General features: G+C 37.2%; 1 protein-coding gene across 1 annotated transcript; it reads left to right on the plus strand.

The window, feature by feature from the left end:
* Nucleotides 1–4558: 4558 nt before the first annotated feature.
* NMD3 (NMD3 ribosome export adaptor) lies at nucleotides 4559–45867 on the plus strand. The gene is made up of 15 exons (XM_007454140.1): nucleotides 4559–4608; nucleotides 5698–5832; nucleotides 7982–8078; nucleotides 12288–12368; nucleotides 14400–14528; nucleotides 14801–14891; nucleotides 22607–22685; nucleotides 23370–23466; nucleotides 26334–26451; nucleotides 34489–34634; nucleotides 40820–40932; nucleotides 41728–41800; nucleotides 43054–43160; nucleotides 44088–44158; nucleotides 44483–45867. Exons 1-15 carry the CDS (start codon nucleotides 4565–4567, stop codon nucleotides 44611–44613), a joined length of 1512 nt encoding a protein of 503 aa, XP_007454202.1. The 5' UTR covers nucleotides 4559–4564; the 3' UTR covers nucleotides 44614–45867.
* The last annotated feature ends 10993 nt before the right edge of the window (nucleotides 45868–56860 follow it).

The raw sequence follows: 56860 nt of genomic DNA on the forward strand, positions 1-56860 counted from the left end.
CTCTGAGTCTCACCCACTTCTGGGACTGCCTTGGCTGAAGAAGCAAACCTCACCTGAGGTTATGCCTCCTTCCTTGAGCGGTCACATCCAATGACTCATCAATGAATAACGGCCCAGCCCTCTCAAGAAAACTCTCAAGTCATCTCAGCTTCAGAACTTGTGGCATTACGGTTGCTGAGGCCTCCATCAGACTGCAAGGCACCTCGGCTTCTCTCCCTGCCCACTTGTGGTTCCCCTCCTTCCTTTGCACAGGTGTTGATTCTAAGTGTACTCCCTAATAAACCTCTCCTGTGCTAATCTCCAACCAATGAGATCTTGATATCCCACACGTGCTATCACAGTTGATGGTGTGAAAAAAACCACACTGCATCTGAAAGTTCTGTGTAGAATTTCAGTGATTAACAGATATGAATGGAGCATTTACTACTTGCTAGTTACTGAAGATATTTAAAATTAATAAAACTCTACTTTTAAAACACTTATTCAGTCTGTCTCCAAGAAAGTTATGTTGTAATCTAAAACAAAACATATGAAAATCAATATTTATACTTACCTTAATTGGTTGAGAAAGAGATTTTATGGATTCTGATCTAAACTTTTTTTTAATGAGTTTGTGGATGATGAATCTGGTGAAACTGTAACTTCCTAGGAGGTCTGAATTTAAGTTTGTAAAAACAAATGAAAGCTAAGATTCAAATAAGGACAGATATCCTGAATGTAAGGACTATGGTACAAGAGAACACATTTTTTCAAGGTGAGATTTGAGGATTAAATAAAAAGTGCAAAATGAGTTTCTCTCAGGTGTAATTTGCCTATATTATCCCACTGTGAGACCAGTCCTAGCAAGGTCATCCCAGATTGTGGCAGACATTTAACAGCAAGCACTTACTTCTCACATCTGGAGATCTTAGCACTGAGGGGTGGGAAGTGGGAGGAGAGATATAGGTACGTATTTCATTTGTCAAAAACCTGTGAATCAACTGTACTCCAAAAAGAAAAAAAAGCCTGTGGCCTTTCTGCATTAACCAGAGAGGGGTCCATATGGCGGCGTTGTTCTGGGCTCCCCCTTGTAACTTACAGGGAAAATTTCACAATAACCGGAGCCCTTGATGTCCTGCAAATGAAGGAGGAAGGTGTCCTCAAATCCCTCACAGCAGAGCCTACTTAGGTGGCACCTACCTGACTTCCAAATGGAACAGCACATCTACAAAAGGAAAAGTGATGGCGTTACCTCATAAATCTGAAGAGAACCCGGGAGAAGCTTCTGCCAGCAGCTCGTGCCATTGTCGACATTGAAAACCCAGCAGACGCCAGTGTCATACCCTCCAGGAATGCGGGCCAGCAATCTGTGCTGAAGTTTGCTGCTGCCACGGGAGCCTCTCTCTTGCAGGCGCTCCATCCACTCCTGGCAGCTTCACTAACAGGATCCAGGCAGCCTTCCGCTGTGTGTTGTGCGGTTATCAGCGGTGACCACCAGCCTCACAGAGGGGTCTTATGGTAACACGCCTACCGTTGCTCCACGTCACACAGACTCTCCCCCTGCGCTGTGTGGACGCTGCCATCCCTGCAGCACGAGGGGAGCTCCCAGCAGGTCTGACGTGGCGGTGCTGGCCTGGGGATTGTGCGCCTGCGCGGCTCCATCTCCGGTGCGCGCTCGTAGGAAGTCAGGTCGTGTCTCTGCTTCTACAGGGATCGTGAAGAGACTGAAAAGGAAGAGCAGGCGGCTGCTGAAAAGGCTGAGACCCCGGAGGAACTTCGGGGTGAATGAGCCGCTCCAGGTCCCGAACTTATTTCTACTCAACCCGAAGTTGCAGACGGGTCTGAAGGCGCAGGTGGCCTCAGCACCTTCTAGCAGCTCCTCCGGGAGGACCGCGGCGCGCACCAGCCTCTGAAGGCCGGTCTGCCGCTGCTGCTCAGACCACTAAATGGGGAGAAACAACCAGAGTGGTCTCAAAGCTGCTCTTAAACAGAAGATGGAAATAAGGTCGATGGAAAATAAACAATTTCTTAAAAAAAAAAGAAAAGGAGAAATGGGATCAGGTGGTTACTGAGTTTCCTTTTGGATCTAAAAATGCTTTGATTTTAGGAACGGTTCTACAGTATTCCTCCTTTAAAGGACAATTGTGTCAGACACTTTGGAAAGATAAATACAATTTCTTTGACTTGCAACGTCACTCAATCCACACTCTTTTTTTTTTTTGCGGTACGCGGGCCTCTCACTGTTGTGGCCTCTCCCTTTGCGCAGCACAGGCTCCGGACGCGCAGGCTCAGCGGCCATGGCTCACGGGCCCAGCCGCTCCGTGGCATGTGGGATCCTCCCGAACAGGGGCACGAAGCCGTGTCCCCTGCATCGGCGGGCGTACTCTCAAACACTGCGCCACCAGGGAAGCCCTTCCACAGACTCTTAAACAGAAGATGGAAATAAGGTCGATGGAAAATAAAGTTCCTTTAAAAAAAACAAAAAAACAAAAAAAAACCCACGAATAGGTATAGCTGACCTGAGCCTCAGAAGGCTGGCAGCCTGCTATGGTGGTACATGTACACAGAGTTAGACTGTTGTTCAGGTCCTGGTTCTGCCACTTACTTGCTACAGAACTCTCAGCAAATTACCTAGTTTTTTGGAATATCAGCCTCATCTGTAAAACATAAGCTCCATAAGGGCAGGGACCATGTCTGTGTTGATACAGTGCCTAACAAGACTGGCACTGTGGCACTTGCTGCCAAATCAAACGGTATGGAAGGAGTGTATTGAGAAAGAAAAAAGGAACAGCCCCTGGCATTCAGAAGCTGGCCTGTACTCACAGGTAGGCCAGCAAAGGAAGATTATTTCCTGCAGGACCTGCCAGGTGGTTTGAAAGGCTGTGTGCTTAGGAATGTGACAGGTTACATCAGGGTCGGATCCTGAAAGGTCTTTTTTCTATGCAGAGAAACTGGAAATAATCCAGAGTGGAGAGCATTGAAGGATTGAAAGCAGGGGAGAGTAACAAAATCAAATTTGCATTTTAGAAGGATGGATTGGAGTGTGGAAATAAGGAGAAGGAATGGGAGACTACTTAAGTACCCTACGCAAGAAATGGGAGGCCTTCTTTAATGACCTTCTATAAGGCGACCTTGCTTATTCCTTGAAATTTGGGGCGAGAAGACAGAAAAAGAATATCGTTGCACTCTTCAAATATTTGAAATTCTGTCATAAGAAAGAGTGATTAGACTCCTTCTGAGCTGCTCTAGGATCAAGGTATAAAGTCATAAGGAAATGTTAAGTGCACTATGGGGAAACACATTCTAATAATTAGAGTAGTCTGAAAATAACATAGACTTCTTCACAAATAGTTATTTCTTACATTTCTTTCATCTATTCAACAAATATTCCTTGGAGCAGTTAGGATGTGGCAGGCATTAGGCATATAACGGTGAACAAAATTGACAAAGGCACTGCCTCCGATGGAGGTTACTGTAATTTTTGTCCAATGTGGTACCGTTTATAGATAACTTTTATATAATCATTTAAACAAGAAGCAAGCTCCCAATAGGGGTATCTGAAAAGTGGCTCTGAGTGAACTCTGGCCAAGAAGATCGGGAAGGACGATAACCAAATAGAAGAGTTGTAAAGTCTGTGTGAGTCTCAGGCGCCATAAGACGAGAGAGCCAGAGAGCCCGCTGCCTTCTCTCCCCGATCTTTTCCACCAGCCTGGCCTCCGCCCCGCCCCGCCCCGCCCTCTCCGCCCCGCCCCGCCCCGCCCTCTCCGCCCCGCCCCGCCCCGCCCCGCCCCCTCAGCCCTCCGCTCGCCAGCACCCTCCCCTTTCTCGGTACCCCACACGCCGCTGTGATTCGCGCTGTCGGCCCGCGAGATTTCGAGCTTTTCTCTCGCGAGATCTTCGGTGTACTGGCGTCAGCTGTGGTGGCCGCTAACTGGGCGGTGGGAACTGGTCCTGAGGCAGTTTTTCGGCACATCTGGGTCTGGACCAGAGGCGATAAGTAGGTTCTGGGGGCCGAGACCCGGCTTGCAGTCGTGCGGGGTCCCTAAGGAGAGGGGGGACCGACTCCCTGGGCTCGGGCTACCTCGGGCCGCGTGCGCGCAGTGTGTGTGCTGCCCGCGGGAGCCCGCGTGAGGTCTCACCCGCGGGGTGCGGTCTCACCCGCGGGGTGCGGGGTCGGAGTGGGGTGGGTGGGTGGCCCGCAGGTGCGGTGACACCGCCCGCGGACTCTTACGGTGAGGTTCGAGGCACGCCCGCGGCAGCGGTGAGGGCGTGGGGTGTCCGGTGCGGCCCCGGCCCCCTCTGGCCCCTCCTTGGGTTCGCCGGGGTTGGCGCCCAGGTTCCGCCTGAGGTCAGCGCGCGGTTTAGTGGCTGGAGGGTCTTGCAGACGGGAACCTTCGGAATTCGCTTCGTTCTGTTATTAAAGAAATTACTCCTTCCAAAGGTTCCAGGTGGAATTGGTTTTTCTTATTTGCGGCTTTACGAGGCTTGGCTGCCTTCTTCAGAGAGGCAGAAGGACGATGAGTAACAGACAAATGTCTTAAATCTTACTATTCTCTCTCTCTTTAAAATCAGGATATACAGAAAAATGGAGTATATGACAGAACCCGTGAAGCACACACCTGGACACATGTGAGTCGCGTCCCTTTTCCCCCATCCCTCTTAAGTTTAAAAATGTTAAAAGTGACTCTTTGAAACTTACTGTGGGGAAAGCTTTCCTTTGCGGGGTGGGGTCGGGGGGATTCTTTTGTCTTAAGCGGGAAAAATGAAAAGCCTTGTTTCCTGAGAAAAACGAGTTCATTTTTCGCTGGGAAGTTTGTGGTACTAAATACTGGTTTAAGAATGTTAAAATAGTCACTGTACATTCTTCTAGGTTGGCATCAGCCATTGACTTTTAAATTTAAGGTAATTAAAATGTAATAAAATTAAGTATTCATTTGTTCCGTCTACTACCCATATTTCAAGTCCTCAGTAGTCACATTTGCCTGGTGGTTACCATAGTGGACATCAGAGGTTATAGAACTTTCATTTTGGGTAACGTCAATGATTCTTAAACATTTTGTGTTCCCAGTACACCTAGGGTTATGACACTCCCATCATAGTGAGTCACTAGACGTGATACTCTTTCCATCCTCTAAAAATTTTTCTCCTTTGGGTAAATGTTTACATTTTGGCAGTCCCTGTGCTATATTGAGGCTTAAAAAAATTTTTGCCTTTGGACTATAAAGCTGTCTGATGATTACTATTAGCAGTTATTTCGCCTCTCTAGACCCTTTGTACATCGGCCATATTTTGAGGCTTTTTGGAATTGCGGCCATCCTTGGTTTTTTTCGCCTCAATAATCCAAGGTTTTTTAATCTACTGCATCTTTGAAGTCAGTTTTTTAAAAAGGGCAGAGATATTATGGCCTAACTTGAAGGCTTTGGTTTTTTTCGTTGTTGTTGTTGTTGAAGTATAGTTAATATTTCAGTGTTGTGTTAGTTTCTGGTGTACAGCAATGTGATTCAGTTTTATATATATATATTTTTTCATATTTTCCATTATTGTTTATTACAGGTTATTGAATATAGTTACCTGTGCTATACAGTGGGACCTTGTTGTTTATCTCTTTTATATATAGTATTATTGTTTGTATCTGCTACTCCCTGTTTGATAGTTTTTTAATTAAACCTGTGCACTTATGAAATCTAATTTGAAAAACGTATGCTTTGTTTATTTAAGCTTGTGCTGCGATTGCGGTGTCCCGATCAGTCCAAATCCTGCCAATATTTGTGTGGCTTGTCTGCGAAGTAAAGTAGATATCAGCCAAGGCATTCCAAAACAAGTCTCTGTATCTTTCTGCAAACAGTGCCAAAGGTACGGTGTGGTACTATTTTATCCTGCTTAAAGTTGAAATTTGTATGTGGGAGAGCCACCAGGATATACTGACAATATTTTAAGAGTGTTAAGATATTCACTGTACATTCTTCTAGATTGGCATCAGCCATTGGCCATATGTGGCTTTTTAAGTTTAAAGTAATTAAAATATAATAAAATTAAGTATTCAGTTCCGTCTGCTACCCACATTTCAAGTCCTCAGTAGTCACATGTGCCTGGTGGTTACCATAGTGGACATCAGAGGTTATAGAACTTTCTTTTTGGATAACGGCAATGATTCTTAAACATTTTGTGTTCCCAGTACACCTAGGGTTATGACACTCTCATAATAGTGAATCACTAGGCATGATACTCTTTCCATCCTTTAAAAATACATGCGATAAGATACATGTAATAAAGTGCATGTAACTGAGATTTAAGTTTTATTTATGTTGGCCTAGTTAGAGATTTTAGAATTAGCAATTTTGTAGTGTTCTTTTCTAGTTTTCTCTGCTAATTTGGTAAAGTTAGTGCAAAGGTATTTGAATCTGTTCTTTTTCTGTTAAGAGATTAATAGGTTTGATGTATACAATTAATAGATACAAGTTTATGTTTTTAAGGGTGAGAGCAGATTTTAAAGACATATTACTATTAATTACCATGAAGCTTTTGTTTTCCGCTTCAGTCATTTAGAAGTCATGTATGATAAAAAGCACCTTATTTTTTAAGTAATTTAGTGGTGTGTTTTAAATTAAAAATCATGTATTAATGTTCCCATGTAACTAAAATGACTATAGCTGATGGAAAAACAGCTCAGTATATCATATCTAGGATGGTCTGAAATGAAGACTGGATTTTAAGGCAGACTTCTTCTGAAAGTTAATGTTTTATTCCTTTTATGTTTTCTTTAGTTGTTGGCACGAACAGCTTATGTCTAGGAGGCCATTGAGTAATACAAAACTACCCATTGAAACTACCCATATAAAATTATATGCCTGTGATTTCCCAAATGGGTTAGGACTCTAGTGGCTCTTAACTTTTTTGGGAGGGAGGGGTTCATGAATCCCTTTAAGAATTTAAAAACTGCATCTTCCCAGAAAAATACATAAAACAAAGACATGAAACTTGTGTACTGTTTCAGGGAGTTTATAGTTTGTAAGCTTGGTAGGTGTGAGGCTTAATCTATAATAAATATTCGCTATTCTTAAGAGTGTCGGTGGAAAAAAAACACTGGACAAAGAATCAGGAGACCCAGTTTATCTTGGATTTCTCACAAACTAGCTCTTTGATACTCTTGGCCACTTCACCTCTCTAAGCCTTAATTTCCTCATCAGAATGAAGGGGCTTTATTAGATGATATATGAACCCCTTTCTAACTCCAAAAACATGCTTATAACAAAGGGACCTATATAAATAATTTTTTTCAGTGAAACTTTAAAAGTGAAAATCAGAATATTTACTTAACAAGTAAGGAAAAAAAAAGCATTCACATAATACATTTAGAAGTATTATGTATTTAACAAACATTTATTGAGCATTTACTGTATGCTAGGCACTGTCCTAAGTCCTGAGCTGACTGGGCTAAAAAACTTAAAGTACATACATAAGGGATTTAAATTTTAATTTAGTCAGGTTTTATATAAGATTTTAAATTTTACAATTTAAAATTTGAAAAGGGACTTTGAAGTAGATAAATAGTCTGAGGTATTATTGATACATAGTATTAGGTACTAATTTACCTTTTTTGTGTGTGAGAAATAAGCAGTTCTTAAGCATTTTAGATGTACATTATATAAACCATTTTAATGCTATTTGGAGGTGATTTTTTCACCTGTGTTTCAAAGTATAGCTTCAAGGAACACTGGGGCATTTTGTCATTCTCACTGGAATGCTTATTGGTGCTTGAAGTAATAAGACCTTTTAATAAGTTATTTCAGACTGACTTTCTCAAATACTCAGAATTTTATCTTTTTAACTAAATTACTTGTCTAACCGAAAGTTTTCTGGAACTTCTAAAATATATTTTGGTTAAGTGCCTCAGATCAACCTTGGGTATTATTAATTTAATAATCATTGTTATGTCTGCATATTCACATGGAAATTTTTTATTTTTCTGAGAGATCCTGAATTTCAATATATTTTCTCTCAGATATTTCCAGCCACCAGGAACTTGGGTACAATGTGCATTAGAATCTAGGGAACTTCTTGCTTTGTGTTTGAAAAAAATCAAAGCCCCTCTGAGTAAGGTAGGTCAAATAGCTAAAATCAGTTATTGTGGGGGGGTTCTGTGTGTGTGTGTGTGTGTGTGTGTTCTCTCATTTTCAGATAATCCTTGTTTGAGTAGATTTTCCAAAATAACTATTAAATGCTACTATTGGTAAGCACACTACTACAAATGCTGTTTTCGTTTTTAAAGTTATATATATTCTTTTTTAATGGAAATGAAAATCTTTTTGCTTTAAAAGATTTAGTATAGAATCAAAATTTTTTCATTCATTATTTGAGAACCTCTTATGTGCAATAATCTTTACTGAAAATGTTTATATAAAGCCATTGCTAAACATAACTTGGAGGCTGTAGTATTAGGGCCATGGTATTTGGTTTTAAAAAAAATTTCGTTACTGCTCTGGAAAGAAAATATTTGTGCCTATTACTTAAAGTCAGGGTATAAACATCTTCAAAAAACAAATTGTTAGTGTAGTTAGGCTCTCTACATAACACTTTCAGTTTTCTTTATGCTGAACTTTATGACTTATTTCCACCAGGTATGTTTGTAATTGAAATGGCTCTTGTGATTTGAAGAGCTTCAGATTCTCTTAAAACTCTGATAAAATTACATGTAAGAGTTCTTTGAAGTTTCTCCCTTTATTTTCCTTGTTTTTTCTCCCTGGAATTTGTATCAGTCAAATGTTGGCCCTACTAGCTGAAAACTTTGCCTTTTTGCCCTTGTATTGTTTTTAGTCTTTTTTTTCCTGTGTTCCTGACAGTTTCCTTTATCTTCCAGTTTTTGTATTAACTTTCTTTCAGTAGTAATATTTTAAGTTTAGAGTTTTTGATGTTCTTGATACAGTCTGTTGAATATTTCTGAAGGTTTAATAATATGCTGTTATTGTTTTTTACTTTCCTTCTGTTCCCTGATTTGTCTTAGTTTTTTTTTTTTTTTTCTGGAGTCAGTTTTTGTGTAATTTGGTCTTTTGTTTTCATACTTCAGGCTTTTGTTAGATGTTCATTAATAATTCATGAGCATTCAACAGATGTTTATTAACTCAACTCTGTGCCAATCTACTTTTGGTGTTAGGGATATGGAAGTGAATGAGAGAGATGAAATCCCTGTCTTAGAGAGCTTTTATTTTAGTTGAAGGGGAGGGTGTGGAGTAGTCAATGAACAAAATAAATAGGTATATTAAGAGGTATAAATTCTGTGGAGGAAAAAGCCAGAACTGTGCAGGGAAGAGTTGCAATTTAAAATAGAATGGTTAGGGGAGGCCTCATTGATAAGGTGATACTTGAATAAACATTGAAGGCAGTAGGGGAGGGAGCCACAGTCTGGAGGAGAAGAGCATTATGGGTAGACAAAACAAGTGTAGAGGCCAAAGGCAGGAGAATACCTGTGTGGTTAGAGTGGAGTGGGGAGGGAAAAGTAATTGGGGATGAAGCCAGGGAAGGCATGGAAAGTCAGTAGGTCAGGCCTTGTAGGCCCTTTTGAGGCCTGGTTTCTACTTTGAGTACAGTGGGTATAGAGCAGGGGTCCCCAACCCTCAGGTCACGGACAGGTACTGGTCGGTGGCCTGTTAGGAACTGAGCCGCATAGCAGGAGGTGAGCAGCGGGGGTGGGTGAGCGAGCAAAGCTTCATCTGCTGCTCCTCGTTGCTCCCCATTGCTGGCATTACCGCGTGAACAACCCCCTCCCCCCCCCCGGTGCCAAAAAGGTTGGAAGGTTGGGGACCGCTGGTATACAGGGTATAGGGCAGAATAGTGAGATGAATGATTTACAGTTTATCAGCTTCCTTCTGGCTGTGTTTAGAATAGATGTGAGGGGCATGGGCACCTTTAGGAAGCGATTGTAGTAATCATGAGAAATGATATTTGGATCAATAGTAGAGGAAGTGAGAAGTGGACAGGTTCTGGCTGTATTTTGAAGGTAGTCAGTAGGATTTACTCATGAAGCTGGATGTATGTTTATGAGTTGGAATAGTCAAGGGTGACTTCCATGGTTCTTAACTTGATCAACCAGAGGAGGGAGTTACTGATAGTGAAGTAGGAAAGGCTTTAAGAGGAGCAGGTCAAGGGACTTCCCTGGTGGTCCAGTGGGTAAGACTCCTTGCTCCCAGTGCAAGGGGCCCAGGTTTGATCCCTGGTCGGGGAACTAGGCCCCTCATGCGTGCGGCAACTAAGAGTCCGCATGCCACAACTAAGACCTGGCACAGCCAAAATAAATAATAAATAAATAAAATTTAAAAAAAAAGAGGAGCAGGTCAGGTTGGAGAGATCAAAGCTCATCTCAAAGTGGTGCTTAGATGTCCATTAGACATGGAAGTAGAAATAGTGGGGAGCTGGATAAATGAGCAAGGGAGTGGTCCAGACCAGAAATAATAAATTTGGGGTGTGATGGTATTTAAAGCTGTAATATTAGATGAGATTTCCTAGAGAGTTTAGAGAAAGGGAGAAATTTGAGGACTGAATCCTGGGATCCTTTAATGATAAAAGTTTGAGACGATGAGAAAAAAAATCAGTCATTACTTCTAATTAGCTGCAGGGAGAACAATATATATAATCAGGAGATCTAGAAGGTGAAGGGAATGTTCAGGAAAGAGATTGAGGATTTTGGAGGTTTTGTTGTTAGTGAATGTTGAATTCCAGAGGCCAGTAAAAGGTTTTCAGGATTTGGGGAGGAGCGTTAAATGGGATAGAAAAGGGCATATGTGGGCTTTCCTGGTGGCACAGTGGTTGAGAGTCCGCCTGCTGATGCAGGGGACACAGGTTTGTGCCCCGGTCTGGGAAGATCCCACATGCCGCGGAGCAGCTGGGCCCGTGAGCCATGGCCACTGAGCCTGTGCGTCCGGAGCCTGTGCTCCGCAACGGGAGAGGCCACAACAGTGAGGCCCACGTACTGCAAAAAAAAAAAAAGAACAGAAAAGGGCATATGTGGAACCATATGGAGATCGGAGTGTGGGAGATGAGGGAGTGACTGAGGTAATGGTAAAGAAGAATTAAAGGGCTCGATAAGATGGATTAGTCCTGGTTGTCTGAGGACAGATGGTGTGTTGAGGCTGAGGAATGGGGAATGCAGATGGAGGCTGAGGGAATAAGAAGCTCTCTGTCACCCTCTGTACCTGGTGTCGCTTGTTGACTACTAGGCTTTGCTTTAGGGAAGCCAGTCGAGTGAGGAGGGTTTTACTCTGGACTGCTGTACTTATACTAGTTAATCTAGTTCTCATCAGAAAGGTTTTGATAAAATTATCTGCCTGGCTCATGTCTCCCAAATCTGTTATCTACAGCTCAGATTTCTCCATAGAGCTCCAGACCAAATATATATCTTACTATCCACTGAACAGCTTCACTTGGGTATCTTAGATAAATCCTCGTAAACTTAAATGTCTAAAACCAAATATAGCACATTCCTTCCCATTTAATCTGTTTTTTAGTTGTGTCAGAAAAATAGTGTTACCTAGATGCCCAAGCTGGATACTTGACCATCATTCTAGAATCTTCTTTTCTTCCTTCTCATATCCAGTTATTATTAAATCCTATAGATTTTATCTCCTAAATAGCTCTTGGCTTGGATCTTTCTGCTGCTGTTATTTCCAACCCCTCAGTTCAGGTCAGCTACAACTCCTGCCCAAATTATTGAAACAACCTCCATTTTTGTTCTCCCACCCCCTTCCTCAAAACATCCATTTTAGCCATATTGAGCTACATTCAATTTGTCACATATGGCAAACTGTTTCTGGCCTCTGCTGATTTAGCAGTGAGTTACCATTGTGTATTCAGTATTCAGTGCATGAGACTCTTTGTAATGAATGTTCATTCTTTTTTTTTTTTAAGCCACATACATAATATAGTGAGAATAATAAAAGTAGAAACCTTTGTTCATGAAATTTCTAGTAGATAATGAGGTCATCAGGTCTTTGTTTTCTTCTAAAAAGTGTAATTTCTGTTCAAAAAACTGTATACTGTTTTTAGGGGAATGGAGTTTTTTTCTATGCAAGTATTTTAATTTGTGTTTGAATTACACCAGTTTCATTAATATAATCGTTAGATTTTCCCTTTATTTGCTGTTTTTGTTGCCATACTTCTGATGATAAATCTTTTTTTTTTTTAAACTGGTGATGTTGGGTAGATTAATCATGGATTCCTTAAGCATCAATGAAATCTGCTTATTAATGAGTTATTCTCTCATCTTTTTAATCCTCAGAGGGGAACTTACGTTTCTTTTTGTTTGTGTTTTGTTGAAGGTACGGCTTGTAGACGCAAGCTTTGTTTGGACTGAGCCCCATTCTAAGAGACTTAAAGTTAAACTAACTATTCAGAAAGAGGTAAGCTATACATAATTTTCTCAGCATGGTTTAAAGTATAGGTAGGATAAGGAGACAAAAGACCTGTGTGCAGAAAATTAGACACTGATGAAAGAAATTAAAGATGATACAAATAGATGGAGAGATATACCATGTTCTTGGATTGGAAGAATCAACATAGTGAAAATGACTCTACTATCCAAAGCAATCTACAGATTCAGTGCAATCCCTATCGAACTACCACTGGCATTTTTCACAGAGCTAGAACAAAAAAATTCACAATTTGTATGGAAACACAAAAGACCCTGAATAGCCAAAGCAATCTTGAGAATGAAAAACGGAGCTGGAGGAACCAGGCTCCCTGACTTCAGACTATACTGCAAAGCTACAGTAATCAAGACAGTATGGTACTGGCACAAAAACAAATATAGATTAATGGAACAGGATAGAAAGCCCAGAGATAAACCCACGCACATATGGTCACCTTATCTTTGATAAAGGAGGCAGGAATGTACAGTGGAGAAAGGACAGCCTCTTCAATAAGTGGTGCTGGGAAAACTGGACAGCTACATGCAAAAGAATGAGATTAGATCACTCCCTAACACCATACACAAAAATAAGCTCAAAATGGATTAAAGACCTAAATGTAAGGCCAGAAACTATCAAACTCTTAGAGGAAAACATAGGCAGAACACTCTATGACATAAATCACAGCAAGATCCTTTTTGACCCACCTCCTAGAGAAATGGAAATAAAAACAAAAATAAACAAATGGGACCTAATGAAACTTCAAAGCTTTTGCACAGCAAAGGAAACCATAAACAAGACCAAAAGACAACCCTCAGAATGGGAGAAAATATTTGCAAATGAAGCAACTGACAAAGGATTAATCTCCAAAATTTATAAGCAGCTCATGTAGCTCAATAACAAAAAAGCAAACAACCCAATTCAAAAATGGGCAGAAGACCTAAATAGACATTTCTCCAAAGAAGATATACAGACTGCCAACAAACACATGAAAGAATGCTCAACATCATTAATCATTAGAGAAATGCAAATCAAAACTACAAAAAGCGAGAGAGAGGCATGGACATATATACACTACGAAACGTAAGGTAGGTAGATAGTGGGAAGCAGCCACATAGCACAGGGAGATTAGCTTGGTGCTTTGTGACCACCTGGAGGGGTGGGATAGGGAGGGTGGGAGGGAGGGAGATGCAAGAGAGAAGAGATGGGGATATATGTATATGTATAACTGATTCACTTTGTTATAAAGCAGAAACTAACACACCATTGTAAAGCAATTATACTCCAATAAAGATTTAAAAAAAAAAGTATAGGTAGGAAAATGAGGGGCTATTGGTAAATTATATTATGACTTGAACAGCTTAAAAGGAAACAAATGCAGTCTTAATTTTAACCTTTTGTTTTCTTTTGAATCATCTGCACAGATGATCAGGTTGATAGTAAGAGCAGCCATTGTTCATGATAGTGGGCTAAGTTAATCTTCTCAAAGTCATTTTTATTTGGCATAAGATTGAAGTAAAAACATGAGCTAAGGCAGTGCTTCTCAAACTTGGCTGATCATTTGACTCACAGTGACTGAATCAAACTGGATTCAACTGGATGTAAGATCCAGAAATCTCTTAAAGCTTCCCAGGTGATTTCTGATGATTGCCTATGTTTGGGGACAATTAAATTAAGGAATGTCTTCTTTTTTGAGAGTTTTCTTGGTCTCCTAAGGAAGAACTTTATACACACACACGCATATACATGTATATATAGCTATAAAAATTCTTCAAAAAATATCCTTACAACACTTCAACTAAAGGTAAATTTGAAATGTTAATCTAATAAATCCTACGAATTAAACCTATATATCTTTCTTGAAATAGTATGACTTACAATTTTAAATGTAACTCATTTGTTGTTGATTTCCTCAAAGCATTCATGGAAGAAGATTTTAAGTTAAATATTGAAGGATCTTCTTTTCAGAAAACTATGTTATTAAACAGAAAGGAAAGAATGGAGTGTGATTGTTTTCTTTGTCAGGTGATGAATGGTGCTATCCTTCAGCAAGTGTTTGTGGTGGATTATGTTGTTCAGCCCCAGATGTGTGGAGATTGCCACAGAGTGGAAGCTAAGGATTTCTGGAAGGCTGTGGTTCAAGTCAGGCAAAAGGTAATGAGAGAAAGATGATGTGTGAATCCTCCATCTTGTATTTTATCTTTGTCGGTTATAAATAGCAAGTAAAACTTTCTCCTTTTCCTCTTTCCAAATTGTTCAGGCAGTAGCGATATTCCAGGTCTCTGGGGCATTCACCTTTAGAAAGAGATCACTGCCACATTTTAGATAATCTTTAAAGACTGTTTTTGTTTTAAAAATCAGTGTTCTATATCTGTAGGTGGCTTTTTTTTTGCATTTCATTAATCCAATAATGCATTTATGTTTAGACTTTGCACAAAAAAACTTTCTACTATCTGGAACAGTTGATTTTGAAATATGGCATGTACCAGAATACACTTCGTATCAAAGACATTCATGGTGAGTTAAAATTTAAAGCATTTGAAATGATGTCAGAATTTTATTTCAGCTATCCTAAGGAGTCTTTTATCTTTACTGATAGTGTCTAGAATAGTACTGTCCGAAAGAAATTTCTGTTAGGAAGAAAAAAATCTTAGCTCTTTATCTGCACTGTCCAACCAGTATGGTAGCCTCTAGCCAAATGTAGCTATTGAATATTTGAAATGTGGTTAGTGTAACTGGGGAGCTGAATTTTTAATTTTTTTCTATTTTAATTGAAATTTACACTAAATAGCTACCAGATGAGTAAACCAGTAACAACATTAATAGAATGTAAAGTGGTATGATGGAAATTCATCAAAAACTTATTTTATGTAGAGGTCAGTTTTCTGATTGAAAGAAAATTATTTTTGAGATCTGTAAGTTGTAATATTTTTGTTTCTCATATGCCTAGCGGCATTTGTGCTGGATACATTAAATCAAAAGGCTAAACTCAGTAATAATAAATAGTGATATACAAATGATATAATTGGATTTCTTGAAGATGAAATTTAAAAATGTTTGTGTAATTTCATAATGGCTCCTCAGAGCGTGTCCTGTCTTAGCACTTACTATTGATGTAGCACACTTTTATATACTAGCTGATGGATGAATATTTCTTTAATAATAGAAAAAATAAATATTCTTTAGCAAACTCATAAGTCTCTTGCTAAAAGTTAATATTTTTAGTTGTAGGACATGTGTATAATTTTCCTGGTTGTTAAAGTACAGGTTTAGAGATAGCTATTCTTGAAGGAATGACCAAATTCTTGTACTACTTATTTTAAAAGTGTAAGCTCCTCTGTTACTTACTGATCTGTTAGTCATTTATCTCATATGTCTTGAGGAAAGTAATTAGAAATGTGATTTTGGGTCCTTAAATGGGAAGAAATGAATATCAGTTATGTCACCTGGAGAAAATCTTTTAAGCTTCGTATCTGATTTGAGTGCATTACCACTATAAGGTTAACAGTCTAAATTTGTAAAACATAGTTTACTGAATACTTATTGTGGGGAAGGTACTTTGCAGCCTGTTTAACATGGTGCCTGGCTATTTGTGGCTAGCCGTCAGGCAAAAATACACCTTTGTTCTGAGTAACTTTGAGTAACTTTTGGGGATTAGGGGGTCCTAATATTCTAGCAAAGGAAGCAGAAAACTCTGATTATCATTCATCACCAGGGCAGAAATGTCCTTACACAGAATTTTTTGTAGCAAAATACTTGGATACATTCTGGTACATACCTTTGCAGTCACTTTAAAAATCAAAAATGCTGGAAGTTTAACAATCCTTTTTTTCATCCAGAGGAATTAATGTATTTTTTTTCCCCCTACTGGTTCTTGATTTGATGTAAATGAATCTTTTGTTTGTTTGCTTGTTTGTTTGTAACTTTGTTTTTAAAATCATAACAATTGTAAAAATTTAAACAGAAGTATATATGAATAAAGGACCTCTGTCCCATTTATCCACTTGTTATTCCCAGATGTAGCCCCTTAAAACAAGGTATTACAGTGTGTACTCTGTATATAAATTGTGATAGCATTGGTTTTTCCCTCATATGAGACTGTTCTGTAATATTCTGTGACTTGTCATTTTAATATATTTAGAAACATTTCCATGTCATTGCATGTAATCCTATTTTATTATTTTAAACCACTATGGTTGTATATTTGTTAATCAGTATGTTTTTAATTATTTAGTTGTTTCCTATTAACTGGTTTACAAGATGCTCTACATTTTTTGCTGCTACAAACAGTACTGTAATAACATCCTTATGTTTGTGCATAGTGGTTTTCCTGTGGGACTGAGTTCAGGAATTGAAATTACTAGACACAAGTATGCAAATGTTAAATTTTATATATGTGCTGCTAGGTTGTTTTCCAAAATGGTGCCAGCTTACAGTCCAATCACTTGTGAGAATTTCTGTTTTTCCAAACACTTGCCAACACTGCATAAGATTGTATTGGACTTTCTAATTTTTGCTGTTCTGATGAAGAGAATAAAGGCGTCTTGTTTTTATTTTCATTTCCTTGATTACTAATGAGAGTTAACATTTTCATATGTACTGGCCATTTATGTTTATCTAATGTGAATTGTCTGTTCTGCATATATCTGTTTTTTCCTTATATATTTTGTGTCTGTTATTTAGGATATCAATCTCATTACGTGTGTGTATTATTTACATATATAGAGAGAGGAGCATGCAGAGCATGTGTTTGAGTGCGAGCCTGAGAGAGCAAATACTTTCTTACAATGTCTCATGTCTTTTATCATCTAAATTTTTCTTTTTTTTTTTTTTTTGCGGTACACGGGCCTCTCCCTGTTGTGGCCTCTCCTGTTGCGGAGCGCAGGCTCAGCAGCCATGGCTCACAGGCCCAGCCGCTCCACGGCATGTGGGATCTTCCCGGACTGGGGCACGAACCCGTGTCCCCTGCATCGGCAGGCGGACTCTCAACCACTGCGCCACCAGGGAAGCCCTAAATTTTTCATTTTTTAGTTTTGTATAGCTATGGCTTATGACTTTCTGTCTTACATAGGAAAGTTTTTTATACTCCAAAGATTATTTTTAGAAAGTAAATTTTTGTTTTACTTTTGGATCTTTAATCTTACCTGGTAAGAGTTTTTCCCAGAAAGTTAACTTGCATTGTCTCAATACTTAACCTACCAAGTAGTCTGTCCTTTCCCCACTGATTTGAAATATCTCCTTTCTTATATATACTAAATTCCTTTGTACACATGGCTCAGTTCTGGTTTATTTTGTCCCACTGCTTTTACTACAGTATGTAAATTATACTTTATAGTATGTGCCCTTTTAATTCTTTTGTCAGCCTTGGTTGGTAGTGAATAAGAGCATGGATTTTGGAACCAGATTTTGTGAATTTGAATCTCTGTCCCACCAGTTTTTTGCTGTGTGACCTTAGGCAAGTTATTTAACTTCTCTGAGCCTCAGTTTTCACATTAATAGAATAGAGAGGATGATAATAACACTACCTCATAGGATTATAGTGAGGATTAAATAATTTGTGTAAAGCACTTAGAACTGTGCCTGGTGCATAATCATGTTTATTTAGTTCTTTTCTGTATTTCAGTGACATGTTATTGTTTTCCTCGTCAAGATTTTGAATGTTTCTAGTTTTTTTGGACTATTCTATGCTCTTTATTATTGTGGATGGCAACTGTTTTCATTATATTTTCTAAGTGATTATTGCTAGTATTCTGGAAAACTGTTGATTTTGTATGTTGATCTTAATGAAATTTCTTAATCACTAATAGTTTACATTATATTCTTATGTCATATACATGATAATTTACTAGGTAAATTATTATCTGTACACAATGATAGTTTTATTTCTTCCTTTGCAGTATTATTCCCTCTTTTTTCCCCTTTGCCTAGGAGTGGAGAATAGCAATGAGTGGTAAATGTATCACGCATTACCATCTTTCTGTGTTTCACCCCTAAATAGAATATTTGTTGAGATTTCTATCTGATACATATGCATACAAAGTTATATTTAAACTTCTGTCCGATAATGCTGTCAGTTACGTTAGTGACATTGAAACAGTTGGAGTTTTCCCCTCTTTCTGCATACTGTTAATCAACATGTTGAAGTTTTGTAAGAACCTGCCCAGTAAGCCATCCAGTTTGGTATGAGGTAAGGGTGTAAAGGCTTTTCAACTCCTTTTATTAGGACGTTAGTCTTTCAGGTATTATACTGCTTCTTGAATCAATTTTAATAGCATTTTCCAAGGAAATTCACCATTTCATCTAGCTTTTCACATAACTTGGCATAAAATTGAACGTGGTATATATATCATAGTGTTAAATCTCATCCATAACTATTGTTGTGTCTTTATTTTTGCTAATGTTGTTTGTCTTTTTTCATCTCTCACTTCCTCTCTCTCCCTGTTCCCATCAGATTTGCCAAAGTTTTGTCTATTCTAGTTTTTTCAAAGAGTTAGTTTTATCAAGAAAGTTTTAGTTTTTCTTAAATTTTGCTTTTGTTACTAATCCTTCTATTTAAAAAATTTTTAAATTGAGATAGAATTGTAGAATTGACATAAAACATTATATTAGTTTCAGGTATATAATATATTGATTGAATATTTGTGTATATTGCTGAATGGTCACCCTATTAAGTCTAGTTAACATACATCACCATACATAGTTATACAATTTTTTTCCCTTCTACTTTTAGTTTTTTGTTTGAATTAATTGAAAGCTTAGTTTATTTTCAGTTTCTAATATGTAGACTTAATAAATTTTCTGAGTATCATATTGACTCTGTAGCTGGTACTTAAAGGTGTCTTTTTCCACTACCCATTGCATATTTCTTTTCTTTCTCAGCAAGTATCTCAGCTATTTGATTCTCTTGAGTACATACCTAGGTGTAGAATTGCTGAGTCATATGGTAAATTTATATTTATCTTTTTAAGAAACTACCAGAGTGTTTCCAAAGTGGCTGTATCATTTTATATTCCCATCAGCAGTGTTTGAGGGTTCTAGTTTCTGCATATCCTCATCAACACTTGCTATTGTTTCTTTTTATAAATAGCCATTTTAGAGGATAATTTGAAGTGGTATCTCATTGTGGTTTTAATTTGCATTTCCCAAATGACTAATGATGTTGATTATCTTTTCATGGGCTTATTAGCTATTTCTGTATCTTTTTTTTTTTTTTTTTCTTGCGTTATGTGGGCCTCTCACTGTTGTGGCCTCTCCCATTTGCGGAGCACAGGCTCCGGACGCGCAGGCTCAGCGGCCATGGCTCACGGGCCCAGCCGCTCCGCGGCATGTGGGATCTTCCCGAAACGGGGCACGAACCCGCGTCTCCTGCATCGGCAGGCGGACTCTCAAGCACTGCGCCACCAGGGAAGCCCCATTTCTGTATCTTTTTTTGGTGAAATAGCTGTTTAAGTATTTTGCCCAGTTTTTGATTGGGTAGTCTGAAGTTGTAAGAGTTATTAAAATATACACTGTATACAAGCCCCTTATCACATATGATTTGTAAATATTTTCTCCTAGTTTATCTTTTCATTTTCTTAATGGGGTCTTGTTTTTAAAATTGTGATAAGAACACTTAACATGAAATCTACCCTCTTAAATTTTTAAGTGTATAATACATTATAGTTGACTGTAAGTACAGTGTTATACAGCATATCTCTAGAGCTTAATCTCTTGCTTAACTGAAACTTTATGCCCATTAACTAGTCACTCCTCATTTCCCCCTCCTCTCTGGCAACCATCATTCCACTGTTTAATTCAATGAATTTGACTATTTTAGATACCTCAATGAGTAGAATCATGCATATTTGTCTTTCTGTGACTGGCATATTTCACTTTGCATAATGTCCTCAAGGTTAGTCCATGTTTTTGTGCATTGTAGAATTTCCTTCCTTCTTAAGACTGAATAATGTTCCATTGGAGGTATATATCACATTTTAACCATTCATCTGTTGTGGAAACAACCTAAATGTCCATCATCTTGGCTATAGTGAATAGTGCTGCAGTAAACATGGGAGATCTTGATTTCGCTTCTTTTGGTTAAATACCTAGAAATAGGATTACTGGATTATATGGTAGTTCTATTTTTAATTTTTTGAAGAACATCTGGACTATCTTCCATAGTGGCTGCACAGTTTTATATTCTCCGTAGTAGTGTACAAGGGTTCCAATATCTCCATGTTCTCGCTAGTACTAATTGTCTTTTGTGGGTTTTTTTGGTAATAGCCATCCTGACAGGTGTGAAATGTAAACTCATTGTGGTTTGGATTTGCATTTCCCTGATGATTAACAACATTGAGCTTTTTTCATATACCTATTTGCCATTTGCACATCTTCTTTGGAGAAGTGTCTTGTTCCTCTGCCTGTTGCTTAATTGGGTTATTAATTTTTTTTGCTGTTGAGCTGTAGGAATTCCTAATAGATTTTGGAGATTAACCCCTTTGCAGATACATGGGCTGCAAATATTTTCTCCAGTTCTGTAGGTTGCCCTTTCACTGTGGTGATTGTTTCTTTTGCTGTGTGGAAGCTTTTTGTGTTTGATGTAGTCTCAGTTGTTTATTTTTGTTTTTGTTTTGGTGTCATCCATGAAATCATTGCCAAGACCAGTGTCATGAAGCTTTTCTTGTATGTTTTCTCATAGAAGTTCTATAGTTTCAGGTCTTACATTTGAGTCTTTTTAATCTGTTTTGAGTTGATTTTTGTAAGATGAGTTCAATTTCATTCTTTTGCATGTGGATATCCAGATTTCCCAATGCCGTTTGTTGAAGAGACTATCATTTCCCCACCATGTATTTGTGGCACACTTGTTGAAGATCAGTTAACTATGTATGTGTGGATTGATTCTATAGACTTGTCTTTTTGTCGATACCATACTGTTTTGATTACTGTAACTTTGTAATCTATTTTGAAATTAGGATGTGTGATGCCTGCATGAAACGGTGTCTTTTGAATTGTGACACTTCTAAATTTTGAAGTCTAATTTATCATTTTTTAAATAGCATGCTTTTGGTGTCATGTTTAAGAACTCTTGTCTAATTGATATCAGAAAGATTTTCTCCTGTTTCTTTCAAATGTTTTATAATTTTAGCTCTTATATTTAAGTCTAATCCTTTTGAGTTAATATTTGTGCATGGTGTAAAGGTCTAAATTCATCTTTTCCCATGTGGATAGCCTGTTTTCCTAGTGAAAAGACTATTCTTTTCCCAATTAATTGCCTTGGATCCTCTGTCAAAGATTTATTGACTATAAATGTAAGGGTTTATTTCTGGATTCTCAAGTCTGTTCTGTAGATCTATATAATCTATCCTTAATATACTAGTACTTGTAGTACAAGACTACTTTAGGTAGTCTTGACTACCTAAAGTTATTGAGTTTTGAAATTGGGAAGTGTAAATTCCTGACAACTTTGGTCACCTTCAAAATTGTTTTGGCTATTCAAAGTTATTTTAGTCTTCCTAGTTAGCTGAGTTGTTTGGAAGAATATCTCTGAACATTTCTTAGCAGGTAGTTTGCTTTTAGTTATCTCTTTGCTGCTTATTTTTAATGGTACTGCATTGTGATCAGATAACATTGGAGTAATTTCTGCTGTTTGGAATTAATTGAATTTTTTTTATTCTTAGTATGTGATTATTTTATGAATATTCTATGAATTTTTGAAAATAATAGTCTTTCTTGGGACCATGTTCTACAATGTCAACTAAATCAACCTTGATACTTGGTTTTTCAAGTTCTATGTATCCTCTCTATTTTTGGTCAGTTTGGTCATTTTGGTTTTGATAGTCTTATACTGGTCTCCCACAATGATTGCACGTGTATTAACATTTGTTAATTTTATTCTTTTTAATAGTTTTTGTTTTCTGCATCTCAGTGCTGTGTTATTAGATGAATTCCTGTTGTCTTCTTGGTAGATCATTCCATTTATTACATAAAATATCCTTCTTCTGTTTAATATTGTTTTATTTTAACCTTGATTTTATTTTGTCTGAAATTTAAATTGGGCATCTTGTTTTGTTAGTATTTATCGGATTTGTCTATCCTTTTATCAAACAAGCCTTTGAGTGATAACGGTATTCCTACTCTGCTATGGCTAGAATGTTATAATTGTTTAATATGCATTGAATTTTTGGTATAGTCATGTTAGCAGAGGAAAATCTTACTTTGTGGTATTATTTTAACATGGCTTTTTTCTTTAAAAGATGGTCTGGATTTCTATTATTCCTCAAAACAACATGCTCAGAAGATGGTAGAATTTCTTCAGTGTACGGTTCCCACTAGGTATGTTTTGAACGTACATGTGATTAAATCCAGGGAACTGGGAATGAACTTATGTCACATCCATTATTCAGGCTTTGGCATCCTATCTTAAAATATTTAAATTATAGTAGGGATACTTACACAGTTAGTATTTATTGGATTAGCCACTTTAAGGGAAGTATTAGCTAAAGAGCATTAACAATCTCTTTGGGGAGCTAGACCTCACCCCACAATAGTAAGCACTGTAGTACTGAACCACTGATTGAATATGTTTAAATAAGCGAGAAGAAAAACGGGGGTAGAGGACTTTGGGGAGAAACTTCATGGAAGAGGAAGAACTTAAGCTCATAAAATGGGGAAATTTTCAAAAGTAGAGTTTGTATTGAAAAGTGAGATTAGTGTGAACAATGACTTGGGGCAGGCATTAGTGTGGCTTTTAATGGATGCTATATGTAGACTAGATTGGTCTAAGCCAAGGGCATGTTTTGGAGGTTTTCAGTAGGTAAAGTTGAAAATAGGTAGGGTGCAGTCAGATTGGTGAAGGTTTTTAAATGAAGTAGACCAAATGAGGGTTCACCATAGCAGGCATCTTCTGTTTCAGACTTTGGACAGTAATGATTTGTTTTGATGAAAATTTATCTTCTCGAGACTTGTTACAAGTAAGGACCTTTGTTTTTTTATATGATTAACTTTTTCTCTTAACAGATACAAAGCCTCACAGAGACTGATCTCTCAGGATGTCCATAGTAACACATACAATTACAAAAGCACTTTTTCTGTGGAAATTGTTCCAATATGCAAGGTACTTTTTCTCATTTAATAAATCCATGTCCTTCTTTCTTTTTTATTTATTTATTTTTTTGCGGTACGTGGACCTCTCACTATTGCAGCCTTTCCCGTTGCGGAGCACAGGCTCCGGACGTGCAGGCTCAGCGGCCATGGCTCACGGGCCCAGCCGCTCCACGGCATGTGGGATCTTCCTGGACAGGGGCACGAACCCGTGTCCCCTGCATCGGCAGGCGGACTCTCAACCACTGCGCCACCAGGGAAGCCCAACTTAATCCATGTCCTTCTTAATTGGTTCATATGTAATTATTAGGTCCTGGTTTCCTTCTGGGATTGGTTAAACATTTAGAAAACTTCCTTCTTAATGATTTCTGACACATTTCAGCCATGCTAAAAAGATGTTTAAAAGTAATCATGCTTAAAATTATAAATTTTTGGTGTACTAATTAAAAGGCCTGGTTGCAGTTTTTATGGTGCGAATTCCTTAAACTTTGCAATCCTAGTGGACACTTGACAGTTCTGTGAAACTTTGAATACAGGAAATTACTTTAAAATAATTATCAGTGAACCACTTTGGAATATATGCAAACTGGATTTTGGCATGATAAAATTAAACAGTATTGTGGAAAGGAGATCACAGAATTATTTTTGTGATTTTTAAAAATATTTATTTATATATTTTTGGCTGTGTTGGGTGTCTGTTGCTGCATGTGGGCTTTCTCTAGTTGTGGCGAGCGGGGGGGCTGCTCTTTGTTGAGGTGCGTGAGCTTCTCATGGCGGTGGCTTCTCTTGTTGTGGAGCATGGACTCTAGGCACGCAGGCTTCAGTAGTTGTGGCACACGGGATTAGTTGCTCCGCAGCATGTGGGATCTTCCCGGACCGGGGCAGGAACCTGCGTCCCCTGCATCGGCAGGCGGACTCTCAACCACTGCGCCACCAGGGAAGCCCCTGGCAGGTGGATTCTTAATCACTTCACCACCAGGGAAATCCCTGTGATTTTAAAAATATAATCTGAATAACACTTAAGAGATAGATTATCATTTCATTAATTGTACTAAGGTAAAACTCTGCTTCAAAAATATAAATGAATTAAAATTCAACAAATAGTTATTGAGGATCTATTGTATAGAAGGCTGTGTGTTAAGGATTAGGTACTAGAGGTCTCTGCCACATAGGAACTTGCATGTCCATGTTTAAATCACTAATAATAAATGCCATAATTTATTGTGAGCATTCTACATAAAGTTATTATCTCTTATACTTATTATTATAATTATATTTCACCTCTTCAAGTCTCATAACAACGGGAGTAAGTCATATCATCATTTGAAGATGAGGAAGTTGAAGCTTGGGGAGGTTAGATGAATTGCCCAAAGTTACATAACTACAAAATGATGAAGCCAGGATTTGTGTCTAGGTCTGTGACTCTGAGGCTTTAAAGTTATCACTAATTTATGGTGTAGCACAGTACCAGGGATGAAATGATGGCTTAAAACCGAATCATCAAATTTTTTATGTAAAGGGCCAGATAGTAAATATTTTCAGCTTTTAGGCTATATAATCGGTTTTGCAACTACTCAACTGTGCTGTTGTTGCACAAAAGTAGCCATAGATAATAGGTAAATGAAGGGCTGAGGCTGTGTTCCAGCAAAACTTTATTTACAAAAATTTGGCCTGAGAATCTTATTTGCAGACTCCTAGTTTAAAACAGTGAACATTTTCCTGGTGCAAAACTGGGGAAGTATGAATCTAGGTGTGAGGGCATATTTAGGCCATGTGTATTAAGTGCTTTGAGTGACTCATACAGGTATCTGGATAAATACACAGTGTAAAGAAGTTTTTTCATTAATCTTTGGAGACTCTTACTAAGTTAAAAAAAAAAAAGAAAAAGGACTGAACTAGGTGCCATTAGGGAGGCACAGAATGTTCCTTCAGTGAGGGAGCCTTGTGAATAGATACAGCTTAAAATATAACCCAGATCCTTTTTATATTTTAATAACAGCTTAAAAACAGTAAACCACATTGGTGGTAATATCTCCTGATGCACACGTAGGCATATGTGCTTTTAAGGGGGCATTAGATCTTTGATTTCATATTGGTACATGTAGACAAGGAGGAGGAACACGTGTCTCCTCTGAGATTAATTTTTTTTAAATAATGGTTATGTTTTTTTAAAATTATTTTTAGCTGTGTAGGGTCCTCATTGCTGCATGAGGGCTTTCTCTAGTTGCGGCGAATGGGGACTACTCTTTGTTGCGGTGCATAGGCTTTTCATTGCAGTGGCTTCTCTTGTTGCAGAGCATGGGCTCTGGGCACGGGCTTCAGTAGTTGTGGCAAGCAGGCCCTAGAGTACAGGTTGTGGTGCACAGGCTTAGTTGCTCTGCGGCATGTGGGACCTTTGTGGACTAGGGGTCGAACCCATGTCCCCTGCATTGGCAGGTGGATTCTTAACCACTGCGCCACCAGGGAAGTCCCTGAAATTAATTTTTGTAGAGATTAAATGAAGGCACAAATAGATTAGAAAATCACTCTCCTTCTGGTGTTTATAATACTTTGCTTGGAATGTAAACTATTAACATAGAGTAAAAAACAGGCGTTCACACTTCAATAAAATTGAGACAAACTTAATAGTTTCTTGAAGGATCTGGAAAATATTTTTTAAAGCATTTTTATTAAGACATATTCTCATCTTAAGAAGGTGCAGCTTATTTTCTGTTTCTTTAAGGTCTGATTCTTTTTTTTAGGCCCTTTGTTGATACATAGAATTAAAAATGACATTTTGGTTTGGGCAAATGTGCTTGGATCAGCTTTACATTGATAATTGTTTACTGGAGACTGTTACTTAGGATTTCCTTCATACTAAATGTTAGTTCTTATGCCTAGGATAATGTTGTTTGTCTGTCTCCAAAACTGGCACAAAGCCTGGGAAACATGAACCAGATTTGTGTGTGTATTCGAGTAACCAGCGTCATCCATCTCATAGATCCAAATACCCTACAAGGTAAGTTTTCGAAGCTATTTACCTTGACAGTTCTCTCCAGCAAGCAGTAATAATTTGTTAATGTTGTTAATTTTATCAAGCATTCTTAGTAACATTGTTTTAAAAAACTACAGTGGTTAAAATTCTAACCATACACTGTTTCAAAATACTGGAATTTTTAAAGCTTTTAATAAGTTATCCTTGTATGTTTTTGTTTGAAGAAAGATTTCTGTGAACTTTTAAATTTTTATTAGTTGTATTCCATTTAGAGTATAATTGCTTTACAGTGGTGTGTTAGTTTCTGTTTTATAACAAACTGAATCAGCTATACATATACATATATCCCCGTGTCTCCTCCCTCTTGAATCTCCCTCACCCCCTCCCTATCCCACCCCTCTATGTGATCACAAAGCACTGAGCTGATATCCCTGTGCTATGTGGCTGCTTCCCACTAGCTATCTATTTTACATTTGGTAGTGTATATATGTCCATGGCGCTCTCTCACTTCGTCTCAGCTTACCGTCCCCCTCCCCGTGTCCTCAAGTCCATTCTCTATGTCTGCGTCTTTATTCCTGTCCTGCTCCTAGGTTCTTCTGGACCATTTTTTTTTTTTTAGATTCCATATATATTTGTTAGCATACTGTGTTTGTTTTTCTCTTTCTGACTTACTTCACTCTGTATGAGAGTCTCTAGGTCCATCCACCTCACTACAAATAATTATTTTGTTTCTTTTTATGGCTGAGTAATATTCCATTCATCTTTATCTTCTTTATCTTCTTTATCCATTCATCTGTTGATGGACACTAAGATTGCTTCCATGTCCTGTCTATTGTAAAGAGTGCTGAAATGAACACTGTGGTACATGACTCTTTTTGAATTATGGTTTTCTCAGGGTATATGCCCAGTAGTGGGATTTCTGGGTCATATGTAGTTCTCTTTTTAGTTTTTTAAGGAACCTCCATACTGTTCTCCATAGTGGCTGTATCAATTTACATTCCCACCAACAGTGCAAGAGGGTTCCCTTTATTGTTTGTAGATGTTTTGATGATGGCCATTCTGACCAGTGTGAAATGATACCTCATTGTAGTTTTGATTTGCATTTCTCTAATGATTAGTGATGTTGAGCATCCTTTCATGTGTTTGTTGGCAATCTGTATATCTTCTCTGGAGAAATGTCTATTCAGGTCTTCTGCCCATTTTTGGATTGGGTTGTTTATTTTTTTGATATTGAGCTGCAAGAGCTGCTTGTATATTTTGGAGATTCATCCTTTGTCAGTTGCTTTGTTGGCAAATACTTTCTCCCATTCTGAGGGTTGTCGTTTGGTCTTGTTTATGGTTTCCTTTGCTGTGCAAAAGCTTTTAAGTTTATTTAGGTCCCATTTGTTTATTTTTGTTGGTATTTCCCTTTCTCTAAAAAGGATCTTGCTGTGATTTATGTCATAGAGTGTTCTGCCTATGTTTTCCTCTAAGAGTTTGATAGTGTCTGGCCTTAAATTTAGGTCTTTAATCCATTTTGAATTTATTTTTGTGTATGGTGTTAGGGAGTGTTCTAATTTCATATTTTTACATGTACCTGTCCAATTTTCCCAGCACCACTTATTAAAGATGATGTCTTTTCTCCATTGTATATTCTTGCCTCCTTTACCAAAGATAAGGTGACCATATGTGCGTGGGTTTATCTCTGGGCTTCCTATCCTGTTGCATTGATCTATATTTCTGTCTTTGTGCCAGTACCATACTGTCTTGATTACTGTAGCTTTGTAGTATAGTCTGAAGACAGGGAGCCTGATTACTCCAGCTCCATTTTTCTTTCTCAAGTTTGCTTTGGCTATTCAGGGTCTTTTGCATTTCCATACAAATGGTGAAATTTTTTGTTCTAGTTCTGTGAAAAATTCCAGTGATAGTTTGATAGGGATTGCATTGAATCTGTAGGTTGCTTTGGGTAGTATAGTCATTTTCACAATGTTGATTCTTCCAATCCAAGAACATGGTATATCTCTCCATCTATTTGTATCATCTTTAACTTCTTTCATCAGTGTCTTATAATTTTCTGCATACAGGTCTTTTGTCTCCTTAGGTAGGTTTATTCCTAGTTATTTTATTCTTTTTGTTGCAGTGGTAAATGGGAGTGTTTTCTTAATTTCACCTTCAGGTTTTTCGTCATTAGTGTATTGGAATGCCAGAGATTTCTGTGCATTAATTTTGTATCCTGCTACTTTACCAGATTCATTGATTAGCTCTAGTAGTTTTCTGGTAGCATCTTTAGGATTCAGTATGTATAGTGTCATGTCATCTGCAAAGAGTGACAGCTTTACTTCTTCTTTCCTTTTTGGATTCCTTTTGTTTCTTTTTCTTCCCTGATTGCTATGGCTAAAACTTACAAAACTATGTTGAATAATAGTGGTGAGAGTGGGCAACCTTGTCTTATTCCTGATCTTAGTGGAAATGCTTTCAGTTTTTCACCATTGAGGACGATGTTGGCTGTGGGTTTGTCATATATGGCCTTTATTATGTTGAGGAAAGTTCCCTCTATGCCTACTTTCTGCAGGGTTTTTATCATAAATGGTTGTTGAATTTTGTCAAAAGCTTTCTGTGTATTGATTGAGATGATCATATGGTTTTTCTCCTTCAGTTTGTTAATATGGTGTATCACATTGATTGATCTGCGTATACTGAAGAATCTTTGCATTCCTGGGATAAACCCCACTTGATCATGGTGTATGATCCTTTTAATGTGCTGTTGGGTTCTGTTTGCTAGTATTTTGTTGAAGATTTCTGCATCTATGTTCATCAGTGATATTGGCCTGTAGTTTTCTTTCTTTGTGACATCCTCGTCTGGTTTTGGTATCAAGGTTATTGTAAATAGAGCTGCAATGAACATTTTGGTACATGACTCTTTCTGAATTCTGGTTTCCTCAGGGTATATACCTAGTAGTGGGATTGCTGGGTCATATGGTAGTTCTATTTGTAGTTTTTTAAGGAACCTCCATACTGTTCTCCATAGTGGCTGAACCAATTCACATTCCCACCAGCAGTGCAAGAGTGTTCCCTTTTCTCCACACCCTCTCCAGCATTTATTGTTTCTAGATTTTTTGATGATGGCCATTCTGACTGGTGTGAGATGATATCTCATTGTAGTTTTGATTTGCATTTCTCTAATGATTAATGATGTTGAGCATTCTTTCATGTGTTTGTTGGCAGTCTGTATATCTTCTTTGGAGAAATGTCTATTTAGGTCTTCTGCCCATTTTTGGATTGGGTTGTTTATTTTTTTGTTATTGAGCTGCATGAGCTGCCTGTAAATTTTAGAGATTAATCCTTTGTCAGTTGATTCATTTGCAAATATTTTCTCCCATTCTGAGGGCTGTCTTTTGGTCTTGTTTATGGTTTCCTTTGCTGTGCAAAAGCTTTGAAGTTTCATTAGGTCCCATTTGTTTATTTTTGTTTTTATCTCCATTACTCTAGGAGATGGGTCAAGAAGGATCTTGCTGTGATTTATGTCATAGAGTGTTCTGCCTATGTTTTCCTCTAAGAGTTTGATAGTTTCTGGCCTTACATTTAGGTCTTTAATCCATTTTGAGCTTATTTTTGTGTATGGTGTTAGGGAGTGATCTAATCTCATACTTTTACATGTACCTGTCCAGTTTTCCCAGCACCACTTATTGAAGGGGCTGTCCTTTCTCCACTGTATATTCCTGCCACCTTTATCAAAGATAAGGTGACCATATGTGCATGGGTTTATCTCTGGGCTTTCTATCCTATTCCATTGATCTATCTTTCTGTTTTTGTGCCAGTACCATACTGTCTTGATTACTGTAGCTTTGTAGTATAGTCTGAAGTCAGGCAGCCTGATTCCTCCAGCTCCATTTTTTGTTCTCAAGATTGCTTTGGCTATTCGGGGTCTTTTGTGTTTCCATACAAATTGTGAAATTTTTTGTTCTAGTTCTGTGAAAAATGCCAGTGGTAGTTTGATAGGGATTGCATTGAATCTATAGATTGCTTTGGGGAGTAGAGTCATTTTCACAATGTTGATTCTTCCAATCCAAGAACATGGTATATCTCTCCATCTGTTTGTATCATCTTTAATTTCTTTCATCAGTGTCTTATAATTTTCTGCATACAGGTCTTTTGTCTCCTTAGGTAGGTTTATTCCTAGATATTTTATTCTTTTTGTTGCAATGGTAAATGGGAGTGTTTTCTTGATTTCACTTTCAGATTTTTCATCGTTAGTATATAGGAATGCCAGAGATTTCTGTGCATTAATTTTGTATCCTGCTACTTTACCAAATTCATTGATTAGCTCTAGTAGTTTTCTGGTAGCATCTTTAGGATTCTCTATGTATAGTATCATGTCATCTGCAAACAGTGACAGCTTTACTTCTTCTTTTCCGATTTGGATTCCTTTTATTTCCTTTTCTTCTCTGATTGCTGTGGCTAAAACTTCCAAAACTATGTTGAATAAGAGTGGTGAGAGTGGGCAACCTTGTCTTGTTCCTGACCTTAGTGGAAATGCTTTCAGTTTTTCGCCATTGAGGATGATGTTGGCTGTGGGCTTGTCATATACGGCCTTTATTATATTGAGGAAAGTTCCCTCTACACCTACTTTCTGCAGGGTTTTTATCATAAATGGGTGTTGAATTTTGTCAAAAGCTTTCTCTGCATCTATTGAGATGATCATATGGTTTTTCTCCTTCAATTTGTTAATATGGTTAATCACATTGATAGATTTGCGTATATTGAAGAATCCTTGCATTCCTGGAATAAACCCCACTTGATCATGGTGTATGATCCTTTTAATGTGCTGTTGGATTCTGTTTGCTAGTATTTTGTTGAGGATTTTTGCATCTATGTTCATCAGTGATATTGGCCTGTAGTTTTCTTTCTTTGTGACATCCTTGTCTGGTTTTGGTATCAAGGTGATGGTGGCCTCGTAGAATGAGTTTGGGAGTGTTCCTCCCTCTGCTATATTTTGGAAGAGTTTGAGAAGGATAGGTGTTAGCTCTTCTCTAAATGTTTGATAGAATTCGCCTGTGAAGCCATCTGGTCCTGGGCTTTTGTTTGTTGGAAGATTTTTAATCACAGTTTCAATTTCAGTGTTTGTGATTGGTCTGTTCATATATTCTATTTCTTCCTGGTTCCGTCTTGGAAGGTTGTGCATTTCTAAGAATTTGTCCATTTCTTCCAGGTTGTCAATTTTATTGGCATATAGTTGCTTGTAGTAATCTCTGATGATCCTTTGCGTTTCTGCAGTGTCAGTTGTTACTTCTCCTTTTTCATTTCTAATTCTGTTGTTTGAGTCTTCTTCCTTTTTTTCTTGATGTGTCTTGGTAATGGTTTATCAATTTTCTTTATCTCTTCAAAGAACCAGCTGATGTTTGCTATCGTTTCCTTCATTTCTTTTTCATTTATTTCTGATGTGATCTTTATGATTTCGTTCCTTCTGCTAACTTTGTGGTTTTTTTGTTCTTCTTTCTCAAATTGCTTTAGGTGTAATGCTAGTTGGTTTATTTGAGATGTTTCTTCTTTCTTAAGGTAGGATCGTATTGCTGTAAACTTCCCTCTCGAACTTCTTTTGCTGCATCCCATAGGTTTTGGGTTGTCATGTTTTAATTGTCATTTGTTTGTAGGTATTTTTTGATTTCCTGTTTGATTTCTACAGTGATCTCTTGGTTATTAAGTAGTGTATTGTCTAGCTTCCATGTGTTTGTATTTTTTACAGATTTTTTCCTGTAATTGATATCTAGTCTCATAGCATTGTGGTCAGAAAAGATACTTGATATAATTTCAGTTTTCTTAAATTTACCAAGGCTTGATTTGTGACCCAAGGTATGATCTATCCTGGAGAATGTTCCATGAGCACTTGAGACGAATGTGTATTCTGTTGTTTTGGATGGAATGTCCTATAAATATCAAGTCCATCTTGTTTAATGTATTATTTAAAGCTTGTGTCTCCTTATTCATTTTTATTTTGCGTGAGCTGTCCATTGGTGAAAGCGGGGTTTTAAAGTCCCCTACTGTGATTGTGTTACTGTCGATTTCCCCTTTTATGGCTGTTAGCATTTGCCTTATGTATTGCGGTGCTCCTTCATTGGGTACATAAATATTTACAATTGTTATATCTTCTTCTTGGATTGATCCCTTGATCATTATGTAGTGTCCTTCTTTGTCTCTTGTAATAGTCTTTATTTTAAAGTCTATTTTTTGTGTGATATAAGAATTGCTACTCCAGCTTTCTTTTGGTTTCCCATTTGCATGGAATATCTTTTTCCATCCCCTCCCTTTCAGTCTGTATGTGTCCCTAGGTCTGAAGTGGGTCTCTTGTAGACAGCATATATACTGGTCTTGTTTTTGTATCCATTCAGCAAGTGTATGTCTTTTGGTTGGAGCATTTAATCCGTTTACATTTAAGTTAATTATTGATATGTATGTTCCTATTGCCATTTTCTTAATTGTTTTGGGTTTGTTATTGAAGATCTTTTCCTTCTCTTGTGTTTCCTGTGCAGGGAAGTTCCTTAGTATTTTTTGTAAAGCTGGTTTGGTGGTGCTGAATTCTCTTAGCTTTTGCTTGTCTGTAATGGTTTTAATTTCTCCATCGAATCTGAGATCCTTCCTGGGTATAGTAATCTTAGTTGTAGGTTTTTTCCCTTTCATCACTTAAAATATGTCCTGCCACTCCCTTTTGGCTTGCAGAGTTTCTGCTGAAAGATCAGCTGTTAACCTTATGAGGATTTCTAATGTTATTTTTCCCTTGGTGCTTTTAATGTTTTTCTTTGTATTTAATTTTTGATAGTTTGATTAATATGTGTCTTGGCGTGTCACTCCTTGGATTTATCCTGTATGGGACCCTCTGCATTTCCTGGACTTGATTTATTTCTTTTCCCATATAGGGAAGTTTTCAACTATAATTTCTTCAAATATTTTCTCAGTCGCTTTCTTTTTCTCTTCTTCTTCTGGGACCCCTATAATTCGAATGTTGGTGTGTTTAATGTTGTCCCAGAGGTCTCTGAGCCTGTCCTCAATTCTTTTCATTCTTTATTCTGCTCTGCAGTAGTTATTTTCACTATTTTGTCTTCCAGGTCACTTATCTGTTCTCATGCCTCAGTTTTTCTGCTATTGATTCCTTGTAGAGAATTTTAAATTTCATTTATTGTGTTGTTCGTCATTGTTTGTTTGCTCTTTAGTTCTTCCAGTTCCTTGTTAAACATTTCTTGTATTTTCTCCATTCTGTTTCCAAGATTTTGGATCATCTTTACTATCATTATTCTGAATTTTTTTATTCAGGTAGACTGCCTATTTTGTCTTCATTTGTTTGGTCTGGTGGGTTTTTATCTTGCTCCTTCATCTGCTGTGTGTTTCTTTGTCTTCTCATTTTGCTTAACTTACTGTGTTTGGGGTCTCCTTTTCGCAAGCTGCAGCTTTGTAGTTCCCGGTTTTTGGTGTCTGCCCCCAGTGGCTGAGGTTGGTCCAGTGGGTTGTGTAGGCTTCCTGGTGCAGGGCACTGGTGCCTGTGTTCTGGTGGATGAGGCTGGGTATTGTCTTTCTGGTGGGCAGTACTGCGTGTGGGGTGTGTTTTGGGGTGCCTGTTACCTTATTATGGTTTTAGGCAGCCTCTCTGCTAATGGGTTGGGGTTGTGTTCCTGTCTTGCTAGTTGTTTGGCATCGGGCGTCCAGCACTGTAGCTTGCTGGTCATTGTGTTGAGCTGGGTCTTAGCGTTGAGATGGAGACCTCTGGGAGAGTTTTCAAAGCCTTTTGATATTACGTGGAGTCGGGAGGTTTCTGCTGGACCAATGTCCTGAACCTGGCTCTCCTACCTCAGAGTCACAGAGCAGACACCTGGCCAGAGCACCAAGATCCTGTCAGCCACATGGCTTTTGGGGCTGCCGTTGTAGATGAAAGTATAGGTGGAGTCTGAGTATCTGAAATCTGCCTGCTGGGTTGCTGCTGCTGAAACCCTGGAGGCAGGCTCGGACGCTCTGGGCGTTCACCCGGGACTGCATTTGATGGCTTTTGCAATACTTCAATTCTTTTGTTCTTTAATGTTCTTTGTTTGTTCTTAGTTGCAGATATTGATGGCAACACTTTTTGGAGTCACCCTTTTAATAGTTTATGCCATCCCAAACAGCTAGAGGAGTTTATTGTTATGGAATGCAGCATAGTCCGAGATCTAAAACGCAATGCAGGTGCTGGAATGATATCAAAAAAGGTAAGTTCCATCCTGCTTACCTCCCCCTAGCCCCCAACTTACTGTTTTAGTTTCTCTCTCTCTTTTTTTTTTGTATCTTTGTTTTTAAAAATTTGGTAATTCCAAAATATGGTTCCAAATAAGCTAACAGCATATTCAGTTAAAAATGCATTGTGTGTTTGTATAACATTTGCTTTTAACATGTGGTCATTGTGGTGAAAACTGTCAGACTTATACTATCTAGTAAGTTAACTTTTCCTCTTTAATATTGGAAAAATTAAAATAATATTATGAAAAAGCATTTCCTTTCCTTTTGTACAGAAGGACCAAATGACAAGCTTAACCCTCTTTTGCTTTTTAAAAAATTTCAAACATGTTGAATTAAATATACATAATCACTAAATACTGAATACTTCAATAATCATCTCTAAAACATAGAAACATTTTCTATATAATCAAAGTACTCTCATACATATAAAGTGCATAGTTTGCCAGATTTCCTTATTTGTCCCAAAGTGCCTTTTATGGTTCGTTCAAACCAGTGTCTAGTTGGGGACTGTATATTGAATGTGAATATTGTACCTTTTAAATACTTAATAAATAACAGCCCCCTCTTTTTTTTTCTCATTCATATTTTTATGATACCAACTTCCTAATGCAACTAGGGCATTTATTTATCTTGTGGATCTAGTGTTATTGTTTCCTCATGATGTCATTTTTTAAAAAAATTTATTTATTTATTTTTGGCTGTGTTGGGTCTTCGTTTCTGTGCGAGGGTTTTCTCCAGTTGCGGTGAGCGGGGGCCACTCTTCATCGTGGTGTGCGTGCCTCTCACTGCCTTGGCCTCTCTCATTGCGGAGCACAAGCTCCAGACGTGCAGCCTCAGTAGTTGTGGCTCACGGGCCCAGTTGCTCCGCGGCATGTGGCATCCTCCCAGACCAGGGCTTGAACCTGTGTCCCCTGCATTAGCAGGCAGATTCTCAACCACTGCGCCACCAGGGAAGCCCCTCATGATGTCATTTAACTTGCTTCGTAATCTCTTATATTTCCTTTAAACCGGAAAATGGATCTAAAGTCCTATTTAAGTTTAGGTTAATTTTTTTTGGCAGAACGTTTCAGAGGTGATGCTATGTACCTTTTATGATATATCAAGAGGCAAGTAATGTTTGGCTGTTTATCTGATAGCCAGGTGTCTCCATTGTAATTTAAGAATTTTTTCCCTTTGCCACTACCCTGCCTCCCTCCCTCCCTCCCTCCCTCTCAGATGGCCTCAAATGTAGCCAGTAGGAGCCCCTTCAGAATAGTTTCTATTTCCTTCAAAAAATTTTTTTTTAATGACTTACTTTTTTTAGAGCACTTTTAGGTTTGCAGCAAAATTAAGAGGAGGTAAAAGATTTCCTGTATACTCCTTGCCACCACACATGCATAGCCTCTGCCATTGTCAAATGCCCTTCTCCTGCCAAAAGAGTGGTACATTTGTTACAATTGATGAATCTACATTGACACATTATAATCACCCATTGTCCATATTTTACATTAGGATTCCCTCTTGGTATTGTACTTTCTATGGGTTTGGACAAATGTATAGTGACATGTATCCATCATTATAGTATCATGCCGGATATTTTCACTGCCCTTAAAATCCTCCGTGCTCTGCCTGTTCATCCTTCCCTCACTTCTAACCCCTGGCAATCACTGATTTTTTTTTTTTAATACTGTCTGTATAGTTTTGCCTTTTCTAGAATGTCATATAATTGGGCTCATACAGTCTTTTCATATTGGCTTCTGTCACTTAGTAATGTGCATTTAAATTTTCTCCATGTATTTTCACGGCTTAATAGCTCTTTTTTTTTAAGTGCCAAATAATATTGTTTTGATGTACCACAGTTTACTCATTCACCTACTGAAGAACATATTGGTTGCTTCCAAGTTTTGGCATTTATCGATAAAGTTGCTATAAACATTTTTTGCATGTTTTTGTGTGGACATGAGCTTTCAGCTTCTTTGTGTAAATACCAAGGAGCATGTTTGTTGGATCATTTGGTAAGCGTATGTTTAGTTTTGTAAGAAACTGCCAAACTGTCTTCCATAGTGGTGGTATCATCTTGCGTTCCCACCAGTAATGTATGAGAGTTCCTGTTGCTCCACATCTTCACCAACATTTGATGTCAGGATTTTGGATTTGTCAGTGTTTAGGGCCTTCCTAATAGGTATATAGTAGTATCTCATTGTCATTTTAATTTGTATTTCCCTGATGACATGTGGTGAGGAGTATTTTCTCATGCTTATTTGCCATCTGTATGTCTTTTTTGGTGAGGTGTCTGTTAAGGTCTTTGGCCCATTTTTTAATCAGGTTGTTTGTTTTCTTATTTTTGAGTTTTAAGAGTTATTTGTGTATTTTGGTTAAAAGTCCTTTGTTAGATATGTTTTTTGCAAATATTTTCTCCCAGTGTGGTTTATCATCTTATTCTTTTGACATTGTCTTTCATAAAGCAGAAGTTTCTTAATTTTAATGAAGTCCAGGTTATCAGCTATTCTTTCATGGATCCTGCCTTTGTTATTGTATTGAAAAAGTCATTACCAAACCCAAGGTCAGCTAGATTTTCTCCTTTGTTATCTTCTAGGAGTTTCATAGTTGTGTGTTGTACACCAAGGTCTATGATCCATTTTGAGTTAATTTTTGTGAAGGGTGTAAGGTTTGTGTCCAGATTGACTTTAAAATTTTTTTTTTGCATGTAAGTGTCCAATTATTCTAGGACCATTAGTTGAAAAGACTGTCTTTGTTCCATTGTATTGCCTTTTCTCCCTTGTCAAAGATCAGTTGACTGTATTTATTTGGGTATATTTCTGGGCTCTCTTACTTTGTTCCATTGATGTATAATATTTGTTTATTCTTTTGTCAGTACCACACTGTCATGATTACTGTAGCATTATAGTAAGTCTTCAAGTTGGGTAGTGTCAGTCCTACAACTTTGTTCTTCTCCTTTAAAATTGTGTTGACTGTTTAGGATCTTTTGTCTTGGTATAACTTTAAAAGCAGTTGTCGATATCCACAAAATATCTTATTGGAAATTTTTTTTAATTGAAACATAGTTGACATACAACAGTATGTTATTTTCAGGTGTACTACACAAGTGATTTGATATTTTCATGCATTATGAAATGATAACCATGGTAAGTCTAGTTACCATCTGTCCCCATACAAAGTTATTACAGTATTACTGACCATATTCCTTATGCTGTATATTATGCCTCTGTGGCTAAACTTGTTGGGATTTTGATTGGAATTTCATGAATCTGTAGGTCAAGTTGGGCAGAACTTATATCTTGACAATATTGAGTTTTCCTGTCCATGAGCATGGAACATCTCTCTGTTTTAGTTCTTTGATTTTGTTCATCAGAGTTTTATAGTTTTCCTCATACAGATCTTATACATATTTTTTTAGACTTACACCTAAGTATTTCATTTTTTGGGGGGTGCTAATGTAAACGGTATTTTTAAAATTCAAATTCCACTTTTTTATGTTGGTATATAGGAAAGTGACTTTCGTTTATAACCTTGTATCCTATAACCTTGCTATATTCCGGGAGCTCTTTGGTCTGTTTACATTTTCTATGTAGATGACCATGTCATCTGCAAAGATAAGTTTATTTTTATCTTTCCAGTTTATATACCTTTCATTTCCTTTTCTTATCTTTTGTATTAGCTAGGGTTTCCAGTAGGATATTGAAAATGAGTAGTGAGAGGGAACATTCTTGCCTTGTACCTGATCTTAGTGGGAAAGCTGCAAGTTTCTCACCATTAAGTATAATGTTAGGTTTAAGGTTTTTTTTAACAGATATTCTTTATCAGGTAGCAGAAGTTCCCCTCTGTTTCTGGTTTACTGAGAGGTTTTTTTTTTTTTTATCATGAATGGGTGTTGGATTTTGTCAAATGCTTTTTCTTTATTGATATAATCATGTGATTTTTTTTCCTTTTTAACCTGTTGATTTGATTAATGGGCTACATTAATTTGATTTTCACATGTTGAACCAGCCTTGCATACATGGGTTAAATCCCACTTGGTAATGGTGTACAGTTCTTTTATGTTTTGTTGAGGATTTTTGAATCTGTGTTCATGAGAGATTGGTCTGTAGATGGCTTTCCTTGTAATGTCTTTGTCTGGTAGTGGTTATAAGGTAATGTTGACCTTGTAAATGAGTTAGGAAGTATTCCCTCTGTTTCTGCCTTTGGGAAAAGATTCTAGAGGAATGGTATAATTTCTACCTTAAATGTTTGTTAGAATTCACCAGTGAATCTATCAGGGCCTGATGCTTTCTATTTTGGAAGATTACTAATTATTGACTCAATTTCTTTAATAGATATAGGTCTATTCCTTTGTCCTTTTGACATGACTTTCCTAGTCTTTGAAAGCATCCTTACTTGGTGGGACAACACCACAACATTTAGGTGTTCCAAAATCACATTGTATAATGCCTACCCCATATCTGAAATCAGGTGTTTCTTCAAGGATGTAAGTCTGATTTCTTCTACTATAAAATAGTATTTAGAGGCCCCCTCAAACTGTATAGTAACAGTGCTCATTTCTATTGAGTGCTATTTCTATTGAGGTAATATTGTGTCTTGAGACAAAAATAACTTCCAGTAACTTGAGAAAATCAATGGGAATGGAAGAATTACTTTTCATATTTTTCTTTAAAATAAAAAATTTGATGATATGATTAAGAACAAATGTTTAGGGTTTCCCTGGTGGCACAGTGGTTAAGAATCTGCCTGCCAATGCAGGGGACACGGGTTTGAGCCCTGGCTCAGGAAGATCCCACATGCTGCAGAGCAACTGAGCCTGTGCTCTATAGCCTGTGCTCTGCAACAAGAGAAGCCAAGACAATGAGAAGCCCGCGCACCGCAACGAAGAGTAGCATCCGCTTGCCTCAACTAGAGAAAGCCCGTGAGCAGCAACAAAGACCCAATACAGCCAAAAGTAAAAACAAATTAATAAATAAATTTATAAAAAAAAAAAAAGAAATGTTTATCATTTAAGTACCACCACTTCCCCTCAGGCATATATAAAACTACTTTCTTGGGCTTCCCTGGTGGCGCAGTGGATGAGAGTCCGCCTGCCGATGCAGGGGACATGGGTTCATGCCCCGGTCCGGGAAGATCCCATGTGCTGCGGAGCGGCTGGGCCCGTGAGCCATGGCCGCTGAGCCTGCGCATCCGGAGCCTGTGCTCCGCAACGGGAGAGGCCACGACAGTGAGAGGCCCGCATACCGCAAAAAAACCCAAAAAAAACAAACTTTCTTTGCTTTCAAAAAATGCATTTAGCTAGAATTTAGTGTTTCCCTGGTAATTCGATTTTTTTTTTTCCAGTTTTTTCCTAAATCTGGGACCTGTCTGTTATTTCAGTTTCTTCCCCTCTCTCCACCTCTTCTTTTCACCTCTTTGAGGTTCCTTAATTCTATCTATAATTCTTAGTATTGTGCTCTTGATCCCATTTTCTTTGGTTCTGTTTTTGTTAGTAAAAGGTATTGGCATGTGCTATACTTCATTCAGCCGGGAAGTTTGAAATGTCAGTTACAATTGCTTGTAAAATTCCATGTTGGAAAGGGACATTAATGGTTTTCTGCTTTAAAAGTTCAAACTTGAGATGATGTTTCCATGGTAAATAGTTTAAAAAAAAGTTATACCTCAAAATAGTAGACATTCAAAAAACTGATGAAGATTTGGGTTCTGTTGTGGTAGTGGTGCTGCTGGGATTGCTAGATTTTCTCTGAAGCCTGTTTTTTTTAATCTTACGTGTAAAACCAGGGGTTGCTTAAGATATTTTCTGGATTTAAGATTCCCCTACTTTTTAGTTATTCTTTTTGCTCAGTCTGTGTTGGCCCATCTCCCTGTGAGAACATTTCTTTTGAAAATTCTACATATGTGTCTGTTTTTAGGTGACAATGTTAATGTTTTATAAAAGCCTTGAATAAAATCTTAACAAAAATATTTATTTTATGAATTACTTATGAGTCTTTTTCTGTACTCATAATTCAGTAATTTGTTAATTTTGACAGTGTTTCAGAGATCTGGAAAATAAAACAATTTCTGACTTTAAAATGAAAATCAGAAAACCAAAATCAACATTGTATTTAACTTTTCTATGAGATGCTTTTTAAGTTATGCCTAGATTGTTGAAGAGTTCATTTTCTTTCCTGTTAAGCATACCCTCGGGGAAGTCTGGGTACAGAAAACATCTGAAATGAATACCGATAAACAGTATTTTTGTCGCACTCATTTGGGACATCTTCTAAATCCTGGAGACCTGGTGTTGGGGTTTGTATTATATTATTTTAAACTGCTGACTAGCATTGCAGATTTTCTCTGGGAGCCAGCAAAGCTATCTAAAATAAAGTTGTTTATCCTAAAAAGAATTAAAGAGTTCTTAGGAGCCATATAGCTCACTTTATTATTGATAACTAAATGAAATTATTGATTGGACAGAAACCCCATAGTTATTCCATTTTGGCCATCATCTTAAAGAGTCATTTATTACAAGATTTTGAGTAATTGAACCCTGAAGTAGTATGATTAGATTATGTTTGTAGTTTTTGGGGGGAGCAGGTAGCTTTTTATTATGCATATGCTGCTGTTAAAACATTTCACTTTTAAAATGTGGCAGCTATATATGTAAAGGGTCTTTATAGGCATAGGATAGTCCATTCTGATGCAGAGCTTATAAGCATGCCTTAAACGTTATTTTTGCTCTTAGGGTTTCAGTTCCTTTTACTAGAGAATGAGAGGTGTTTTGTTTTTGTTGTCTGTAAATTGAATGGAACCATGTAACTGAATCCTAATGTTAGACTGATATATAAGTCTGTTTTGCTTCTTTCATAAGAGGTGGGCAATAATGGATGACATGTGAAACTGAGAGAGAGAGTGCATTATTATCTTTACCAGGATCTGTAGAAGCCTGTTCACTGTATAGTACACTGCAAAACTTCTAAAGTGGGAAAGCATATTAAATGTTTGATCTTAGGAGGAACTGTTAGGTGATCATCTATAAAATAAAAAGTTACATGGAAAGAGTAAGTGTTTTTGTCATTAAGTGTTGCATTGTTTTCATTTCAGGTTTGATTTGGCCAACTGTAACTTAAATGATGAGCATGTCAACAAAATGAAATCAGATAGAGTCCCAGATGTGGTAAGGCTTTAGATTTTCCTCTTTTTCATGTGTTGAAGACAATTGATGTAACTCTTATGGGTAAGATGCATGAGTTCACATTTTTGAAAGTAATCAATTTAGAGGTTTCTTTTGAAATTGCAGTTAACGTATAATAGCAAAACCTTCATTTAAGATAATTATTCTTAGTGGATAAAATCCAAGATTTATTGAGTTTTTTGGTTGCTCTTATGATCAAATTTTCATTCTGTCAAAATACTTGATAGTATCTGTAGAGTAAAAATAAATTTGCAGCTAAAAATGATAACCTTTAGAATTTATTCCTGTTCATTCCTTAAGGTTCAGCTTATTCCATGTATTGTTAAGAAGGCATTTAGAGTTAAAACCATCATTCAGGTTTGAATATAATTGTAGTTGAAAATAATCTTCACAGTGTTAGGTCTTAGAGAAAGAATGTTACTTCTGAAAAAATCTGTTAAATTCTAACATGAGTTTTTCAGAATCCTGAGCAACAGTGAATGTGAAAGACCCTATCTCATGTTTTCTTTACTTAATCTTTTAAAATAAACATTGATCTCTTTAGCTGTGGGCAAAAATAAAGACATGGTATAAGAAAGGCTCCCCTCCTCACCACCCAGTTGTGCTTTTATTAATTAATAAATTAGGAAATAGGAGCATGGTTTCGGTGTAAGTCTAAATAGGTATTTTTCAGAAAGGTCATGAGAGAAGATCAAATGGTCTTACATAGATTTTGTATTATTAAGTTATTTTCATTTATTCCACACTTCATTAAATTGTTCTAATATATACAGTTGTGAAAATATATATATAATTCTATAAGTGCTTATTAGTAGGAATGAAAGGGAGAAAAATGCCTGTAATAATGTTTCAGAGTGATTTATGTGAATGATAGCTGAAAACTGAACTTTGGTATAAAGGAAGAAAAAAAACCACCAGAAACATGAAATTTTTGGTATAAAAAATTTTAATTTTCAGTCACTGGAAAATTTCAGTTAGTAAATGTTAACAGTTACACTAATAATGGCTAAATGAATTCTCATAAAATATTAAGTACATTAATAAAAATGTTAAAAGTTCTCTTGACACCACTTCTTGATCCCTACTCCTTTCCCTTAAGGTATAACTACTGTCATTAGTTTAGTGTTTTCCTGGCATTCCCATAAGCTTTCATTTAAAAAATTTTGTTGGATTTTGAGGTCCTGTTACCTAGTTCCCATTTTTTGTAACTTTGCAAATATTTCTCTTAATTTTAGGTGTTAATCAAGAAGAGCTATGACCGTACCAAACGTCAGCGTCGTAGAAACTGGAAACTGAAAGAGCTTGCAAGAGATAGAGAAAACATGGATACAGATGATGAAAGGTCCCACTTTCTTTATATTTTATATGTTGTCTCAAAGGAAATTCTTATGATAAATCTTTATGGGTTTTTTTTATCATAAAGAAATAGTCACCACACACTTGCTCCTTGCATTCAATATTAATTTTCTGTTCTTATCAATATGTTGTTTGGATCAGTATGAACAGATGTAATGACATTTAACACAGATTTAGTTATTATTTCCTGGGTTATGACCTGACAATTGCAGTGTTATTATTGATGACTCATTTGAAAATATAATGAGCAATTACCTTGTAGATATCACAAATAGCAAAGTATTACTTATGATTTAGTATAAAAAGAAAATACCACATTGATATCAAATATGCTGTTTTTCATACAGCTTAAGGAGAAATGAAGATACTGTGTTCTAGAAAAGTTTATTGGATGATTGGAAAAGTGGCCTTAATGATAACATTAATGACACTGATGTATAAAAAACCGAAAAGTTTAAATAAAGTTGTGTCATGAAATGTGAGTGGGAAACAGCAATATTTCTAAAATATAGTCTCATAGTATAATTTAAAATACGTATATATAAGTATATAATGTTAAGTAGATATTGTAAGTACATATTTGACTATTTCATCTATAGTCTTAAAGTGTGTGTATTTCAACTTGGCCATACATTTTTTGGGGGGGAGGGTAAAGTATGAAGGGGTCTTGTTATTGTCTTATATTTAATGTCACCTATATTCAGGTGTGTATTTTTTTTAATAATGTAATTTTGAAAGAAAGGAATTTTTAAAAACCTGTCAGTATTTAATTAACATCCATACTTGACCTTCAGTTACTATTTTTAAAGATTTTAATACTTGGAACACACTTATAATGCTGAAAATGAAGAAAACATTTTCATACTTTATTGGTAAAGGTGAAATACTTAAATGTTTCTTTACCCTTCTATAGGCAATACCAAGATTTCCTTGAAGATCTTGAAGAAGATGAGGCAATTAGAAAAAATGTGAACATTTATAGAGGTTGGTGAATTAGGAGTATTTGATTTAAGTTGTAGCTTCTATAAATAAATATATTAACCCAGTATGAGTATTTTGGTATCTTAAACTCTGATTCCATAAATGACTTTTGTCATGTGTCTTTAAAACTACTCTAAACATTTACCCCCCCCCAAAAAAATCCCACACTTGCACAACAGTAAAACTTATTAAAATGTTGTTTACTATACCACATTTGATATCCTTTGCATCCTAGCGGGATCCCTTCCTTAATTTGCTGACCCCTATACAAATATATTTGTATATTTCCATAGTTGTATTTGAAATCCTCTTTGTATTTTTTCTTAGATTCAACTATTCCTGTGGAAGGTGACACAGATGATGAAGGAGCACCTCGAATTAGTCTGGCTGAGATGCTTGAAGACCTTCACATTTCCCAAGATGCTACTGGTGAAGAAGGTGAATCGATGATGACATAATGAGATCATGTTGTAGATGGTTTCCACATCCATAGGCTCAGGATGTTGGACAAAATAATTTTTACTGTCTATTCTGTCTATGCCTTCATATTGGGAGAAGAGAAATTTAGTTTTAAACCTGAATAAATATGACTATTTTGATTGTTTACTTGAAGCACTGATAAAGGTTGATGGCTTTGAAGTTTTAGATTAAAAAATGCAGAATGTAATTATTACTGATATTTAGGCCATTTTACGTATGGAATTTTATTGGTTTGCTTTTTTATCAGACACTAGTATTTTCACATACTATAGCTCTGGGTTTAAAAGCTCACAAGTTGTGATTCCTTGGAGGTTACCTAAATCTTCAAGCAGAAAACAAGCTTTCATATTCTTTTTATATTGATTGCTTTAGTAGAAGAACATATGAAGAATCATTTTTAATAAGAACTTGCCATTCACTTAGTCCACTTTAGATCATTTTTATGTCTTTGGGATAGAAAACTTGGGGTTCAGTTTATCGTTGGACATTCAGTAGGAAAGCTGTCTTTTTTATTTGTAATATTTACATATTCAAAAGCTGTTAAGCTGGAGATTATCTTAATTTTTATTGAAGAAGAAAGTATATTTAAAATATTTGTAGATTTGTAGCAAACAGTATTTAAAGGTTAAATAACAATTTGTACCTTTGTTGTTTTGGCTTGTGCCAGCAGCTTAGTGAAGTAGCTACTTAGGTCATAAAAATGTCTTCCTATCACTTCAGGGATTTTACTTTTAAAATTTTGGTTTACAAATTGAGAAGGAATTCTCCTTTTATAAGTTACTATCACTGAACACATCACCATCAAAAAGAATATTAGAATCCAGCATATAGTTGATGAAGTAATGAAAATGATCTTCATGCTTTATAAAACCACGAATCAGATTTGAATGAGGAATGCCTTCCACATCCTTGAAGGATAAGCATTGGCTTGGGTTTTAAAGTGTTCTGAAAATGAAGTATTAAAATCCTATTTCTATAAGCAAGATCAGACTTACTAAGTGCTAATTCATAAATTCTATATATACCACTATATAAGGAAATTGAGTAAGTGCTGAATGGAACATTTTCCTTTTTTTAAGATCAGACTCCCTAGTTCTGAAGTTTTGAATAAAGGCCTGTGCTTTCTAAAGTGGCTTCTGTCTGCATATTTAAAGTTTTTACCTGTGGTCTGTGTTTACCTCTTCTATGTCAAGACTTTAAAAAGCATGAAAATAAAAATGTTCTCCCCCTTTTTTGTGTTCTTGAAGTGATTATGTGGGTGTCATATTTAAATTTCATGCAGGTTTCTGAAGTAGAATTAATGTTATTTAAGTATTGTCATATGACTTTCCCACTGAAAAATGTAATTTCTCACTAACCTTATTTAGTCATACTTGTTTTCATGTTGTGTCTTTATGAGTAATGAAATCTGTTGGTTGAAAGAAGGCTGTGACAAGATGAGGGAGTATAGCTAAAAGAAAAGCTGTTAGCCAAGAGTGTGCACAGTTATATAGCCTTGATAAATCTACCATTTTAGAGGATAATTTCCAGGCTTATGTCCCAGAGTTGATACAACTTGAGGATGCTGGTATTAATCAAAATAACAGAAACCTGATTTATAACCCAATTTATAAATATTCTAAGTCAGTATGATTGATTATTTTTTTGTGGCCAAATCTGCATTTGAAGCTGCTGTTTTATTGGCAAGAGGCACTTGATGAGCAAGGAAACAGTTGAGGGGAGAGAGTTGCTTGTGTGGTTAGATGTTTAACAGCATCAAGCTAATTCCTTGCCGCAGTGGAACCCAGAATTCCAGACTTTGTGCTAGAGCAACTTCTCTGATCAGTTCTGAGTAAGTGCCAGGAGCTTTCCCATGACTCTTAAAATTTTAGTAAATGTGTTCATGTTGAGTCCCATCCTTTATTTTTTTTTAAATAAGTTTATTTATTTATTTTACTTATTTTTGGCTGCTTTGGGTTCATTGCTGCGCGCGGGCTTTCTCTAGTGGCGGCGAGCGGGGGCTGCTCTTCGTTGCAGTGCGTGGGCTTCTCATTGCGTTGGCTTCTCTTGTTGTGGAGCACGGGCTCTGTATGCACGGGCTCAGTAATTGTGGCTTCCGGGCTCTAGAGCTCAGGCTCAGTAGTTGTGGCGCACGGGCTTAGCTGCTGCGCAACATGTGGGATCTTCCCAGACCAGGGTTCAAACCTGGCAGGTGGGTTCTTAACCACTGTGCCACCAGGGAAGTCCGATTCCCATCCTTTAGATAACTTGATCTGGTATTTTTAGCCCAGAGGACATTTACTTTAAAAAATAATTTATTTTTAATTTTGACATAATTTCAGACAAAAGTTGCAAAATAGTACAGAGAATTCCTTGATACCCTTCACTCGGATTTGCCAAACATGAACATAACCTTATTTTCTTTCTTCCTCTTTTTAATTATTTTTTTCCTGAGCCATTTAAGAGTAACCCCCCTAAATATTTGGGTTTTCCCCTCCAAAACAAGGAATTTTCTTACATAATCACAGTGTAATGATCAAAATCAGAAAATTAACATTGACGCAATACTGTTATCCAATTGATGGACCACATTGAGATTTTGTCAGTTATCCCAACCATAAAGTCTTTTATGGAAAAAATAAATATCTAAGATTGTATGTTGCATTGGGTTCTCTTATGTCTTTAGACTTCTTTCATCTGGATCCATTCCTGAGTTTTTTTAAAATGTAATTGACAATTTTTTTTTTTCTTTACCGTACGCGGGCCTTCTCTCTGTTGTGGCCTCTCCCGCTGTGGAGCACAGGCTCCGGACGCGCAGGCTCAGCGGCCATGGCTCACGGGCCCAGCCGCTCCACGGCATGTGGGATCTTCCTGGACCGGGGCACAAACCCGTGTCCCCTGTATCGGCAGGCGAACTCTCAACCACTGCGCCACCAGGGAAGCCCATAATTGACATTTTTGAAGAGTCCAAACCAGTTGTTTTGTAGAGTGACCTCAGCTTAGGCTTGTCTGACTTTCCTCATGATTAAATTTATGTTAAGCCCTTTTAGCAGGACTTCCCCAGACGTAATGCTAAATTCTCAATGCATTGCATCAGGAGACGTATGCTGTCGATTAGTCCAGATGTTCCCAAATGTTTTGGGGTTATATTAGTTGGTTTTCTGTTTGAAGGGATTAAAGGATTTAATCCTTTGAAATTGTTATTTTAACTTGATTTTTCTTTTTAAATTCATTAACTTATAGATGGTGAAGCTTATGCTTTGATTTACAGTTCTTTGAATTAACATGTGTATATTCATGTAATCGCCACTACAATTAAAATACAAAAAAATTCTATCATCCTCCCCAGTCCCCCTAAATTCCCTTTGTTTTCAAACCCTTCACCCATCCTTAACTCCTGCCAACTTCCAATCTGTTTTCTAACCTTATGGTTTGCTTTTTCCAAAATATGTAAATGCAGTCATGCATTATGTGACCATTTGAGTCTGGTTTTTTTCACTTAGCGTGTTACACTTGAGATTCATCTAAGGGGTGGTATATATCAAGAGTTTGTTACTTTTTATTTTGAATAATATTGCATTGTATGGATGTACCACATTTTATTCATTCCTCTGGCAAGGCACATTTGAATTTCCAGGTTTTGATGATTAGGAGTAAAGCTGCTTTGAATATTTGTATACAGGTTTCATTTTACTTGGATAAATAACTAGGGATGCGATTGTTGGATCCTTATAGTATTTGTATATTTAACTGTTTTCCAAGTGGTTTGTGCCTTTTTGCTTTCCCACCAGCAGTATATCAACATCTCAGTAACTGTGCATCCTCACCACCACTTGATGTTGTCATTGTTTTAAAACCATCCTAATAGGTGGTTAGTTGTGTCCTTTGTGGTTTTAATTTACATTTCCCTAATGGCCTATCATGTTGAGCATCTTTTCATATGCTTATTTGTTATCGGTATATTTTCACTGGTAAAATGGCTGTTCAAAACCTTTGCCTACTTTTAAAAATCAGATTGTTTGTTTTCTTTTTGTTAATCTTTTCTTTTGTTGCTCACATTATCCCAGAATTGGCTAGTGGGTGTCCCATCATTGTGGCTCCTGTGTCCTTTTGCCAGGTTCTTCTCCATATATTTGAGTTTATTCATGGATGCTGATAATGTAACTCTTTGAGTAGGTTTTGGATTTCCCTTGTTCAGGACATGTGTGCAGTCTCTTCTTGGCTTATTTTCATGATGGGACCAATTTTCCTAAAAATAGACCAATTTTCTTAAAAATAAGCCAGGCTTAGTTGAGTCAGCCTGTGAATTAAGGAATCATGAAATAGCATCATAAGAAACACAGATATAGGCTATTCATTCTCAGTTTATCAGTTCTGTCACATGTTAAAATAGCTTGAGCAATAGGGTGGTGAGCCTTGATGAAGGCAAGAAATCAGTCTCAATATCTCTTTGAACTTAACAGTAGTGTAAGGAGAATAATTGATTTGATACATTTTGAAAGAACCGCCTTATTGCCTAGGAAAGAGGCATGCTTGAGGATGCCTCCTGGTAAAACAAGATCTAAATATTTTAAAGTTATTAGAAGTAGGTTTGGCAGTCATTGTGTTTCCGTAGCAGTGCTGCTTGTACAGATGCTCACTGACTTACGATAGTTCAACTTAGGATTTTTCACCTTTACCATGGTGTGAAAATGACATTTATTCAATAGAAACCATACTTTGAATATTTATCTTTTTTTTTTTTTCCTCTCTCTTTTTTTTCCTCTTTCTTTTTTTCCTCCTTTGGCTGCGCTATGCGGCGAGCAGGATCTTAGTTCCCTGACCAGGGATTGAACCTGCGCTCCCTGCAGTGGAAACACGGGGTCTTAACCACTGGACCACCAGGGCAGTCCTTGAATTTTGATCTTTTCCCAGGCTAGGAATATGCAGTACAATACTGTCTTGTGATGTTGGTCAGCGGCAGAGAGCACAGCTCCCAGTGCCCTGAGGGAGTAAACAGTCAATGTACTTACGGTCATTCTGTACACATATAACTGTTCTGTTTTTCACTTTCAAGTACAGTGTTCATTAAATTACATGAGATGTTCAACACTTTATTATAAAATAGGCTTTGTGTTAGATGATTTTGTCCACTGTAGGCTAATTAAGTATTATGAGCATTAAGGTAGGCTAGGCTAATCTGTGATGTTTGATAGGTTAGGTGTATTTAAATGCATTTTCAACTTAATGATATTTTCAGTTTATGATGGGTTTATCAGGACTTAAACCCATTGTTTTATCTGATGGAGATTTTGTTTTGTCTTTGGTGGAGTTGGCACTGCAATGGTGCCTGTCACATTTTTCTTCTAACACAGTTTCACATAAATACGGTTATTTAAAACTGACTTCATAGTGTTGTTGTGAAGTACTTTAAGATAATATATGGCACTAGTGAACGAGTAATAATAGGGAAGCTATATTATCTAAAAATAAAAGCATGTTTGAAGTCAGCTTATCTGCTATCTGTTAGCTCTGTGGCCTAAAATTTCTGAACCTCTAGTTCCTTATCTTTTAAAAAGGCACAGTGGTGTTCTTTTAAAACGGAATAGTAGTGTTCACAGAGTATTGTTAAAATTCTTAGCAGGGCTTCCCTGGTGGCACAGTGGTTGAGAGTCCGCCTGCTGATGCAGGGGACACAGGTTCATGCCCCGGTTTGGGAAGATCCCACATGCTGTGGAGCAGCTGGGCCCGTTAGCCATGGCCGCTGAGCCTGTGTGTCCGGAGCCTGTGCTCCGCAGCGGGAGAGGCCACAACAGTGAGAGGCCCGCGTCCTGCAAAAAAAAAAAAAATTCTTAGCACAATCAGTATGCAACAAGTTGTAATTATTCAATAAATAGTATCTGCTTTTAAAGTTTATAATCACAGTTCTAGTGTTTAGTATTTAAGTAAGTTGAGCAAACAAATCTTGTATGCTTATACGTTTTAGAGCAACATAGAGCTTATTCTATAAAATGTGTATGGCACAGAGAACTATAAAGACAAATCATAAATTGCCCATATTTCCAATAGAGAGAGATCTATCATTTAACACTTGGCTGTTTTTTCTTTTTTAATAGACTTTAATTTTTAATAGTTTCAGATCTTCAGAAAAAGTGAGAAGATGGTACTGAGTATATCAAACCCAGCTTCTCCTGTTTTTAACATTTTACATTTTAACATTTTATATACTTTGTTATGCTTAATAAGCCAGTATTGATATATTGTTATTAGGTAAGTCCATAGTTGATTTGATTTCCTTAGATCTTATGTAATGTACTTGTTCTTTTCTGAAATCCTATCCAGGATACCACGTTACATTTGGTTGTCCCGTTTCCTTAGGCTCCTCTTGGCAGGGGCAATTTCTCTGAATTCCTTTTTTTTGATGAACTTAACAGTTTTGAGGAGTACTGGGCACAGATTTTGTAGGATGCCCCACTATTGAGGTTTGTCTGATGTTTTTCTCATGATAAGAATGGGGTTATGGGTTATTGGGAGGAAGACCACATGCAAAGTGCTATTTCCATGACATTATATCAAGGGTATGTACTGTTAGCGTGATTTATCACTGTTGATGTTGGTCATGGTCACCTGACTGAGATAGTGTTTGTCAGGTTTCTCCACTGTAGAGTTACTCTTATTTTTCCCCTTTGCATAGTGTACACTTTGGAAGGAAGTCACTATGCACACTCCACACCTACGAAGTAGTGAGTCATGCTGCTTTTTCTTGAGGGTGGGATATCTACATAAATTAGTTTGAATTCCTCTATATGGGAGATGTGTCTCTTTTTTCCCATTTGCAGTCATCCCTCCATATCTTTGGGTTCTGCATCCACTGATTTAACCAACCTCAGATTAAAAATATTTGGGGAGGGCTTCCCTGGTGGCGCAGTGGTTGAGAGTCCGCCTGCCGATGCAGGGGACACGGGTTCGTGCCCCGGCCGGGAAGATCCCACGTGCCGTGGAGCGGCTGGGCCCGTGGGCCGTGGCCGCTGAGCCTGCGCGTCCGGAGCCTGTGCTCCACAGCGGGAGAGGCCACAACAGTGAGAGGCCCGCGTACCGCAAAAAATAAATAAATAAATAAATAAATAAAAATATTTGGGGAAAAAAAGAGTGTATACACGTGTATAATTGAATCAGTTGCTGTACAACAGAAATTAACATTGTAAATCAACTATACTTCAATTAAAAAAAAGTATTTGGGACAAAAGTTCCAGTAAGTTCCAAAAAAGCAAAACTTGAATTTGCCAAATGCCAGCAACTATTTACATTGTATTTGCAACTATTTACATAGCATTTATATTATATTAGGTATTTTAAGTAATCTAGAGATGATTTGAAGTATATAGCAGGGTGTGTCCAATATGCAAATACTGTGTCCTTTTACATAAGGGGCTTGAGCATCCTCAGACTTTGGTACTTATGGGAGGTCCTGGAACTAATCCCCTGCAGACTCTGAGGGACAGCTGTACTAGTTTGTTCAATCATTTATTTAAAGCAACATGGACTCGGGAGTACTTATTTTATATTTTGGGTTATTAGCTAATACTATTTTACTTTGCTCTTTGAGTTGTTCTAGCTTTGGTCATTTGGAGCTCTTTTGGTTGGCTCCTGTGCTCCTTTGACATAACCCTACTGGGCTTGTGTATGTAGATTTTCTTTTTTCTTTTCCTCCCCTTCCTCTTCTTCCTCCTCATCCTTCCCTCTCCTCTCTTACCCTTCCCTCTTTCCTACAACCCTCCTCTCCCCTTGTCTCCCTCTCCCTTCACATTCACCTTTGCATTTCCTTATTCTTTGCCACCATAAGTATGGCACTACAGAGTCATTTTGTATATTTACTACCTTAGAATCAGCCATTTTGCCAAGAAATTCTGCTTCCATTTATTGGAGAATGGTTTTAGAAACCAATATCTAGGCACAAGGAATGCTTGTTGCTCCTGTGTGTCATTTCTTTTAGGCCCTCTTAGCTGACAGGCTGAAAAAAATGCTTTTATACTATCCTATGTATTTACACATATTTGTAAGTATTTCTATATGTAACCATCTCTAGCTACATTAAGCTAAACATGAGTTCATACTATCTCCAACTCTTAATTCATTACGTCATGGATCAGTGTAACTTCCCTCATTTATCTGTAAACTCCCACTCCAATAGTAAAAAAAAAAAAAAAAAACCCTGGTCCCCACCATCTGCCATTCATTTACTTAATTATTCAATTCTGGTATACATGTATAGCTGTATCAGAATTGTTAACCTCTGCCCATTACAACATTATTTATTACAGTAAGTGCTTATGTGCTGTTCCTTTTGCCTTTAGTCTTACAGACTGCAGTCATTTCCAGAGTCATATAGTGACCTAAATAAACCCGCCCCACCTCCTTCAGTGAGGTGGTTTTCATATATTTGTAACACAGTTAGAATCTCTTGTCATAGTCTGCATTTAATCCCCTAACCTCCTAAATGGTTTTTTAAAATTTGCATGGATTAGGTTAAGGTTCATTTTGTGTTATAAAGTTACGTGGGTTTTGACAAATGCATCATGTCTTGTATTCACCATTACAGTATTATACAGAATAGTTTTACTGTCCTAAAAGTCCCCTGTACTTCACCTATTCATCATGAACCCCATACCCTTGGCAACCACTAATCATTTTACTATCTCTATAGTTTAGTCTTTTCCAGTGTCATACATGTGATATACATATCATATATACATATATATACATGTTATATGATATGTAACCTTTCATACTGCCTTCTTTCACTTAGCAATATGCCTTTAATGTTATTCTATCTTTTGTGGCTTGTTAGTGCATTTATTTTTATTGTTGAGTAATATTCCATAGTATAGGTGTACCATACTTTGTTCATTCGTTCACGTGTCAAAACATATCTTGGTTATTTCCAGCTTTTGGTGATGATTAATAAATCTGTTATAAACTTCCATATGCAGGTTTTTGTGTTGATAAAGGTTTTCACATCAATTGGTTGAATACCTAGGGACATATTGATGGCTCTTATGGTAACACTATGTTTAGCTTTGGAAGAGACTACCAAACTGTCTTCCAAAGTGGCTGTGCCATTCTACATTCCCACCAGCAATGTGTAAGAGTTCCTGTTGCTTTGCATCCTTGCCAGCATTTGGTATTGTTAGCTTTTTTGATTTTAGCTATTCTAATAGGTGCGTAGTGGTATTTCATTGTTGTAATTTGCAATCCCTGTTGACAAAGGATGATTAGCATCTTTTCATATACTTAATTGCCATCTGTATATGTTCTATAATGAGGTGTCTGTTCAGATCTTTTTTTTTTTTTTGCGGTACGTGGGCCTCTCACTGCTGTGGCCTCTCCCGTTGCAGAGCACAGGCTTCGGACGTTCAGGCTCAGCGACCAGGGCTCACTGGCCCAGCCGCTCTGCGGCATGTGGGATCTTCCCGGACCGGGGCACGAACCTGTGTCCCCTGCATCGGCAGGCAGACTCTCAACCACTGCGCTACCAGGGAAGCCCTGTTCAGATCTTTGGCCTTTTTTTTTTTAATTGAAGTATGGTTGATTTACAATGTTGTGTTAGTTTCAGGTGTACAGCAAAGTGATTCAGTTACACATCCACATATACCTATTTTTTTCAGATTCTTTTCCCTTATAGGTTATTACAAAATACTGAGTATAGTTCCCTGTGCTATACAGTAGATCCTTGTTAGTTATCTATTTTATATATAGTAGTGTGTGTATATGTTAATAACAAACTCCGATTTTATGCCCTCCCCTTTCCCTTTGGTAACCATGTTTGTTTTCTATGTCTGTGGGTCTATTTCTGTTTTGTGTATAAGTTCACTTGTATCATTTTTGTTTTGGATTCTACATATAAAGGATATCATATATTTGTCTTTGGCAGCTTATTTTTATTTTTTTATTATCATTTTTAAATTAATTAATTATTTTTGGCTGCATTGGGTCTTTGTTGCTGTCCGCGGCTTTCTCTAGTTGCGGCGAGTGGGGGCTACTCTTCGTTGCGGTGCGCGGGCTTCTCATTGCGGTGGCTTCTCTTGTTGCGGAGCTTGGGCTCTAGGTGCGCGGGCTTCAGTAGTTGTGGCTTGTGGACTCTAGAGCGCAGGCTCAGTAGTTGTGGCGCACGGGCTGTTACTCCACGGCATGTGGGATCTTCCTGGACCAGGGCTTGAACCCGTGTCCCCTGCATTGGCAGGCGGATTCTTAACCACTGCGCCACCAGGGAAGCCCTGGCGGCCCATTTTAAAATTGAGTTTTTTTTCTTTCAGTTTTACTGAGATATAATTGACATGCAGCACCATATATGTTTAAGGTATACAACATAATGATATACATCATGAAATGATTATCACAATAAGTTTATTGAACACTGATTATCTTATATAGATACAGAATTAAAGAAATAGAAAAAAAAAATTTTTCCTTGTGATGAGAACTCTTAGAATTTACTCTCTTAACAACTTTCATATATAACATACAGCAGTGTTAATTATATTCTTATTGAGTTTTAAGAGTTCTTTGTGTGTATTTTGGATACAGGTCCTTATACCTGTTTTGAAAATATATTCTTTATTTGTGGCTTGCCTTTAAAAATATATATGAAAATAATATATGTATATGAATTATTTATATGTAATATATGTAATTTACTTATATATGATTATGTAGAGATGAGATCATACTGCCTGTTTATTTTTGTACCTTCTTTTCTCTTTAACATTATTTTATAAACCTTCTCTAAACCGTTAAATTTTTAAAAATGTATTTAATAATAAAACAATATTCCACTGGTAGATTGCAGAAATAGCCCCAGTTCTTTACTCTTCACTGTGTTCATTCCCTTTACTGTAATTTTACGATGACTAAATAATAAACATTTAAGGATTTTCAGGTCATATGGTCTCTGTCACAACTGTTCTGCTGTTGTAGCCTGAAAGATCCATAGAAAATATGTAAATGAAAGGAAGTGTCTATATTCTAATAAAACTTTAAAAAAAAGGGGCTTCCCTGGTGGCACAGTGGTTGAGAGTCCGCCTGCTGATGCAGGGGACATGGGTTCGTGCCCCGGTCCGGGAAGATCCCACATGCTGTGGAGCGGCTGGGCCCGTGAGCCATGGCCGCTGAGCCTGTGCATTCGGAGCCTGTGCTCTTCAATGGGAGAGGCCACAGCAGTGAGAGGCCCACGTACCGGGAAAAAAAAAAAAAAAAAAAAAAAGCAGTAGGTCACATTTTGCCTGTAGCCTATAGTTTGTTGACCCCAGATGTAACTTTGTAGTGCCCTTATACTCTTCTCTGGGTTTTGGTGATTACAATGAGGTGGAAGTTCTGAGTTTAGGGCTCAGGAGGAGTTGCACCTCTGTCTTAACTGTGAAAACATGCCTGGTTGAGTGTTGGAGGAAGAGATACAGCTGGCACAGACCAAGTTGCCCCATTGCCCTGTATGAAGCCAGCCAACCCTCAGACATTGAGCAAGCCCAGCTAAGATCAGCAGAACTGCTGAGCTGACCCCTGACTAACCCCAGACATGTGAGTAGTAAACTTATATGCTCCTGAAGGTTTGTGTTCACCTCATAGCATTGTTGTGGCATTAGACAGTTGGTAGACTGATGTGCCAGCATTTAATTATCCAATTTCTAAAGTTGGTCGTTGCCAGGTGTTTTTCATTTTTCCCTTTTCTTATAAAAATCTGTCCATTTTGCTTGTTATTTTCTTAGGAGTGAGATTACTGTCAAAGAGCATGTATGAATCTCAGGACACATTACAAAAATCCTTTCCAGAAAGATGCTTTCCATGTGGTAGAATTTTTAGGAGTGTCTCTTTTACAATCTTACTATTCTTGATGATTGACATGTTTCTCTTTTCACTTAATATTTTCTGGGCTTAAGTAGGTGAGGCCCAGTCCACAGTGATCTGTTTGCTGAACTTCTGTAGCAGTTACTGTCTGTTCTACTTGGTTAGTTTTTATATGCCTCCTGAGTTATCATTACTATTTTTATGTGTATTTGTCTTTCTCTCTAACTAGACTGCATTTCCTTAAGGCAACACAAATATAATGCATAAGTCCTCAAATATATAGGTAGTAGTATGATTTGACTGAAGTCAATATTTTGAAAAATGGGTATGGTTTTGTTTTAAATAATTCCTTACGAGTCTGGCCATGAAATAAGAAATCAAGCAGATCTTACTGGCGTTAGAGAGGCAGTAAGTGGGATTTGTAGGGAA

The sequence above is a fragment of the Lipotes vexillifer genome, unplaced genomic scaffold, assembly GCF_000442215.2.
Source record: "Lipotes vexillifer unplaced genomic scaffold, Lipotes_vexillifer_v1.1 scaffold641, whole genome shotgun sequence".
Classification (NCBI taxonomy): Eukaryota; Metazoa; Chordata; class Mammalia; order Artiodactyla; family Lipotidae; genus Lipotes; species Lipotes vexillifer.

Excerpts from the sequence above, each read along its gene's own strand:
- NMD3 (XM_007454140.1), top strand. The coding sequence starts at position 4,565 with ATGGAGTATATGACAGAACCCGTGAAGCACACACCTGGACACAT. Across the intron at positions 5,833-7,981 it reads TTCTGCAAACAGTGCCAAAG|ATATTTCCAGCCACCAGGAA; the intron begins GTACGGTGTGGT and ends ATTTTCTCTCAG. Across the intron at positions 12,369-14,399 it reads AACTAACTATTCAGAAAGAG|GTGATGAATGGTGCTATCCT; the intron begins GTAAGCTATACA and ends TTTCTTTGTCAG.